Genomic DNA, 72,089 nt, shown 5'->3' with positions numbered 1-72,089 from the left:
GCTGGGTAGGATTTCAAGGTCTTGTCCACAAGGATCCACAATTAAAATTTCTTGTACTAAAGTTTCATGGTGAAATAAAAACCCTGAGATTCCAACGCTTCCCCGTTCCCCCTCCCTTCCAAACACCACTCACAATGCTCGGTGGAAGGAAAAGAAAACCTCCAGTATTTTGGCAATCGGCACTGCCCTCTTTTACATATTTCAATTCCATCTTTTGGAAGAGCTGTAAATCTTTCCTCCTATTTTTCTCCCCTCCTTGGTCTGTCTTCAGCCTGCTTGGCCGTGTAATTGCAGTGTTCATGTTACTTGCATGCACAGGAAATGATGTTTAAAGGGAAGGGAACTAAAGGTCCTTCTCCTCCTTTCTCTCCTTGGCTTTAGGGATTCACTGATAAGTGCTGGGAAGTGATAAGTGGCTTGTACCAGCAACAGTGTGGCAAACAGGGTTAGGGAAGGGATCGTTCCCCTGTGCTGGGCACTGGTGAGGCCACACCTTGCATCCTGGGATCAGTTTTGGGTTCCTCATGACAAGAAGGACGTTGAGGGGCTGGAGCGTGTCCAGGGCAGGGAACAGAGCTGGGAAGGGTCTGGAGCCCAAGGAGCAGCTGAGGGAGCTGGGAAAGGGGCTCAGCCTGGAGCAAAGGAGGCTCAGGGGGGACCTTGTGGCTCTGCACAAGTCCCTGACAGGAGGGGGCAGCCAGGGGGGTCGGTCTCTGCTCCCAGGGAACAGGGACAGGAGGAGAGGGAACGGCCTCAGGCTGGGCCAGGGGAGGTTTAGATTGGATATCAGGAAATGTCTTCATATAAAGACTTGTTAAACATTGGAAGAAGCTGCCCATGGCCAGCAGAAAAAGGGACACAATGCTTGTAATTTATTCAAAACACGCATTATTATCATTCCAGAGGCATTGGGAGCAGTTTGGGACCATCATCTGTGCCAGATCAACCAATGCTTCATTGCTCTGCAGGTGGGGATACCAAATTATGGATCAGGAATCCAAGCTGCAAATGGCTCACTGTGGGCAATTCAAAAGGACTCCAGAAGGTGAAGGTCAGCTCCCCAGACCAGGTGACCTCAATCCTTGTCCCTCTTTTGTCAGAATATTTAAAATGTTCCTCCCCCTTCCTTGGAGATGCATAGTTGGACTCTGCAGGAAAACCCTGGGCAGGTTATGAGTATTAAGCAATGTTTTTAGAGTTCTGTGGCTATTCATATTCAAGATCTGTGGGCATAAAAGTTTAGGAAAAAATCCTCACGCCATATTTTCAGAAGAAAATATTTTTTCCTTCCCATTTATCAGGTGAACAAATTTGACTCCTCTCAAAACATTACGGGATTTAAAGCTGATTTCGGTCTTTTTGTATAGGACATCTAGACAAAAACTACTGATTAAATTTTTTAGTTTATTTAATTTAAATGTTAAAAAATGAAGGGTTTTTTTCCCTCAGGAAATGTTCCAGTCTCCATGAAATTTTCAGTGGGAAGCTCTTCTGCAGTGGAGAATGAAGTGACCAGAGAGAGAGAATGAGTCATGTCCCCTCTAATTTAGAAAGTGGGGTCAACACAATCCCATGGGATGCGGAAGAATGAGCTTCAAGTCCCTCACTGGCACACCTTGGACTTGTGTCCCAAACAATTCCTTTCTGCACCCCCAGAGTAGTGAATTCCTGGCAGTTGTAGTACAAATATTCCCCAAATTCTCCTCAACCTGCTGTGGTGGCAGCGATGTGTTCTGGGGAAGGTTCAAACAGGTCCGTAAGCAGTTTCACTCCCACATTATCCATCTGTGGGAAGCTCGTTCCATGGCCTCATCCCTCTTTGGCAAGTTCAGGGAGGTTTCCGGCCAGCTCCGTGACGAAGTGGTGGATCCAAGGTGTTTGGATTTGCCCTTGGCCTCGGCTTCCCTGTGACGTCCTCTCCGCTTCCAAATTAACGTGCAATTTGGGAGGGTGAGAGTGCCTCCAGCTGCCAGTGGCTGTGGAGATGGGATAATTATCCTAAAGAAACTCCTGACAACCCCGAGCTGGAAACTGTGGCTTCGATGGAAAGGAAAATCATTGTAGCCATGTAAACATGTGCTGATGCCCTTCAGGACCAGCCTGGTTTTAACCTATTTTTAACCTTGTTTAGCTTTGAAATTTGCTTTGGATTTTTGTGGCAGAAGCTTGGGGTGCAGCAAAGGGGAACCTGTCCATGTGCTTGGTTGAATGAAACATCAATATAAACGGAATAAAGAGGGAATTATAAGGTAGGAGAAATCAAACAACGGTGGGTTGGATCATGGTAAAACAACACTTCATCTGCCACAATCAGATTAATTGGGAAAATTAATGGGACTTTTGGATTGCAGCATGGCTGTAACTCCCCTTTTATACTCAAGGTCTGATGAGTTTAAGAACCAGATCCATTCTGAGTGTGTTTCCGGACAATGGAATTGGAATCCTGGATGTTAGATATGCAAATAAACAATCATCTCTTACTTCTTTTTTTGAATTAAAAGGTCAGTAACACCCAAGCTTAATCAATTGGTGATTCTGGGTATCTATAAACCAGATGAAATCCATCAGCTTGGAAGAGGAGGGAGGTTTGCTGTTGAGGCAAATGTTGCAGCTTGATTTCAACTTTGATTAGAGACCAGAGAGCTCAAATGTGGTGGCAGAAGGACAAGAAGAGTCTTTGTAGTCCCAGATGGAGCAAAAAAAAATCAACTTAAAAAAAAATCAACCTCATCCTCAAAATCAACCAACCTGATCTTGCAAACTCTGAAAAACAGGTGGGATTCATCTGACCTGATGATTCTGGTGGGTCCCTTCCATGGGATATTCTATAATTCCAGGACCTGAGGTCTTCATTTCAGGCTCTCTTTTAAGTCAGTGTCACCAAAGGCCTCTAGCACAGAATTAATTTCATCTTTTAGCAGAATCCTGCAATAGATCCAAGGATTCATCCTTGAAAAAAATCCTGGTGGGGATAAAGGGAATATAAAGGGAGCTGAAGGCACAAATGACGGGATTTTAATGTGACATGAGGTAAATTTCTTCTTGAGCTAAGAATGTACCTGTTTCTCCTTCCAATTAATCTTTCCCATCCTCCATGAAAGGTTTCCAGAGCTCCAGAATTAAAGGCAAGAGCTGATGTTACCAACCTTGTCCTTTACATTGGACAAAATTTCACACCAGTCACAGCAGAGCTTTACCTAATCTGGATTCCTCTCACATCAGCCACATCTGGTGTTTTCCATCCTGCTTCCCTCTGGGTGGGGTTTATTCCCAGAGGAGGATAATCAAGACTTTCCAGCCTCGTTTTCCAGCTGCATTTTGGCCTTTCAGTTTAGAAGGGCTCAAAATTCTTTCCAAGGTCTTTATCGGAGCTTCCTCTTGTTTACTGCCACAGTCCAAGGTGACAGGTCTTTCAAGTCACCCTAGTATGGATTTGGCTTCCCAAAATTGGTGCTGCGCTCCCCATAATCCCTCTCTCTTAATTCCCAGGGATCATTTGGGCTGAATTTACAAAAATTACTTAATATGGCTGATGTCAAGTGTGAGAATCGGTCACCACATGCACACGGCAAAACCATGAATCCTCTGCAGAGTGAGTGTGCAGATCCACTGATTGCCTTGCCTTGGCTACTAATTTTCCTTAATTATTAGAGCTCCTTAATAAACCGGTGATGAGCCTGCTCAATAAAACAAAGAGATTAAATATGCTAAAAAATGTAAGTATTTTCAAAATCCAACCCACACAGAGAGCAGAAATTAGGTTGCAGTGTTTTAGTGTGTCTCTCTGGTGTGAAAATGTTCTTTTTGTAAGCATTTTTCCTCATTTTGCTCATTTATTCAGACACCCAGGACTGGGGGAGGGAGCACAACATTTGCAACATTACAGTTCTGTCCAAAATCAAATGTCAGGGTGTATCTGTCAACCTTCATTTCACACGAACTCGGCGTTGCAGGGAAAGATTTCTGCTCAGGATTTGTGGCTTGGCTGCTTTTCAGGCCATCAGGAGTGATGAGGAATCCTCAGCACTGCTCATAAATGGAGTTTAAGCTCCCTCAAGGACCCAAATCATGACACTGGCCCCAAGGCGACAGAGAAACCCTCCTGTGTGGTCACAATTGTGTGGTTGAGGGCATTTTCTGGAGGCTGAGGAAAGCTAAGCTGCCATGTGGGCATCGTTTATATTCCCAGCAGAGCTGATTTCTTAATCCCCGTCTCCAGTTCTGCGATTCCAAGACTCCTGTGCTTTACCTGGGAAGGCAGCTACACCTGAGCCAGGTCTAAGTATGCTGCAAGCTCAGTCCAAGGCAGAAATCACATCTCCCTTCTAAGGTTTCACTCTTTGTATGGCTGGCATGGAGAACCTCTCAGGAATGGAGCCAATTGTCGTATTACATGTGCTGTTTGTCCAAGAGGAATTTTCTTTGCTTTCTCCTGTTTCTCTAGGAAGTAGCCACAAACGTCCAGTGTAAGGTTACTGGGCCCACGCAGAAAAAATTTATCAGATTTTAGCAGCTATTCCTGGAATTACAATATTGTTTTGTCTTTTCTTTGAACCGAAATGACAGCAGCTCAGGTGTCAATTTTCACATTGGGGGCTGGTTTTTTTCCCCCGAGGAGTTCAAATTTTACAAAGATGACAAAATTACAAGGAAAGGTTTGGATGGTGGAGGATCCATTTTTTTTTCCTTGGTGATAGAGCAGAATATTTATTTCTAAAGATCAAAGTTCAATAATGGTTATGATCCTCTTAGGAAAAAAAAAACCCAGATTCTCTCACACATCTGTGCTGGAGGAAGAGATCAGGACAGACTGAGGACGTTGTCAGTGTCTGTGAGGTGTTTTATGGAGGGGCTCTCTGGAGAGCAAAGGCTCAGAGCAGATGGGCCCCAGTTTTAGTCCTGGCCACTTCAGGGATGTCTACAGAGCCCCCAGAGAAACCTCTCATTGCTGTGCCATTTCTTGTCACGTGAGGTGTTTCAAGGGTGGCATTTTTGGCTGATTCCAGGATTCTACACAAGCCTAGAAAATCAAATCAAAGCCTTCTCTGCTTTGCCTGTCTTTGTAAAGAGCGTGAAATAGAGATACTGGTCTTGGTGGGGCTCAGCCTTAAATTTCACATCAAATGGAGATGACACAGGAGAAATGTTGACATGTTGGAGTGAGTCCAGAGGAGGCCACAGGGATGCTCCAGAGCAGAGGGCTCCAGCCCTCTGGGGATGTTCACCTGGGGAAGAGAAGGCTCCAGGGAGACCTCAGAGCCCCTTGCAGGGCCGGGAGAGCTGGAGAGGGACTGGGCACAAGGGATGGAGGGACAGGACACAGGGTCTGGTTTAAGCTGAAGAAGGGTAGATTTAGTTTAAATATTAGGAGGAAATTTTTTCTTGTGGGAGAGGTGAGGCCCTGGCACAGGGTGCCCAGAGCAGCTGTGGCTGCCCCTGGATCCATGGAAGTGTCCAAGACTAGGCTGGACATTGGAGCAGCCTGGGATAGTGGGATTGTCTCTGCCCGTGGCAGGGGGTAGAGGTGCATCCCACTGCTGTGGCAGCTCTGATTCTTCCATGGTTTTCAATATCAATATTGGGAAAACAGCCTAGTGAAGAGGTGACTTTACGCACGTGAATTAAAACTCTTGTAAGACAACTCAGGAATATTTCTGACGTGAAATTTTGTGCTACTTGATTACTCTGCTTCTGACATTCTCAATTTACTTTGTCACACATGTGTCACTTGAATTCGTCCCTTCAACTTCTGTCCCTAAGCTGAGATGTCCTAATGAGGAGGGTGTTGGCTTTCACTTTCCAGACAGCAAAAAAAGCAGGAGAAACACCTCCAATATGGGTGAAAGCTGCCTTTGCCAAGGCCTCTTCCTCTGCAAAGGGATTGGAACAGGACCTGAAGATGGCAGTGCTCCCAGAGGATCACCCCCAGGTTAAAGTGGGATCAAGCTGGCCTGTTTGGCATGGAGCAATCCACACTTTGGGAAATGTGGGTGAGCACGGATACAAACAATGCCCTTTGGTTTAGGGAGTAATCTCAGTGCTCTGGAGCTGGGACAGGCTCCAACTGTGTGAGCTGCCTTGGTTTGTTGATTGCTGGTTTCAGTTTTTTCTCTCTTTAGCGTTTTTCCCTTCTTCTCCTTCCCTCTCCAAGTGAATCTCAGCAAATTTGACAACCCCAACACACCCCACCCTCACTGCCCCTCCCGATCTGATTTAAATGCCTGCCACTGCTGCTGGTACCAGTGCTGAAAAAAGAACTGGCTCCTGTTCAAGTCCTTCTCCTTTCCAAATGTTTAGGGATTTGGAGCCCATACATACAATTACTGCATGTTTCTCAGGAAGAGAAAATAGCCAGCAGCTGTTCAGTGTCTGATCAATTATGAGTTGAGGAAGAGGAGTGGAAGAGAGGGGGGTTATTGGTCAGAAATCTGCACACAATTAGGAAACAGTGCTGGGAACCCTGGAAATGAGTCCTTAGGCTGACAGGTCTACAATGGTCTCCTCAACATGGAGAGAAAATTGCCTGTTACAGGTTGTAGGTGAATTTTCTGAGGATTTGGCAAGATGAAGGAGGAAGAGGAGCCAGTCCTAGTCCGGGAACATGGACAATGGAGAGGGATGTTGGTAAAAGGGGGTCTTGGAGGAGATCTCCTGCCCCAGCCAAGCACTGCACTGTCTTTGATGGCAGCTTGGATACCCAACTCCACGTGGAGTAATAAATAAATGTGGTCAGCTTGGCCTGCAAGACAATCCCTGCCTCAGAGGCTCCATCCAGCTGCCCCCACACAGGTGCTGAGTGTCATGTGAGAAGCCCAAGGGAAAGACACACAGGGCTGGCAAATATTGTAAAGTACATAAAAATATTTATTCCTTCGAAGTCTTTGAAAGGGACTTTGGAAGAGAGTTAAATCCAGAGACTGGAAGGTTTGCCAAAGAGCAGTGGACTCCCACCTTTGTACAACGGAATTCAGCCCAAAATCTCCATTTCATTTGGGATGAAGAAAATATTTTGTCTCATGTTTTACCTGAGGTGACTTGAGACGATAATGGGGTGATAGATCCTTCACTTATTAGCATTACCCAGCACCACATCATGGAATCATGGAATGGTTTGGGTTGGAAGGCACCTTAAAGACCATCCAGGGCCACCCCTGCCATGGGCAGGGACACCTTCCACTATCCCAGGCTGCTCCAAGCCCTGTCCAACCTGGTCTTGGACACTTCCAGGGATGGGGAAGCCACAGCTCCTCTGGACAACCTCCCCTTAAATCACAGGTCATGATCTGAGCAGCCTCCACTGACTCAGATTGTAACTGAATGTGGTTTTGGATGATGCTCATGTTTACCTGAGATCCAGGTAGCACCTCTTTCACCAATAATCTGTGTCTGAGAGCCAAAGGATGGTTGAACACTATTTTATATCCCAGGAATCTGGGATGAAACTGGAGGGAGCTGTTTGCTATTGACTAAATGAACCCATAAACCAAATTTTTCCAGAGATTGTGGGTTCATCTTGAGGATGTCCAAAATTTTGGTGTATTCTAGAGTGTATCCTGCACATTGTTGACAGAATCTCAGCAATATCAGAGAAACTAAAGCAGTTTTCCCAGAATCCCAATCCCAGAATTGCTGGGATTGGAAGGGACCTCTGGAGAACACCTAGACCAACCCTTGTCCTAAAGCATGTTCACCTGGAGCAGGTTGCACAGGATTGTGTCCAGGAGGGTTTTGAATCTCCTGAGAACACTCCACAACCTCTCTATTCCGATCTGTCCCAGTGCTCTGTCACCTGCCAAGTAAAGAAGTTTTCCCTCATATTTGGATCAGACTTTCCCTCAAAGTCTGTGCAGTAATCAGTGAGAAAATGAGCACAGGAGTTTGCATCCAGTCCCAGTGAATCAGAATAAATGTAAACCATTGGTACCTTAGGGCAAAACTGAAAACGTTTTCAAAATTAGTCATTTTTTGGGAAAGGCTCGGTGAAACCTGACAGTTGAAAACGTGTCAGCGTGTGGTTACGGGGACTGAGATCTTCATAGCTGATGAATTTAATTGCATCCAGCATCCAGAAACGTGATTCCATAGTCACATGAAGCTGCAAAAAGGCGGAATCTGTCCCTCCTTCCCACAGCAACAGAAGCATTCGGTAAGTTCTGCTCAGCGGTGTCATCACCATGGATACATTAAATGTTTGTGTTGTGACACGTGGAATTTTACCTGAAGTCTCCATTCCCTTGCAATTACGTAAGTAAGATTATTTATCTTCATTAAGATTATTCATCTTAATTATATATAAAGTGCTTTTGATCAGGAACACCTGAAAACGTGACCAAAACCACTTTCAGTGTTTCAGAAAAAGAGGTTTGCATTGCCCTAAAATAGATTTATTATCTCGCCTAAGTACAGTAATATAAAATTTAGATGTTTAGTCAACAGAACTCTCTGCATCACATATATTCAGTGGAAACAGCTAAAAAGTTTTAATTTGAACCTAAAATATATGGGAAGAACCTTCCTCTGGACATTCCAGTCTTTCCATTGTCTGGAGACTTGTAAACAGTTGGTTTTGAATAGACACCCAACTCTTCAATGGATCGGGTTAGGTGAGAATCCACCTTAATTCCAATCTAATTTCTTCCCAGGCTCTTTATGATGGAATTCATCCCCAAGATGACAGAGGAAATCTGCTGAACCAGATGTCTCCTTGGGCTACGTGAGAGCTCCAATGCATTTTCACCCAGAGCCCCGGCTTGGTGCTGAGCTCAGTGCAATAAAACGGGTCAGGCATGGGTTTTTTAGATTAGAGCTGCAATTGAATTCAAGCTGATTTCCCAGAATGCTGATAGCCCTCCTGGCTCTGCCAAGTCAAATTCAAAGGTCGTGGCTCTTTGGTGCCATTCAGATTGAACCCACATTGTTCTAACGATCAGGGATCCCCAAACACTCAGGGAGCTCCAGCTGTTTATAGTTATTTATGGAATTGTATCCTGGTTCCATCATGGCAATGCAAAGGGGAGTCAAAGATGAAAAATTGCCTTCTCAGATATCCCAGATTCGATTTTTCCATGGTGCTGTTGCAGTTTCCACTCTCCCCGACTGACTTGACACCACCTCTTCCATTCTTATTCCCTGTCTCAACACAGCTCCCAGATTTCTTCATTCCACCTGGGAAGGGACCTGGGCCTCCCTCCACTCCTGGTGAGTGACACGGGCTTCATCCCTCTGTTCCCCTGAACACTCCACAGAACCATCAGAGACCTTCTGCTCTCCAGGCTTTTCCTTCTGGTCCTTCAGCTTTTTAACAAGAACCACGGGGCTCAGGGAAAGATTGAAATGTTCCCCTCTTCAATCCTCAACTTATGAATGTATTTTTCAAGACTTGTGGATGTTGTCACCTGAACATGGAAAGTGTGGCTGTTTTCTGACCTCCAGGATTAGCACAACCTAGAGATGCTCAACCAGGCACTTCTACAGCCCCTAAAATTATTGTCAGTTGAGCTACCAAAGCTTCCAAGATGTTCATTACGGGGTTTTCCTATAATTTTGTGTGTTTTGGGCCCAAATGTGTCTGTCAGAGGTGATTTATTTCAAAATACTATTTTTTTTTTAGCAAACAGAGATTGAAACTTTTCAAAACTAGATAATGAAAACTTTTGGCTGAAGATATGGTGGTAGACTCAATCAAGTTGACCAAAAAAATTCTACTTTATTTCATGTTTCTTAGGAAAATAAAGTTGGGATTTGGGGAAAGGCAAGTGAGCAGAACTACTTGAATTTCTTAACTTTTGTTACTGAAGTTGCAAATAAATTATTTTAGCAACTTTATTCAGAAACATTCAATGACCATTTCTTCTCCTCCTTTTTTTTGAAAGCTGGTCCATCAGAGAATGGAAAAAATCCATGCCAAGTTTTTTTGGAGAGTCCATGGAGAAATAAGCACCTCCAGAAGATGAATCTTCCCAACTTCCAGTAGATATTTAATATAACTAAAAAGAAGCATCCTTTGGAGATGTGTTTGTCTCCAGTGATTTTCCAGGAAGTCTGTGTGACCAGTCCAGAGCCCACATTGGATTGAAGAAAATCCCATGACATTCATTAAATGCCCTTAACATGAATGAAATATTTTTCTTCCAATATCTTTGGTGTTGATATCCTGTGATTGCTACTTCCACAAGTCTTAGGAAAATTATTAAAAAATGCCATATGTTCTTCTCCAGTTGGTCAGATTCCAGATTTTCATCCCAGTCATCTTCTGCTTAAATTATTTCCCTGAGATATGTGAACCTTGGACAGGTGCCATCTTCTCTCCTCACTTGAACATGGAGATGTTTATCAGTCAGGCCTGATTTATAGATCAGGAAGAAAACACCCAAAGGTTTCAAATTCAGATCTTTTCTGGCTGCTCCCTCTTTTCCCACAGAAGAGATTTTGGATATGTTTGGCTACATTTGTTATCCAAACCCATTTGATTAGTAAAGGTCCCCCCTGTATAATAATTTACTTTGCACACTACTTCAGAAATTGCTCCGTTTCTTCTTCCTGTCCCTGTGCCCTCCAGCAGATACTTTCACCAGCTTCTTCTTTGTTCTCCACTATTTCCATATTTAAAGAGAAAATTCCTACTTTGAAGTATGATTACAACAAAAGGCTAAGAGAAGTTTTGTGTACCAAGGATAACACCTGGGATTGCAGGCAAAACTTGTCCAAAAGTGTGGGGGTTTTGTTTTAAAGCATTAAACTTCATGTTCCTATTTAATTCCTCAGATTTCCTCTCAATCAGTGAATTCCCATTGATGCAGCTCCCATGGTTCTTGTCTCCATGGTTCTTCTTCACTGAGCTTTCACCACCAATTCCTGCTTGAAAATATTTCTACAGTTTGTTTCCTCTGGGAAATGCCTTTCTCTTCGAAAAGAAATTAAACATTTAGCAACAATGAATTTGGAATATTGTGCAGGAGGGTGCCCAAGTGGGATTAATTTTTTTGTTTCATTATTTTATGTAAAACACATGAGGCAAAATTTCATTTTCTTGGATCACAGGAAATCCTTTGTGTTTTGAAGCAGAAAAATTTCTTTCAGAATATGCTGAGATTCGAAAAACAGCAAACATTGATTTGCCAGAGATGCAACTTCAACCTTTCTTCCCCTCTAAACAATTTTTTCTCATTTCTCCTCACTTCCACTCTTGAAATGGCATTGGGATGAACTTCCCAGTGCCAGTGGAACTCCTGAAGTACTCTTCGTTGAAGAGTGGGTCAGACCTCAGTGAGAATTCATTGGAATCTTTACTGAGGAACACAAAAAAGGAACAGCTTCAAAAACATCCATGTGGAATTACAAATTGAGAATGTGCTTCTCTGAGAAAAATCCTTTATTCCAATAGAGCCTTTATTCCAATATTCCCTTCTTTGATCAGCCGAGGAATTGCAGAAGGCAAAGGAATTGTCAATGCTGGTCCTGTGGAAAAACTGATGAGAGAATGGATTGTGGTCCTTTGACCTCCTTTGGAAATGATCCTTCATTCCTTCTTCCCGCCACACTGCCTGGGCTTCAGGGCTGTTCGACACTGAGTGACTTCCCAGCTGTGAGACCTCAGCAGTGAGGTGTCCAGGCCAGAGCAGGGAACTTGAGGGGAAAAATAAAGGCGCTGGAAAAAGCAAAACATCTCCGGAATTACCCGCACCACTTCCCGGAGCGGCAGTGGTTGAGTCTGGTAGGGAGAAATTTCACCTTCCAGCCAAATTCTGACTCAGCCTGTCCCCATCTTTGTGTGCCAAACCTAATCAGATCAACCTGAAATTGCTTAAATTGGGGAAGCACTGAGATATTCCAGGCAGGATCACTCTGGATGATCATAACACCCCCCATTATTAGAGATTTCCAGTCAAGGTATGTTGGGATCCAGCGATGGCTTCAGAATTGACGTGGAATGGCTCAAGGATGAAGAAAGTCCGTGCTAGGAAATGGAATGAGGATTGTTCAAAGCTGTGTTTTTCCCTTCATGTCTGGATTAAAACCTTAAACCAAGTGCAAGTCTGAAGCCTCCCCAAAAGCACGACCCTGGAGTTAATTTTAGACAAGTTTGTAGGATGCGCTTCCTTAGCAGAAAGTTTTAGTGTGAGCAGAACTCATGGGAAAAGTAGAATTCACCCCTGGGAGCAATAATCCATTTATGTCATAAGTATTAATGAACCAGGTGATGCCACCTTTTAATTTGAGCCATGCAGGTGTCAATGTCCATATTCCCACCAAACCAGCACTCCAAGATTTGGATTTAGAGATTCTTTATTTCACCATGAGCTCAGCAGCTTTGCACCTTTTATACCTCCCTATAATCAAAAAATCTAATTTTTCTCACTCTTTTTCTGTAGCAAAGTACGACTTTTACAAGTTTTTTTTCCAACATGTGGAAGCTCAATTAGGATTTTTTTTATTTTTTAAGCACCCTCACACTTTTGGAATATTGATGCTGAGGAGACAACTTTTACCTGACATTCTGCCTAAGAAAGTTCAATTTGGCTTTTCATGCTCAGTCAGAAGAACCAGGTGAAGGCAGAGCACATGAACACCAGAACCTTCCTAGTTTGTGGTTTAAGATAAACTTGGAACAGCTCATAACCTAAATCCAGGCAATTTTTGCTGGTGGAATTGTAATCTGAAAAGAAAATTGATGTATGGAAATCATATTACCGCCGTCTTTCACACGCACGTTCTCAACGCTCTTTTATTTCAGGGTTTTTAACTCTTGACCTCATGGCAAATTTATCCCTCATTTAATGCTTAAGATGTTTAGACCATTAGGTAAAAACAGCATTGTTATTTAGGTTACGTGTTGGAAGTCACAGCGCCTGGAAAGAATTCCACTTTGTGGTTTCCAGGCTGACTCCAGAAAATTAGAATTGCAGTGAGGCCGTCCATGGAATTCAATTTAAAATAAAAATCCCAACCCCAAATCCAGGCTGAAGCAAACCTTAACAGTGCAAATGTTTCAAAATTTTTGCTTCACTTCATCAACATTTGTCATTTCCTAAAGGAAACCAGACAGGTTAATTGTGTAAAATATATATGGATACACTTATATTTCACACATTTATGTGTGTACAAGTGCATGTGTGTGTATATATTAATATTTCCCCTGTTCTTCTTCATATCAGCCTTCACCGCATGGCACTAAAGCCATCATTTAATGTGGAATTATGAAGCTCATGGAATGTGGAGACTGAGCTCTTGCTTTCCTATTGGTCACCTTTAACTGCTGGGGGAACACCAAACCTATAAACAGAGGTCTGTGACCATAGAAACCCCCAGATCAACTTTTCAATTTCATCACAGTAAAATAATTGGCTTAATTTTTTTTTTCTATACATTAGACAGGAAAATGCCTGGCACGTGTGTTCAGATTTATATATTGTCCAAACCTATGTACTAGGGTTCAAAATTTGGATGGAACTCACAAACCAGGTCACTTCTCCTAGTGGGAAACATCAATTTTTCTCTTCATCCAGGCTTTAGTAGCTCGTTGAGATACAAGTAGAATTCAGAGCAAAAAGCTCTTTTACCAGTGAAGTTTTCCACTCATTCCTCTTTTAGGGCTGCATTCACAGGGACAACGGATTTGTTTCCAACTCTTATTGAATTTTTCCCCATTTACTTTCCCAGCTGTCTATACACAGATTGTGCCCTTATCCAGCTGAGTTTTGAGGATATTTTTCATTATATCCAGCTGTAATTTCCCTTTTTACAGCTCTCCATCCTCGTGCTGCACCTCTGAGTAGCTGCAGCTCCGGCACCAACCCCATTTCTGTAGTGGAAATCTGCAATTTGTCTTCCTCTTTTCCCCCAATATCACAGAGAGGGCTCATTGCCAAAGGAATTAGAGGTGCTGATGTGGGTGTGGATGCTTTTTCCAGAGTCCCAGGCATTTTCCACAACTTGGTCCTTCCCCCTGTGTATCCTTGGTCCTTTGCAGTGTTTGTGGAGAAGTTTGGGCCTTACCCTCTACTCATTTTTGTCTCTCATTTTCCTTGATCTCCAGCCCCACCACATCTTCCCATTCTCTTATCCAATGCCTTCCCCTGTGTCATTCCTTCCCAAATCTTGCTCCTGACTCAAATAAAGCTAAAATTGCTAAACCCAAGCTCTTTGGTTTGCCAATATTTGATATAAATAACTTTCTATTCCTCCCCTTGCTTCTGTCACAGCCACCAGAGACTTTTTATACCCCTTGACACTTTTACCTTCATATTTGATACATCACAAGATAAAAGGGGAACATGATCCACTCTGTTTCCACCAAAAAACCCCTAAAATCTGATTTTCCACTGCTGTCCCTAGAGCGAATCCTATTTTCCAGCCTTCATTATGTTCCCAGTTCTCATCCAGCTACTTAACACTCATCCAGTCCTCCATCTCTCCCAAATTTGATGATGTTCCAGCTTCCATGCCTGGCTCAAAGGTAGTCTTCCTATTTAATACAAAGTATAAAATACAAAAATACAAAAATACACCTGCTTGTCTTCCAGCTTCATCCAGATCTTCATATTTCTGCCTTTTTTAAAAATTTTTGTGCTTATTATTCACAGAGTCATCTCCTTTCTTCCCTAATTGAACATTCATCCTTACTTTTGGTGCCTCAAAAAAGAAAAAAGGTCTTAGTTTTGGTTAAAGAAGGTCACTGGAAGTTGGTCTAAATGCTATGGAAAGCGCCACAACATTCCCACTGATTTCTGCAGGCTCTGGGTTAAAGTTCACGTTTAGAGCTCTCGTGATAAGGTATTGATCAATACTTCTTTAACCTCACTATCACCACAGATCTGATCGGTTATTTGTTATTATCATGAACGTGTGCTGTACAAGAGTGGTGCTACGTGACCACAGACAAGATCCTGGAGTGACCTGTGGAAAAGCACAATAAGGGACAGACTTTGCCCTGGAGAAGTTATGAACTGAGCAGAGAGCTCAGACAATGAAATTGTGACTTTTTCCAGTGTTGGCAAAATCAACTTTACAACCAGGGACTTGTCTGCCTCCCTGTGTGCCTTGATTGTGCCCTGGAATATCAGAGCATGGAGCTGTTGTTCCAACAGAAATGCTCATTTATTAGTTACATAAAAGAAGAGAAGCCCAAGGAGACAATGTTCCAGTTGGAAAACGTGGTGCCAATAGACATTCCATGCTCATTTCAAGCATATCCACCACTAACACATTGACTAAAGAGCACATCCTTGGATCTTTTATCGCCCATGGGAATCACAGTCAAACACAGCACGATTAGAGAATATCCATAGATTTGCTCAATTTCCTCTGGAATGAGATGAGCTGCACCCAATGCCACCAATATTTTTGACTAGAACTCTACTGGCTACCAAGGGGGACCAGAGTGGCTGATTTCAGTGGAGACGTCCAAATTAAATGTCTGATGAACACAACCTCCCCCTCCTTGGGATCTGTGGAGAGTCCCAGCTTCCCATCTGTGCTGGTTTGCCATCAGAAATCCAGAGCTACCCAGAAGAGCAGCACCAACGTGGCCGTCTCAGAGAGAAGGCTTTGCTCTGGAGACAAAATTTCCTCCCTGGTGATCGTGTTGCAAACAAGTTCTGCCTCAGAGACTCAGGGCACAAAGAACAAAAAGGGATTTGAGCAGCCGAGTGGTGGGAGAAGGGAAGCGGAGGGAGGAGGGGGCTGGAATGGGAAAGTGCAGAAACAGTTTTAAATATTTGGAATCTGCAATTGTATTTCCCCCTCCTTCCCCTCTCAGAGCTTCATTTTTTTTTGAGCCCAGATTAACTATTCCCCCTACAATGGTTTTTCATAAAAGGATCAAGCCCATTGTTTATAGAATTTGCTAATAACAGCCTCAGTCTCTCTGTCACAGCAGAGTGATCCAATTACAAGACCGGACAATAAAAGCTCAATAAAGAAACTCAAATCCTTATTAAATTCTTCTTTTTAATTATTATTAAAAAAATACCCGAGCAGGCTAGGATTGCCAGATTGGGAATTTGCGTGGAGCAGAAGAATGATATGATCTCTCTGAGTAGCACGGTGCAAATTAAAAGAGGTTTAGCGTTAAGTGTTCATGGCACAAAAGCAATTTTAAGTACCTGCAATCAGCTTAGGGTGGCTAAGCCTAAATATGTACAAATCGTGTAATGGGCAATATCCCTGGCAGTACCACGCGGAGCTCCCATGGATGTGTGCTCCAGCCTTTCCCGAGGGTCCCCCCACGGCTCCCGGGGAGTGGGAGTGTGTGCGACAGGCTGTGTGTGGCTTGTGGGCCACCTAGTGTCCTGCTGGCGACTAGACCAAGGGTTTGCTTCTCCTTCCTGGTGGGACAGGTTGGAAAGAGAAAAAAAAAGAACCGTTCAATCACCTCTGTTGATGCAAAACAGGACAAAAAGAGCCAGGGATTGCTGCACCTCGCTCCTGACTGCTGCTTCACTTGGAAAGTCCTTCATAGAACTTGATATCTATTGAAACCCTTCTTCCATTGGGAAATCCATTATTTCCCTTGCTGGTCATCTCTATTTCTTGTTACCTTTGCTGCAAAGAACTCAGGATTTGGGGGGTTGGGGGTTTTGTTGTTGTTGTTGCTTTTTCCAGCCTGGCATTATTAGGTTGTAGGATTATAGAATGGTTTGGGTTGGAAGGGACCTTAAAATTCATCTTGAGGCACCTCCCACTACCCCAGGCTGCTCCAAGCCCCATCCAACCTGGCCTTGGACACTTCCAGGGATCCAGGGGCAGCCACAGCTTCTCTGGTCAACCTGTGCCAGGGCCTCCCCACCCTCACAAGGAGGAGTTCCTTCCTGATATCCCATTTTAAATCTCCTCTCTTTCACTTTAAAGCCATTCCACTTTTTCCTGTGACTCCATCCCTTGTCCGAAATCCCTTTCCAGCTCTCTTGAAGCCCCTTTAGGCACTGGAAGGAGCTCTAAGTTCTCCCTGGAGCTTCTCTTCTCAAGCCAAACAACATTATTTGAAGTCTAAAAACCTCTCCATCATGGGAAAACTTTGTCCTGTAGAAGCCAGTGACTCAGACCCATCCTAATCTTCTCGAGTTTTTGCTAAACTGTAGGAATTTTCTTAGTTTCCCATTGCTGTGTGTGATTTCCAGACTTCATTCATGTTTCCTCTGAATTTTTTCAGCCACTCTTGCATTCATTTCCATCCCATCCTCAGTTCCCTGGTTTGCCACCAACATGGCAGCAAAACCTGATTTCTTTATGATGGAGGACAAGTAATTTACAGGTGAAGATTTTGTGCACCTGAGGTGTATGAGATGACTCCTGCTTTTAGCCCCTTTTCTGGCATCCAGTGAGGAATTGTCCAAACAGGACCATTCCATGATCCAAAGACTTTTTATCAAGGTCTGTAGTGCCAGGACAAGGGGCAGATGTTATAAACTGGGAGAGGGTGGGTTTAAATTAGACACTGAAAAGAAGAATTGTTTTTCATGATGAGGATGGTGAGGCACTGCAATAGAATAGGTTGTCCAGAAAAGTTGCAGATGCCCCATCACTGGAAGTGTTCAAGATCAGGTTTTGAGCAATTTCGTCTAGCAAAAGATGTCCCTGTCTACGGCAGAAGGGTTGGACTTGATGATGTTTAAAAGTCCCAAATCATTCTGTGATTCTATAATTAAAAAAAAAGCCCAAAATCCGAAACACAGCACTGGGAGCTGGTCCCAGCTGGATCCATCACTGAATGAGGAAGCAGTGCCAGGCAGAGGACAGCAAAGCTGGAGAGCCCTCCCTGATAACATAAATAATGAGGAGAACATGATCCTGGTGCTGGTCTTTGGTAGGGAGATCATCACCCAAAATTTACTCTGTTTTCACAGACCCCTCTGTGGGATTCATCCATCCTTAGCTAATTGCCCAAAATAGATGGGATGAGTGCCCTCCCGAGTGACCTTTCCCTGATAAAAGCAGGAAACCTGGCTTAAAGCAGGGGCTTACGTTTGAAATGGCTGCAGTTAAGGGAGATTAATTCTGCCCTCAGCACTCGAGCTGAGTTAATCAGCGTGGCTCTGGCTGGCAGCTCTGTGAAGACACGCGGAGCATTCACCCCATTTTTGGGTGGTGATTTACGGTTGCTGGGATAAACTGTGCTCCCAGGAGAATAAAGAAGCTCATCAGAAAGGTGCTTCAGTCACTTTCTTAAAGAATTGAGCAGAATGACCACGGGTTTTAATTCTTTGGAACAGAGGCCCAGAGATTTCTCAAGAGCTGCACTTGGGTCCTGCCTTTGTCACTCTGTGAAATGTTGGATGTCCCCAGTTTTTAGGGATAAAATGGGGTCTTCATTCCTAATGGTTACAACAGCTATAGATATATAAAATTTAAATGTTGAGTCATATCCTGGATTGGAGGTCTAAGACTTAGAGTAGAATAAGGGCTCTCAAAATATGTTTCTGCTCATGGTTCATGGAATCATGGAATGAGGATATCCTGAGTTCAAAGAGATGTACAGGGACCATCCAGTCCAACTCCTGGCCCTGCACAGGACACCCCAACAATCCCACCCTGTGCCTTAGAGCATGTCCAAATGCTCCTGGAGCTCTGGCAGCCTTGGAAACGTGATCATTCCCTGAGGAGCCTGTGAAAACTCTTTTCCCAATATTCATTTCCCCCTAACTTGAACTGAACTTGCAGTTTTTAGGTGGCCACCTGTAAAAAAGTGAAGTCTTTGCCTTTCAAGATGAGGAATGACCTGAAGCTCTTATTTTCTTTCCTGATTTAAGAAATGCTCAGAAGGAACAGGAACAGTGAGGCAAAGGTAGATTCTTACCCCCATTAAATAAATATAAATTATACAGGCTGATCAAATGCAGCCAACTGCTTGGGACAATATGAATTTTCCCATAGAAACTCCTCCAAAGTGGAATGAATTTCCAGGCTCGCAGACATGCAGCTTTTAATTAAGAGCAAAGCATTTATTAGAACGGATGAGAGCACTAAATCTGACCAAAATGCCTTTGAAGCTCCCAGCCCCCTGCTCGATTCCATGGGCTTCCCCTCCCTGCAGTGTGCCGTGGCTTTATATTTCACGGCATCCGTAACATGGATTTATCAAAGGTCACTATGGCAACATCCAGGCAATGCGAGACAAATACGGGGACGAGCCTGGAAACAGCACAAAACAAACTGAAATCGCCCCGTTCCCACCCAGGCTGCTCCCGTGGCCCTCCAGCTCCAGATTGAGATGGATGCTGCTATTAATCCTCCAGTCCCTATTACCTCAGCTGAGGTGGGAAGGCAGGAGAGGGATACCGGGCTTGGACGGGCCCAAGAATTGTATTGGCACGTGAGAATTCTGGGAATCGTGGCCTCCCAATGTTTGGGTTGGCCGGGTTTCCATGGCAATGAGGGCACTTGCTATTAATTCCCTGGTTTATTAGGAAGTCTTGATTCCTAGGATTTGGGGAGGGGGTTATTCCCGTTTGCTTAGGAATTCCAGGATTTATATATGTATCATATATGTGGACCCAAACTCGCTAACAGTAAATATAAATATATAAATTACATGGATATAATATGTAACAAGATATAATAATAATTAATAAATAACACATATAATATATAATTAATAATAAATAAATAATAATTAATAAAGAATAATTAATAAATTACACCTATAATATATAAATCATACATACCTATAAAATATAGATAATGTATTTTATGGTAGCATTAATTCTAATATTAATATCACTAATATTAAATCGTATATAGATTATATATAATAATCTACAATATATATACTATATCTACAATCTATATTATATATATATTATATATAATCATATATAGATTATATAACATACATAAAATATATAAATAAATAAATATTGAATAATATAAAAATAGATATATGTTTTATTTCTAGAAATACTATCTAAATAAATATATATTGAATATACACACTTATAAACTATGCATATATCACATATATAATAATGCGTATAATATATATATCTATATCAAATGAGACACTCAGAATCACAACTCTCCACCCTGACAATGAAAAGCATTTTCAAAAGTGATTGAGATCTTTAAAATATCTCCAACCTCCTTTACTAACAATATTTAAAGTCATCCTTTTGGAGGTGCCCAATCACAGCTGACTTTACTTTTTTTTTTGCTTTGTTTTCCTCATTTTGGAAAACGGGGCACATTTAGGATTTTATTCCTGAGGAAGAAGAAAAAATATCCAGAAGGTGAACGAATCCAGAACATTTTCTGCTCTCTATTCTTGTCTAATTTATGTTTTTTATATATGGCACACACGACCTAACACATGCACACAAAGTTAGGTGATAAAAACCCAATGGACTGCCAGGTGCAAATTGAATTTCTCAGTAATTAAGATAAGCCAGAATAAAAGCAGCTGATGAAACCTTACCTTTCTCCCTTTTATTGCACATTATCTTCCTGCTTAATGATCCAGTAGCCTCCTGGATTTAAGTGGGAGCCTCCCATGGTGAGAACCATGCCCAGGCAGCAGCAGAATCCCTTATAAAACTGGAGTTTATGGTGCAGAACTTGTTTCCAGGAGTATTTTCTCCCCATAGTTCAAGGGCTGCTCTAAAGACACACCAGTTCATTTCCTCCTGGGATTTTTTGGGGTTTTTTTTGCCATTCCTGAGTGGTTTTCCAGTGTTAATCATCTTCGGAATATCCCTCTGAGACGGGAATATTATTCTGATTTTGCAGATGGGAAGCTGGTAACTAGATTGAGATTCATGGGAAAATATCCAATTATTTTGGTGTCCAGGCAGAGCTCAGAGTCCCTGCTTTGGCAAAGGTTTGATCACTTCAACCTTACTAATCTTCCTCCAACTTTATCTGTCTAGAAATAATTTCTTTCTCTGAGAAATGAGCTACTCATTTGCACTGGGGAGAAAAAAGCACATTCAGAGGTGCTTCATCTCAAATATGTCAGATGAGTATCTTGGGATAAGATAAATTTCCCTCTAAAACAGATTACTCACAGATTATTTATTTATTTGAGGAAGTTTCCCTTTATCTGCAGTTGGGAGGGCTCAATACTTCGTTAGGACACTGCAAATTAATGTTGTCACGGACTTGTGGGAGATGATCTGGCCCATCAGCCCTTCTGTCTGTCAGAACTCCAAAATCCAAGTACCAACACATGAAAACTTGGATTTCTGGCATTTGCACTGGAAAAAAAAAAAAAAAGAAATTCTCAGCCTTCTTTACTGGAAGTTGATTTTGTTTGATTTTTTTTTGTGAGAGAACCATCAGCAAATCATTGTTAGAGGTGTGTTGGAAGTTAAAGAAAATAATAAAGTGGTGGGAAAGGGATCCAGAGGAAAGGAGTGAAATGGATTTTAATATTTCAGGTGGTTAGTATTTAATATTTCCCCTCTCCTTGGTGCTGTGCTTGGATTTATTCCCCTCCTCCTCCACACATCCACATGGATGCCCCCATTAGCCATGGATGGGGAAGATTTTCCTCTCATGGGTTCTGAACTGAAGATCTCGTTTAACAAGCCCACAAACACGGGCTTCCCCTTCTGCAGGCACTTCACTCCCAGTTTTCCGTGAGTTTTCCACTTGTCTAATTACACAGTTAATTGATTTGGTCATTAGGGTCACGTCTCACGGAGTTCAGAGTGATCACTTGAGAATGGGATTATTTTTGAGGACATGGAACTGTTGGATTAGTTCCGAGACGTTTTATAGACTGAAACTACTCCCAAAAAAAACCTAAATGTCTTTTTTCCTGATCAGATTAAACACAAAGAAAATGCTTGTGCAGACAGATTTAAATAAATATAATCAAACTACTGAAAATGAGATTATTTTTAAAGAATGACGAGTAATAGAGATTATCAATAAAACCTCTAAAACCTTGCTGTGCACTGGTTAAATAAAGTTTTATTGGGAAGAAAACAAGAGCAGGGGGTGAAGGCTTCAGTGAATTCAGTGTTGGCCACCACATTTCAGGAACAGGAGGTGAACCAACCATTCAGAGTCAGAGGAAAACAATGAGAAGGATCAGAATTCCAGCTAAAACTGCCCGTGAGGGAGTTACACTTCAGTATTCCAAAAATATGAGTCTATACATGACTTTAATAAATTTATTTCTCGAAACTTAGAGAAATAAATAAGGTTTTTTTTCCCCATTAAATATCTTTAATCTTCCTAAAATGCTCCAACTCCAAATATTTTTCAGATGTTACTCATGGAATATCAGGGGTCCTTATCAGTGCTATTACAACATGTCTCCAAAAATACCATGACTTCAAGAAAAGTCCTCCAGAACCATTTTTTCCCCAATTCCACAGCCCCTTTCCTACCAAAAGGAGCATTGGCCACCTCAGCTTTCCAGGGAACAACTTGCAGGTGTTCGGACTTATGGAATATGGGTTGAGAAAGGAGACATCCCAAAGTCTCAGGATACGGAATTCTTAATTCAAATTCTTTCAGGTTCTCCAGGGAATTGTGTCCATAATATTCCTGACTTAATAAATGAACAGGATTTATTAATGCACTTATCTTTTTTATACTTTTCTCAATAAATCTGTGCCTCAGACTTCACTACTGGTTGCTTCCCTGAAAAAAAATTAATGATGGGAGGAATTTGGCTCTGGGGTTTGGCTGTAAAAGTTTTACTGTATTTTAAATCCAGAGCCTCCTGACAGCTGGAATCGTGGAATTCACCCTCGGACAGGGTATTGCTTTCCTGGCATGTTGAAGCTGATTAAATTATTTTCATATTATTCTAAATGAGTCTTGGAGAGTCTGTGGGGGTTGGATGTTTCTGTGATGCCATAAACTCAGACACCTGCTAAGCAGCTGGGAAATTTGGGGAATTCTGGAGCAGTTTTTGATCAGCACAAGGTGAGAAGAATGACTGGGGCAAGCAGAGTTTTGAGAATTCCCCAATAATTCACTTTTTTAGTATTAATACAGTTCATGACCTGAGAATAAGCTCCATGTTAACATCGGGGGGGAGTTTTCTCCTGATGGATGGAAAAGGCACCCTGGAGTGGGAGTCATTCATGATGGCCACCAAGGTGGTTGGAGGGATGGAGCAGCTCTGCTGGGAGGAAAGGCTGGGAGAATTGGGATTGCTCAGCCTGGAGAAGAGAAGCCTTGGGGTGATTTCAGTGTGGCCTTCCAGGACTTGAAGGAGTCAACAGGAAAGATGGAGAGAGACAATTTCCAAGGGATGGAGTGACAGGACCCAGGGAATGGCTTCCCACTGCCAGATGGATGGGAGATTGGGAAGGAATTCCTCCCTGTGAGGGAGGTGAGGCCCTGGCACAGGGTGCCCAGAGAAGCTGTGGCTGCTCCTGGATCCCTGGAAGTGTCCCAGACCACGTTGGACAGGGCTTGGATCCCCCTGGGATAGTGGAAGCCGTCCCTGCCCATGGCAGGAAGTTTGGAATGAGATGATTTTTTCAGGTCCCTTCCAACTCGAAGCATTCTAGGACTCCATGATATTTTTTTCTTCAGTGAGTCCTGGATAAAGCACCTGAGGTGTGAGGTGTGTGTAGGGCCAAAGGAGTCATTTTCCACCAGCCCACAAGAAGCTGCATCATTTGTTGGTTTTCCCTCTCCTTCCCCCCTCTCTCCCAAACCCATGCTACTTCCTGCCCTAATGAAAAGATTTGGGACTCATAAGCAGTAGAGACACACTTTGAGATAACAACCGTGGCAATTAGAAATTAATTTGGCCTTCAAGAGCTGCAGGAGTTGCCACAAAATGAACTGGGCCGGAGAAAACAAACTTATTGTGAGCTGTGGCCATGTGTGGGGTCTCTTCTCAGGACATCTTCCAGAGATGCTGATTTTTGTGCTCTTTTCCTTTGGATAAGCAGATCATCAGCCTCGGGGGCTGTCATTTTCCAGCAGGGAAGATGCGCTGACAAGGGATATCCAGGCAGTGGGAGAAATGAGCCCAAGAATTCCAAGCCACAGCCTCTCCCATTCCTACCCACCGGATTGTAACTGCAGCCAGCAGAGAGATGTGGATGAAACAAGAGAGCAGAAGAATGTGGATGCTGTGCCCAGGGATACGGGGAAAGAGACATGGATTTGGGAGGGCTCGGGCCAGCAAAGGGGCCCAGAGTGGCAGGGAAGGCAGAAAAAGATGGAAAAAGGGAAGATTTTGCAGCCCATTGCCTAATGCACATCACCTGGTGGCCCCAGGGCCATGCAGCTGGGTGACACTTGTGAAGGACTCTGTGCCACCCCTGGGCCAGTGGAGGCAAAGAAGGATTCATTAAAAACCAGAGCTGTGAGGGGCACAGGAGGGTGGGGGTGGTACAGAAACGGGAGGAACCAGGAGATCTCCCGAGCTGAGGTGGCCGCCGGTCCCTCACTATTGGTGTCAAATCTCATTTAAAATCACAGACTCAGAGAGCCACAGAATGGTTGGAAAGGACCTTCCAGATCATCTCCTTCCCACCCCTGGCCATGCGCAGAGGCACCTTCCACCATCCCAGGGGGATCCAAATCGTGCCCAACCTGGCCTTGGACACTTCCAGGGATCCAGCGGCAGCCACAGCTGCTCTGGGCACCCTGTGCCAGGGCCTCACCTCCCTCACAGGGAGGAATTCTTTCCCAATATCCCATCCAACCCTCTGGCAGTTTGAAGCCATTTCCCCGTGTCCTGTCACTCCATGCCTTGGAAATTGTCTCTCCATCTTTCCTGTTGACTCCTTCAAGTGCTGGAAGGCCACAGTGAGGTCACCCGAAAGCTTCTCCTCTCCAGGCTGAACATTCCCAGCCCTCCCAGCCTTTCCTCCCAGCAGAGCTGCTCCATCCCTCGGATCATCCTGGAGCCTCCTCTGGGCTCTCTCCAGCAGCTCCAGCTCCTTCCCGTGCTGGATCCAGGGCTGGGGCAGCTCTGCAGGTGGGGCCTCACCTGAGTGGGGCAGAGGGGCAGATTCCCCCCCTGCCTGCTGCCCAGGCTGTGGGATCAGCCTGGGACACAGTTGGGTTTCTGGGTTCCAGTGAATATGGTCAGGGCACATCCAGCTCTCACCCAGTAGCACTCCCAAGTCCTTCTCCCGGGGCTGAGACTGACGGGGGCTTGTTCTCCCACCCCCGTGGCGAATTCCAGCCTGGAGGAATGAGTCAGGCTCCCAGCTTGAATTCCTTGGATATAAAACTCAGCGTGAGGTGTGAGGGGAGCTGCAGCTCGGTGGAGGCCACCTAGAAAAGCCAATGTTGTTCTTAGTGAGGTGAGTTACGTCATCCCAAGCCAGGAGGTGGGAAAAATCCCAGGATCTCACCCTTCCCCAGCCCTTGGCATCTCCAACTGGTCCATAAGAGCTACAGAGAAGCACTGAAAAACTCTCCAAGCTGAAGGAGCCTCATGAGGCTTTCTGAAAGTAATAAAGCTATTTTTTCCTAATCCATGTTTTTCTTCCTTCTTTTTTTTCCCCCCTTTTCTGGTTTGGCTAAGAAATGATAGGCACAAGCCCAGCTTCAGGTCCCATTTAATGATTGTGTCCTGATTTTTCATATTCCCAAAGAAATGGGAAGTTCAGTGTGATTACAGCGTTGATTTTATCAGAAAGGATTTTCCCTGTCTAATTCCAATGAGGGATTTCCTTTTCAAGCAGCTCAGAACTCCAAACTTTTCTCAGTCTTACGTAAAGGAAGAGGTGACCTGGATAAAGGCTTTGTCACTAAATTAAAATCTGGCTAAACATGACAGTGAAAATGGAGAAAAATTCAAATTGATTTTGGGTCACAGTGTAAATTTTCTTGTTTAAATTTAAAATATTTAATTTTTGTTTAAATCTAATTTAATTCTTGTGTAGATTTAAAATATTTCAATGCCGTGGCTGAGAAATGCAGATTTCTCACCGTTCAACTCAAAATATGAGTTAATACTTAAAGCTTGAAAGCCTTTGCAACCAAAATAATTGAGAAAGAATAATTATGCCCCATTTTGCAGGAGCTAAGGCACAAACATGAAGGTGTTTGCCCAGGAATCATTGGCACATCTGGAAAGTCGCTGACCTCTGGGAATGAAGGTTCCTTCCTCTAAAAACGTACCTGGGACTTGGGAAGTGCAACTCGAAGCAAATAAAGCCTTTCTTGTGAGCTCCCCAAGGGCAGAAACTCGGAGAAAACCCAGAAATTAAACCATTAATTGTTCGTCTATATTTTTTTCAGCTTTGCACAAGCTCTGAGATTTGGATCTGCCAAGTTTCACACAGCTCTGCTTAATTCTTGCTCAAGGAACGAGTCTTCTGACTCAGAGTCAGATCCTAAAATTCTTCCTTCGGAAGGGTTCCCACTTCCAAGGGCCAGCAGTGCAGCTCCATTGGCTGATGGGATTTGACTAATCCCCCTCTAATGAGGAAGTGGAGCAGCTGAGATGAAAGGCTGAGCCCTCACTGGGACAAGGGATGAACTAATAAGCCAAGCTCAGCTCATACTGAGATCTGGGCATTCCCGGAGGGGATTGGAACCAACCTGACCTTGGTGTTTTGATCAAAATGATGCCCAAAAAAATCCCCGCAGGGTCCAAAATCTAAAGCAAAAAGTCAACAATGCTACCACCTGTCTGCTCGTTCCTGGTACTATTGGATATTCAGAGGCAAAAAACTGCTTAATTTACCCCAAATTTCGCTGATTGGCAGAATTGGGACTCTTTTACTTGCAGTGGACGCAAAATATGTTGGAATGCACCCCTGATGGTGAAGAAATCCATCCAGCATTTAGAAGTGCATGGAGAGATGGGAATGTGAAAGGGAGGAATGTAATCAGAGGAATATGGGCTGAGTGAGTTTGGCATAAACCCTGTGAGCAGTGAAATTTATTAGTCTGCAGAACTGAATTTTGAGAAAAATTGAGCCACTAACATGAGAAATTTAAAACTATCCCCAAACCACCCAGCAGAGAACATTCTGTACATCCTTGGCTAATGGATAGCAATTCTTTGGAGTGCTGTTTTCCAGTAGCTGGAATGAGAGAAAATTGTTTTGTTGTTTATGTTATGTGAGGCTACAGACTTTGTAATGATGGTGGTGCCCTCACAGAATAAAACAGAATTCACCCCAAGGAATTTCCTTCCTCAGACATCAATGAAATGCAACTTTTAAGCATGACTTTTCCTTTATGCAACATTCCTGAATCTATCCCTAATTAACGAAGTAAGCAGGACAACTTGATAGAGGGATCAGAGCTTAAAGCAGGGGTACACTTAAATTAGTAAGGGTGGGAGAGTGGGAAACCACGGCACAGAGGGTTGGAAGTCGTGATGTCTGAGATGCCAGGGATGACACGAGGAGGGACAAATGGAATTTGCTCTGAAGCCAATTCCACAAGTGATTGACAGTCAGAAAAGACAGTTTGAACCACATTTGAACAAGCTGCTGCCACTTAGCTGGAAAGCCTTGATGTGCCATTTTGTGATGTTGGTATTTTTCTTTGCACAGAGAGATGGATCCGTGGAAAATTCCATTGGTTAAGATTCTCATTTTCCTCTCAGAGCGAATTACTGGTTGCAGATCACTGTTCCTGTGACAGTGAGCTGGTTTGCCAGGAGTTTCTCCCAGGAATGTAAATTAAAGTGCTAAACTGCATTGCACTGGATTTGGGAATGGCATCCAAATGAACTGTCTGGGACAGGTATCAAATTTCATTTAAAATCACAGAGTCAGAGAACCACAGAATGGTTGGAAAGGACCTTCCAGATCATCTCATTCCCACCCCTGGCCATGCGCAGAGGCACCTTCCACCATCCCAGGGGGATCCAAATCATGCCCAACCTGGCCTTGGACACTTCCAGGGATCCAGCGGCAGCCACAGCTGCTCTGGGCACCCTGTGCCAGGGCCTCATCTCCCTCACAGGGAGGAATTCTTTCCCAATATCCCATCCAACCCTCTGGCAGTTTGAAGCCATTTCCCCGTGTCCTGTCACTCCATGCCTTGGAAATTGTCTCTCCATCTTTCCTGTTGACTCCTTCAAGTGCTGGAAGGCCACAGTGAGGTCACCCGAAAGCTTCTCCTCTCCAGGCTGAACATTCCCAGCTCTCCCAGCCTTTCCTCCCAGCAGAGCTGCTCCATCCCTCGGATCATCCTGGAGCCTCCTCTGGGCTCTCTCCAGCAGCTCCAGCTCCTTCCCGTGCTGGATCCAGGGCTGGGGCAGCTCTGCAGGTGGGGCCTCACCTGAGTGGGGCAGAGGGGCAGATTCCCCCCCTGCCTGCTGCCCAGGCTGTGGGATCAGCCTGGGACACAGTTGGGTTTCTGGGTTCCAGTGAATATGGTCAGGGCACGTCCAGCTCTCACCCAGTAGCACTCCCAAGTCCTTCTCCCAGGGCTGCTCCATCTGTTCTTCCCCAGCCTGGATTGATCCCACTGTTTGCCCTGACCCAGTAACACACCTGCACTTGGTCTTGTTAAACCTCATGAGATTCCCATGGGCCACTTCTCCCACTTCTCCAGGTCCCTGTGGATGGCATCCTGTCCTTCAGGAATGTCAACAGCACCACTCAGCCCAGTGCCCTCAATCCTCTCTGGATTCTGTTTGCTGCTCTGCAAGGCTGGTGTCAAACACTCAGAATTCCATCTGTGTCCCAAAGGACTCCAGAGAGCAGTGCACGGATGAACCAAGCCCACATCATTCTTCCTGAGGGATTTGTCTGGTGTGAAATAACCCAAAATAACCCAAAGATTGGGCACGATGCCAAGATAGTGATGGTGGAGGAGGGTGAGGAAGATGGACAAGCTGGGAAGGCTGATGGTAGCAGACAAGTTCCTGGGAAGTGAGGTGGGAAGTGAGCTGGGAAAAGCTGGTTCTACCAAATGCAGGGAGGACAACTCACCATTGTGGTGCTGGGACCTGGGACAAGGAGTTTTGGATCCTTCAAGTTGATAAAGAGGGATTGTGTTACATCACAGCCATCCTCTGCTCCTCCAGCATTTCCAAGGGAACTACTCTGATCTCATCCCAACTAAAATAAGTCCTTGGCACATGCTCCAAGGCCTTGATTCCACTCCTGTCTGACACTTGGAGCCACCCACCAAGAAGGGAAGCAACATCACCAAGCGTGGCCACCTGGGTGCTGTCAGGAGCAGCCCAAACTTCCACGCAAGCTGCGGAGGAAGAGCCACAGCCCCACCTCAGGCCAAGAGGAAAACCTTTTCCCTGAATTCATCTCCTCCACTGACAGTATTAATCAGGATGACATTGAGCTGGGAGCAGGAGGAGAGGGCACGGAGAAACTGCTTTGACTCAAATCAAACAAATCCCCTAAAAACGTCCTCACGAGTTATGGCCACAGACTGTGCCAGCCTCAAATTAGGTGTATGAGCCTCGTTCGAGTAGTTCCTGTTCCAAAAGCCCCCAAAATTACACCTGTGCCAAGGTTTTCCAGGACTCTCTGTTGGTCACAGCTGGTCTGAGCTTTGCCAACCATCTGTGCCTGGGTGTTTGGAGTCAGGCTGGGCAAGGGAAGCAGCCAGGGCTCCGGAAAGAACAGTTTTATTTGGAAAGTGCATTCCCGATGCGCAATGCTTCCCTCAAGTTCTTTCCTGCTGGTGTGAACACACAGAGCCAGGCTCCATCAGGACACCCAGAGTGAGCCCATCTCCATCAGGTGCTGTGCTGCTCTCACAGATAAACAGCCTGGAAAAATCCGATTATTTTTCCCAGGGATCACGTTGGTTTTCCCAGGGAATGCACAGAAGGGTTTGAAAAAATGTGCAGGTGTAGCTGGAGGGAACTGGGTGCTCATCGTGGGGAAGATTATGGAAAGGAATCATGGAATGTTTTGGGTTGGCAGGGATCTTAAAGATCTTCTCATTCCAAACCCCTGCCACAGGCAGGGACAGCTTCCACAATCCCAGGTTTCTCCGAGTCCCATCCAACCTGGCCTTGGACACTGCCAGGGATCCAGGGGCAGCCACAGCTTCTCTGGGCAAACTGTGTCAGGACCTCACCAGTTTCACAGGGAACAATTCTTTCCCAATACACCATCTAAACCCACTCGAAATCCACTCTCCTTCTCTTTGAAGCCACTCCTCGTTGTCCTCTCTACAAGTTAGTTCAGCTCACCAAAAACTACTGCAGAGAAACTCTAGAGCAACTGAGCTCTCAATCCCTGTTTTCCAGGGAAATCCTAAACATTGAAGGACTTGAACTCTCAAAGTCCACAAAGTGAGAATAACGGGGATAGATTTTATCCCAATTTTTCAGAGATTACCTTCTCCTGGGGCAACTCTGCTTTTGTTTCTGACCTCAGAGTGGAGCGAGCCAAGAAGTGACTCAGATCTCCCACTTGCAACCATCACCAAGATTCAGAGTGAGGTTTATCCTGGATAAAAATGGAAACGCCTACATTGAATCCATGCTAAAACAGATGGATTGTCTGAAAATTCTGTGATGGTTGTAGGTGTCAGGTCTAGCCCAGGATTCCTTCTGGAATGTTGTCTGGTAGTGGATTGCCCAAACAAGAGTCTTCTACATCACAATTTTGATATATTTTCCCCATCTACAGGCAGGAAGAAGAAGTTTCCTCAATCTCTGTAGCTAGTGATGGTCCTGTATTCCTTGAAATCCATGAGGCACCCTCAGATTTCCATGAAGAAATGGCCAATTTGTTTTTTATTTGGTGTTAATATTGCTGCAATACTGTTGATGCTGCTTTGCCTTGCTGGGATGTCACCTCTGTTTGTGGAGGTGAATGTCCCCCTCCACTCTTCCCTCCTGACATCCCACCTGGAGTGACGTGTTCAGATCTGGAGTCCAACACCAGAAGGACGTGGAACTCTTGGAGAAGGACCTGGAGATGGCCTGAGGGCTGGAGCCCTTCTGCTCTGGAGCCAGGCTGGGAGAGCTGGGAATGTTCACCTGGAGAAGGGAAGGACACAGGGAGAGCTCAGAGCCCCTTGCAGGGCCTAAAGGGGCTCCAGGAGAGCTGGAGAGGGACTGGGGACAAGGCCTGGAGGGACAGGAGCCAGGGAATGGCTTCCCAGTGCCAGAGGGCAGGGCTGGATGGGAGATTGGGAAGGAATTCCTGGCTGGGAGGGTGGGGAGGGGCTGGGCTGGAATTCCCAGAGCAGCTGTGGCTGCCCCTGGATCCCTGAAGTGTCCAAGGCCAGGTTGGACGGGGCTTGGAGCAGCCTGGACTAGTGGAAGGTGTCCCTGCCCATGGAAGGGGGGTGGAATAAGATGAGCTTTAAGGTCCCTTCCAACACAAACCATTCCGGAATTCTATAATTGTGACATGGGAGCTGTTTTCCCTTTTATCCTCGGATCAGGGCCACCTACCAGGTGTAGAGCTGTGGGACTGCAGCTCTGGTGACACCAGCCTGTCCCACACGTTGCTGATCCTCATGATAATTTGGAAGATACCCAGGACTATTTCATGGAAAAATTAAGATGGTTAAGGAAGCCAACACCTAAAGGGAATATCTCCTAAAAGAGCAGCTCCAAGCTGCTGTTTCTAACAAGGGTAAGTCCTACTTGTCTATAAAATTGCCTCAAAATTATACTTCTTCCACTTCTGAAAGACAATTTTTACCACTGAAACTTTGTGTTCTGTGAGAGGTCTCCAGATTTTGGTCTTATTTCACCATGAAAGCCCATTTCGAAATATCAGAATTTCCTCCTGGATGCTCACGTTTATTTTTGGTTTTTGGGTCACTGCTTTTGTGAAATGCTTTTTGCTTTTTTTTAACAAAATTATCCAGGAAAGATCACGAGTTCCATAGAATCACTAAGATATAAAGCTTTAAAATGCAGATACTGAGAAGTTTAAGACTCGCAATGAAATTTCCAGGTTTGGCAATAGAGACAATGTCATAATTTCCTTATGGCTCATTTTTAACCTTTTCTTTGAGTCACAATTAATGTTCCTGCATTTTTTTTTATGTCTGGTTTTATGTTATAGGAATAATCTGAGCATTCCAGTCTCTGTGGACTCCATTGATTAATCTGGCTGAATTCTTTCACCTCGGGGATTGACTCATCCCGGTTTTTCCTGACTTCCATAATGCTGGATTCCTGACATTTAGATTTGTGTCATAGCAGCCTGAATTCATATTTTATGGGCCCTTTTCACTCTGTTCTCATTTGTTGTGGCACCCTTGGGCACAGCAAATCTCAAACTCAGAGTAAGTGTGGAAAAAACCACACATGGTCCCTATGCTGTTCTTTAAATTAGGTCAGGGTTTTAGTTCTTAAAGCTCTGGACTACATCTGACGCCTTATTGCACTAAAACCCCCCGAAAGATAAACCATTAAAGCACTCTGGATTCGTCTCACTTAATTCACACCTCTAAAACTTAAAGAATGTCTTTCATTCGTAATTAATCCAAGTGGAGGAGTTCTGGGTAAAGATAGAAACCTTGAAAAGATAATTCCATGTATTTCAAGACTATTTAAGGGAGCTGAGAGTTTTTCCCCTAATTTTTGCCTTCCAGTAGGGAGGGGAACCTACAACAAAGATAGAGAGAGATTATTTACAAAGACTTGGAGAGACAGGACAAGGGGGGATGGCTTTAAGGTGTAAGAGGACAGATTTAGGTGGGATATTGGGAAGGAATTCCTGGTTGTGTGGGAGGTGAGACCCTGGCACAGGGTGCCCAGAGAAGCTGTGGCTGCCCCTGGATCCCTGGAAGATCCCAGGCCAGGCTGGACAGGGCTTGGAGTAACCTGGGACAGTGGGAGGTGTCCCTGCCCATGGAGTGAGATGATTTTTTACCCTGTGGTAGCTTCTAAAATTTGATTTTCTTTTGAATAAATCAATGTACATCTGTATTTATAATTGTGAGAGCTCCTCAGCGAGGTTGAATCCATTCTGTTCTGTCCTTTTTCATACCGTAAAGCCAGTATATTCCATTGAAACAAAAATTCTGGATCCAAGCAGCAATTTTCAAGAGAAAATCATTGTCTTTTAATCAATTTTAGAATTTCTTTTGCCCTGCCCTCCCCATTTTTTTTCCTCTTGGCTTTTTATTTTAAACAGATTAAATATATCTCAAAATGGGGTTTTAATATTCCTGGCCGTCTTTCCATGTCCAGATTGCTTCCAGTAATGGATTTGACTCTTTAAGACACAACAGATTCCTGTTCTGGCTGCCACTAAAAAACAGATCATTGATATAGGAAAAGAAAATTATTTAAATATTTTTTAAAAACCCCAAAGCTTCCTTTTCCTCTGCTGAACCGTTTTCCAATGCTTCCTTCCCTATTTTCCATGCCTTCCAGGAGCCTATCTCTCTCTAGTGATTAGAGGTGAATTATAGGCCAATCTCCTATGGAATATAATACAATTTTGATGAAGTTAGGCAAGATAAAGCTCCCACTTCGTGTCTTTAGACCTCCACGTCTGAACTTTCAGCCTCAAAGCCAGACTGGGAAGGAGGATTGTGGTCGGCTTTTTGCAGTGTGAACATGATAAGCAGAATTATTAATCAAGGCGGTATCTCTGTTATTAATTATCTGTATCCTCCTTTCATCTGGGAATTATTCTTACTCAATTATTTTTCATCTCCTCTGGATCCACCAGATAGGCTTGGCATGAAGCGAACTTTTTTGGTTTTGACCTGATTTATCTTATCACTTCCCAGGGGAATTTTATCCAAATCTGCTGAGTCTGCACCAGGAGGAACTCAGATGCCAGCTCACCTGTAATGTGTCTTCTCCAAAGTGCTTTAATCCTAGGAATTATCTTTCCCTGGGAGGCAATTCTTTCATATCCCTGGAAATAATTCAGCGTCAGCTATCCACTAAAATAGTGGCAACAAAGGCAAGTTCAGCTGGAAAATTATGATCCACTTGAGCAACCCTCAACACTGATTAGTGCATATTTATGAGCGAGGTTTGCAGGAATTACTGCTGGACAAAACCTCCATTTGCCTGGATGGAAAAGGCCCTGGAATATCCCGGGCAGATGCATCATTTTTATGACTTTGTGGGGGACCTTTTTTACAGAGCTTTGCAGGACTTGAGACCATTTATTCCACAGCCTCCATTTCACCTTGTAAATCTGGTTGTAAATATGGAAGTGGCCACACACAGCAAAATCTAAAAGAAGCGAAGGAACAGCTGAAATCCAGCATTTAAGGGTTTACAAAAGATGGATTGCCTTCATATTCCAAAGAAAAAATGAACTGCTGTCTGGTTTTGAGGGAATTTACAATTTAAGTACTGGACTGAGGCCCTGCTGCAGAAAAAAAATGCAAACTGGAGATGCTTAAATTGCTTCTAAATTTAGATCATAGTTGTGACCTGAAGAAGGATCAGATTTCAGCTACAAACCTCCAGAATTTTCGTGAAACGCTGCAAAAACATCTAATGAGAAAAGACAAATTTACAAGGAATTTAAAAATACATGTTCGGGTGATAACAACAGAAACTGTTTCATTTGAATTTGGAATTTATTGGTAAATATGTAAGTTGAGTAGACAAAAGTGGGCTCTAATTGGAAGTAATCAGCACAGCATCTGTTTCATTGGTGAAAGGGTTTTTGCATATCCATAGGGATTAAGGAAAACCTGAATCCACTGTTAGTTTGGAATTCTCTGGGAGAGACACCTGTGGAAGGGAGTGGAAGCTGAACCTCGATCTGATGTCCCCTGTGCACATTAATAGGTTTGGAAAGAAAAATCCCCGGAGTTTTTATCCTTGTCACCAATTTTTTGTGATCCTTTTCATTGATGCCAGCCATCATCATCCAAAAATTGGATCCTGTCCTTACTTCTATTAAAATTCAATATTTAATTTAAAATAAAGCCACTGAGCTGCCCTTTTAAATATATTAATATGAGATGGAGGTGTCAAATCCCTCACAAATGGGGTTATGTTTTCTATGTTTTGACTGAATTAAAGTGGCTAATTTATATTTTATTTATTTGACTTTCAGCTTCTTATTTGACTCTTTTCTATACCAAAATCCCCAGTGTTTTATAATGCCTGAATGGGATTTCAAGAGGTGTTTAAATGTCTTGGAGCGTTTATCCCTTGACTTCTTTTTTCCTAAAGGGCAAGACTTTATCCACTTACCAGTCACTTTGGACAGAACTTGGAAATTTCAGAGGGATGGGATCATTTTGCTGCAATTCCCAATTTCTTCCATTTATGGTTTTCTCCGTAACTTTGTCATCAAATTCTTCAGTCACACAAAGCCAAGGGGTGAACAAGGGGTAGGAAGGAAGAAAATTGACTCAGAAAGAGAAAATATCAACCACACTCCTTAAGAATTTCCCAAATGAAAGTCATCAGCGAGACTTGGAGTTTTTATTGTTTGGGTTTGGGGGGTTTTTTAGATTTATTTATTTTGGTTTTAGCTTTTTTGTTCAAACCCATTTTCTCATCATTATTTATAAATAAATATAATGGGGACCATGGAATAAAAACCCTCTTGAGGGTCTCCTCCTTGCTGTAAATCATGGCATTGCCAGTCTCTATTTGCAACGTGAGTCCAAGTTTTCCTGAATTTCAGTAGGAACAAGGGACCAAAGGCCGGTTTATGGTCATATAACACGTGCCAGGTTAGACCCAGTGCCCTTTGGGGCTCCTAAATTCAGGAAAACATCCTGGATCTGAAAGCTGCACACCCTGATTGCTCCTATTTTCAACATATTTCCCTAATTTCCCGTGTTTACTGTAGGAATTTTGAGTGGTGAAGTAGGAATCAGCTTTTACAAATCCAGGTGGAGAGGTCTGGATCCTGAGTTAGCCAACTCAGCCTTCCCTTAAAATTCTTGGAGAAAACCAGATAAAAAGTTCATCGAAATATTTCTAAAAGAAATTCTTTCTAAAGGGAATAAAAAAAACCATGTAAGAGCATCTTAAAATTAAAATTAGAATTTCCAGGACAGGAGGAGAACGTGCAGAAGGATTCCTCCCTGTTTTCTGAGGGAAAACTGGGAATGTCACCAGCCGGGTGATTCATTGACTTTAAAAGAAGTGGGCAAAGTACCACGGTGCCTTTTAACATGCCCTGACTTGGCTGATCCAAGTGCCCAACTTCCCTTATAAGAAGCACAAAGAAAGCCATAAAATAACCTGGAGTGGAGATAATGCTTGGGGAAAAAAAAGAATTATGGCCTGTTGTAAAACGTTACACATTTTATGGCCTTTCCAAACAGCTTCACGGCTCTCGGAGTTTGCTTTTCATCCTTCTCTTCCACAGAATCCGGGAGGAAAAGGTAGAAGCAAAGACAGGAAAAGTCTTCATTGGAAAAGCCCCACAACGTGGTTTTCCCTGAGCTGTCCCAATGCTGGGATTCTCTTTCCAAGGGTGAAACACCCGAACCAGCAAATCTGCTGAGTGAGCTTTGTTCTGCTTCTCATTTACTGCACCTTTCATCACAATTAACCAGTGTCTTGATAAGGAAGAAGAAGGAACTTTTACCTCGCCGCAAATTTCGGGCTGAAAAGTGCTTTGATATTTTTTCCTGTCATTTCCAAAAGCTTTGGAAAGGATAAAGGCTCTGGAATGCCCAAAGCACTCCGCAAAGTCCATTCTGATAATAAATTCAGAGAGCAAGATGTGACTTTTTCTCTTAGAGATGTCACCAATTTCTAAGCTAAGCGCTTGTTTTGCTGTCTCTTGGGTAGGCATCCGGCTTCCCAAGGATTTTGCACTCTTGTGGTTTCCCAGTTCACTTCTGGAGGAGGTTTTCAGGACAGGGATGAGTCTTTGAAGTGAGGAATGTTCCTGATAACTACTGGACCTGTTTCCTCAGGATTTCCGCAAATTTAGGCAGATTTCTGCTTGGAGCATGAGGTTCCAGCAAAACAGCTCAGAGCTCCTTTTTCTCTCTCTTGAGGGCTGGAGATTTGGGAAGCAGATATAATCTCATAAATTTAAATGAACGGCTTTAAATTTAAATAGATTAGGTTTAAATTAAATATATGGAAGCAGTTTTTCTCTGTGAGGGTGGGCAGGCCCTGGCACAGGGTGCCCAGAGCAGCTGTGGTTGCCCCTGGATCCCTGGAAGTGTCTAAGGCCAGATTGGATGGGGCTTGGAGCACACTGGGATAGTGGGAGGTGTCCCTGCCCATGGCAGGGGGTGGAACTGGATGACCTTTGAGGTCCCTTCCAATCCAAACCATTCCTTGATTCCATGAACAGACCCAGGCAAATATTTCCTATGATATCAATTGTCCCTCAGAAGTTGTAACATCACATATAAAGGACTTTTTTCTATTTCCATGACCTTTGTCACAGATCTCAGGACATGAATGACAATTTCTCCAATTTATCCATCACAAACATTTTTCCATATGAGTATCCAAGCACCGCCAACCCTCACTAAGTTTTCCCTTCCCCACCCCTGCTCAGTCACTGGCCTGACTTTACAATCAGAGATGCCAAACCCAAGAAGAAAAAAGGAAAATTCAAAGTCTTCTATGGGATTTGGGGAGATCTCTGGGAATAGTATGGAGAAATACCCCCACCCTGGACCATCAGGATGAACAGGGCATCAATCCCTTCTGCTGAATACAGGGAATTCTGGATTGTGCTCTGAGGTAATCAGGTAAATGCTCATCACTCAAACTGAGTTGTTGTAATTCCAGTTAATGATAAAACATTTGGGTTGGAAAGAACCTTAAAGACCATCTCATTCCACCCCCTGCCATGGGCAGGGACACCTCCCACTACCCCAGGGTGACCCAAGCCCCATCCAGGTTGTCCAGGAACACTTCCAAGGATCCAGGGGCAGCCACAGCTGCTCTGGCAATTCCAGCCCAGCCCCTCCCCACCCTCACAGGGATATCCCATCCATCCCTGCCCTCTGGCACTGGGAAGCCATTCCCTGGCTCCTGTCCCTCCAGGCCTTGTCCCCAGTCCCTCTGCAGCTCTCCTGGAGCCCCTTTAGGCCCTGCAAGGGGCTCGGAGCTCTCCCTGTGTCCTTCCCTTCTCCAGGGGAACATTCCCAGCTCTCCCAGCCTGCCTCCAGAGCAGAAGGGCTCCAGCCCTGGGACCATCTCCATGGCCTCCTCTGGACTTGCTCCAACAGTTCCAGGTCCTTTTGATGTTGGTGGCTCCAGAGCTGGAGCAGCACTGCTGGTGGCGTCTCAGGAGAACAGAGCAGAGGAGAGAGCTCCCTCCCTCAGCCTGCTGCTCACGCTGGTTTTGATCCATCCTGTGACTCCTGAGTGACATCTGAAGAGTTTGGGATGGTTTTGCCCTGATCACAGCTTAGTCTTGGGGCTTGTGGAGAATTACAAACACCACTGGGCTTTAAAGCATCCCTGGAATGTGGAAGCCCCTGGACATTGGCTCCAGAAGTTTCTTTGGTCAGGCTGTCTGCAGCACTTTATGGAAACGATTGCTTGACTTTGCCAAAGGATCATAAATCCCGATTGCTTTTATGGCACTTTGTTGAAAGGGAATCACACTAAAAGAGCTGGGTGAGGTAGAGCTGGAATCGAGTCCTAAATCAGTTTGATATTTGTGGTCTTCTGACCTTTCTTATCTTAAATGTCTTTTGAGTCACTCTTATCTCCCTCACGCTCATTAACCTCCCCTCAATAATCAAAACACAGCAGGAGTAGAAAGGGCACTGGAATGAAGCTGGTTTAGAGGGAAACTTTGCTTTCACCCAGCCAGGAGCTCAGATTAGGCTTCGTTTCTGCAAACCTTGGTCTTGAGCCTAGCAAGGCTTTGCTCCTACACTTTGACCTGTGTCGTTAACGCTGGAGAACCATCCAAGCTCTGAAGGACTGGGATATAATTCAGCTGAAGTCTTTGGGGTTCCAGCTGGATGGGGGAATGGTGGAAAACTTCCTATGGATGTGTCCAGACAGAAATAGATAATCCTGGGATTATATTTAGGCATCTTTACTAGCACAAGATCTATACAGAGTCAGGACTAAAATACAGCTGCCAACCTCTGCTGGGACATAAACCAGGCACAGATTTGGGGTGTGCTGAGAGTTAAGTCCAGATTAAGGCTGAGTTTGTGGAAGGAGACTCCTCTGATGGTGGTTTTGGAGGAGTAAAATGACCTGGTGGCTGAAACCTGGGAGAGTGAATGTTGGACCACCTCAAGGGGGAATTCTACATGGGACATTTAGGAATTTGCCACCATAAAAACAACTCCATCAGGGTGATATTATTGGGATGGAGTGTAAGGGATTTGGGATCCTAAATGGCTGATATTGGTCAATGACCATGGAAACGCCTTGAATTTGGACAAGTCTGTCTCAGAGTGGTGTCGACACTTTCTACCAGGTGCAGAAATACAGACAATTTCTCTCTGAGCTGCCTTAGACACAGGGTGAAAGTAATAAAATTTGTGTCACAGGAGTTAAAAGCTGGGTCTGAGGGAAAAACAAAGGGATCAAACCTGGATCACGCTGGGAACAAACGATTTGAAAGTCAGGTCGTTCACAGAGACGTTATATTGCCAAATTTTGGCTGATGATTACCTTTCTCTTACCTAAGAGCAATTAAATTACCATTTTTTTCTTCAATAAACAAACAAACCAAGCTTCCTTTCCATAAAAAAGTGTCAACTGGCTTCAAAGGAAAGGAAAAAAAGAACAAAAAATTAACCCTCCAACCTAAAAGAGTCAATTTTCATCTCAGGATTCCTGGAAAGTTCAGTTAATATTTATTTAATTTATTCAAGTCAAGAGCCTTGAGTCCTTTAGCAGGACTGGACTCCCAAAATCCGCTCCTTCCTTCTCATTATTCCACAGTTTCTGGAAAAAACTTGGTTTTCCCCCTCAGCTGCAGCTGATGTGAAACTCTTCCACGCTTTGCTACCTTCAGTGAGGATAAAACAGATTTTCCTTCTCATTCCCTACTACAACATCTGGCCACAATTAGTGGGGGATCTCACATTTTTGGAGGAGACGTCAGAAATAATTTGGATTTCTCCCTTCTCCTCCTTTTTCTGGGCAATCTGTGGGCCACACTTCCAAGGGGACATAAAGCTGAGTGTGAGGCGGTCATTCCTGTCTGCGTCAGTCCTTCCCAAAATGGATTGCTCTCAGGACAACCTGATGGCTCACGTAGCAAAATCCGTTTTTTCCTCCCATGTCATTCCCAGCATTTGTCACCACCTCATCCTTTAAGCTCTAAGCACCATCCAGGGAGTTGCATAACTCCTGTGCAAAATTCAAATACAAATCAATGCCCAACTCAGGCCTTAAGGAGAAGCCAAATTATCCTCTGCTAAATCATTCTTTATTTTCTTTTTTTTATTTTTTTTTATTTTTTTATTTTTTGCAAAGACAACGCTAATTTTTCATTTTTATGGCCTTTTGACATGAACTCCTTGTAAGCACATAACCTGCTGCATGATGGAATACACAGAAAAACAAAACCCCCAAACAGGCTTGATATGAAAAACAGGGCTAAATTTTAGCTCTGCAATGGAGAAAAAAAGTAAAAAATGAAACTGCTACCAGAAAGCTTTTTATTCTAGTGCCTCTCCCTGCTGTGTATTTGCATTTTAGGTGTATTTTAGTGCCTCTCTGAGCTCTGTAAGTGCATTTTTAGTGGGCAGCCCACAGGTTTTTTTGGTGCAGGGGTTAACCCCTCTGCAAATGGCAGCGCTGGTGCCGCGCTGGTGAAGGAGGCTGTGGTGTGAGCAGTGAAATTTTCAGAAAAGCCCCTGAAACTCGATGCTCCCCTGTGCTGGGTGTGGTGTGAGTGCAATGAATCACTGGCAGCAGCCTGAGCCCAGACTGAAGTGTCCAGGCTGCTCTGGCTTGGATGGGAAGGGGGAATAACACAGGGATCAGGAAAGCTGCTCAACCCCACCAGGATGGGCTTAAAAATCCTACATTTCCCTAAATCGCGGGCTCAGCTTTAGGTGCTTCAGTCCTTCCAAACTCATCTGCTCTCCATCTGCCATTGCAGAAGGATTTTGCCTTCCCAAGGGGCCTGAGCTGGACCTGCCAGCCATGTGTGAATTCCCAGACATCCTCCATGGCACGAGACGTCTGTGTTTGGGGAACTGGATCGTGTCCTCATTATCTGTTCGTGTTCCAGAGAAACTGGTGCCTCCAGGGGCTGATCCACTCAAAGTGCTTCAGACAGCAGTGATGGATTGCTTCTCTCTGCTGTGCAGAAAACAAACCCAGGCACTTTAATTAGAAACGTACAGCTGGATGCTTTGCCAAATTTCAGGTCTACAGAGCCATTGGAGATGCCTCTGGGTGTCTGGAACATCTGCATGGGGCTGGCAGATGTGACACAGGACCCGTGGCAGCAGCTCCAGGTGAGCAGGGTGTGCTCAGGCTTAGCACATTTATGCCTCTCAGAGGAAGGAGTTCTGTTCCCTAAATAAAGGTGCTGCCACTTCCAGTAGCAGAGGTTATCCCAATGTCCCTCCAAAGGACAGAGTTCTCCCAAAATCCCTGCAACGAGTCTCCAGGAGCGCCTGTGGCTGGCACTGGTGCTGTAGCCTGACACCACTCGAGTGCCAAGAAGCTCTTCAGCATCATCTTCCCCCAAGCTTTGGCTCCCAAACTCACATCCACATTTCCCTGTCAGTTCATCACCACTCTGGCAATTCAAAGGATTCCCAGCATCCCATGGGAGCAGCAAACTTCACATGGTGATGGGACAAGGTTATTTTTGCCTCTGATGTCACCAAGACCTCTGTCCCCTAAATCAGTTAAAGGATTTTGATCCACATGAAACAAGAGACCAAAGGAGACAGCACAACTTGGAGTACAAGTACTGATATAATGATTATTTTTGGGCTTAGGTGAAGTATTTTGAAGAAAGAACAGACTTTGACAGAGGACACAGCTCAGGTTAGGAGAGAGTGGTGTGGCCTGAAACACAGAAGAGGTTTTGTGATTGAGCACCTGGGTCCACATGTCCAAGTCCCTGCACTCAGTGAACCATTATTACACCTGCTCTCAGAAAATTGTGTTGAGACACTCATAGATAAATCTTTTAGAAATGTTAGAATTTTGTTTTAGAAATTTAACCTCCTGACAGCAGCTTTTATTTTATTTTCTGGCTGTTAGTAGTGGTTTCCATTTTTCCTCTGCTCTTAGATGCATTTTTCCTCTTTTGAGCCCTAAGTGAATGTCTGGCATTTCAGGTTATTTCATGGAAGGGATTCAGTTAACGAGGATCAGACACCTAAAATGAGGTGTGACCACGACAGCAAAATGTCAAAAGGACCAGAGTCAGAGGCCTTTTTGAAGTTTGGTGAAATCACTTCCTGGTCATAGCTGGATGTGTTGACCAATATCCTTTTGGTGCAGCAGTCCAAACACCAGGAATGCAGAGGGGATCTCTGTACAGATAGAGGAGATGTTTAGGTTGGATATCAGGAAAATGTTCTTCCTCCAAAGGATGCTGGGGCACTAAACAGGCCCCCCAGGGAATGGTCACGGCCCCAAGGCTGCCAGAGGTCCAGGAGCATTTGGACAATGCTCCCAGGGATGCACAGGGTGGGATTGCTGGGGCTGTGCAGGGCCAGGAGCTGGACTCCATGATAATTTTAGGCCCCTTCCAAATGAGGATATTCCATGATTCCAGGAAATACAGACATTGAGAACCATCTGAGATGCCCTGGAGTAACTTGCCCCCAGCTGGTGCTGCAGAAGGACACGAGTGTCCTGTAGGTTCTCGGTCGCATCTCCCACCCTGTGCAGATGCTCCCGATATCCCAAGGTCTTTCAAACAGCACTGGATGACTCCGTGTGGTGATGGAATCAAGCCTTGGATCCCCACGGTGTCCACAGAGAGCTGACAGGCTGCTGCTCACCTGGACAACCAAATCCAGATGTCTTCATCCGAAAGCTTAACCCACCAGAGTGGAGGATAAACAAATGAGGCCAACTGGAGATGTGGTGCAAACGTGGATCCAAGCCCACAGCCAGGATTTGAGCCCCAAAGACTGCGGCTCCCAAGCAGCTACTCTGCCCTGGGAATGTTCCTCAGCTGTGCCAGAGAAAACTGAATCCATTTGTCTCCGGTGGAAGTGGTTCTTCCCAGAGTTTCTCGGGTGTCAACACTGCGGAATTAGTGCCTCACAGAGCCATAAATCAAATCAGGTTGTGCAATGAAAGAGAGAGCAGATGGATGGAAAGGAGACCCTTCTCTCCTTCCTTTCCCTGCTCTGTTTCTCCGTTTCTACCTGCCAAACAGTTTCCTCCCTGTGTTTTGTAGGGTATGTGTTTCACAAGGTTTATTTTCACTTCCTTTGCTTTTTAGGTCTCATCTGCTTCCTCGGCATCTTTGGAACTCTTGGGAAGTGGAGAACACCAGCCCTGAGCTGAGAGGGACTCAGGACATCAGAACTGCACACAGTTCTTGTCCAAATTCCAAAGGAGGAGCTGCAACACCCCTGTGCCTCCCGAACCTGAAGATTTTACAGGAGTGATTCCACATCAAGGAAATCCTCTTCTCTGATAGCGCCTTCGCTGCTTGGGACTGTGCTTGATAAGAACTGGGCAAAAACAGGGGAAAACTGGAGAAAATGTAATGTAAACTACTTGGATGCTGAAGTATAAAAGATGAGGGTATCTGGGATTTTGTGGAATATGAAGAGGAAGAGCAAACTGGTGATCACAAGATAATAACCCAGAAGCTTCAATGGAGAAAAGGTGAAACATGGGCTAGTGGAAGGTCCCCTTCCTGTGGAACTGGATGGTGTTTAAGGTCCCTTCCAGACCAAACCATTCCAGGATTCTGTGGATCCTTTGGGGTCTGGAGGTGTGAGGCAATAGAGAGCTGTGGATTTGTGATCAGGAGGGAATGAGCATGTGGGAGATGCCACTTCCAACAGGACCTTCCTGTCAATGGAAGCCATCCTTCTTGGCCAAAATGACTCAATTAACCAAATGTGTCAGGCCTTGTCCCATTTTTCATGGCATCAGGAAAAAAATCCCCAAAAAGGGATTGAGGACACACACAAACATGTGGAGAAAAGAGCCACAGCTGAACAAGACTTTGGCTTCATCTGTTTCCAAATGTTTTCAGTTCTACCACCCGTGGAAGTCCAGGTTTAGGGATGATCGAGTGGGTCAGTGCTGAAAATCTGGGAAATCCTAAATCCCAGGAAAACATGAAGACAGCATCCTATTAAAGCACATCTTTCTGACCAACTCCTCCTTTCCCTGCTAGAACTCCTGCTTTTCCTTAGGAAAGCTCTCCTAAGGAGCGCTTTGCCTCTCGCGGCCCAGAGCAGATTTTGGGGATCCCCTGTGGATTCAGCAGTGAAGCAGAAGGAAGAAAGGAGCCTCAAATTACTCCATGCATTTCCCAGACTTTTGCTCTTAACGTTGGTAGAGGCTGTAATTAATTTCCTTGTCTCTAACCTTGTTGACTGGTTTAACGAGGACTGGTTATAATAATAAAAAATTTATGTCCTCAGACATTAAACACGAGTGTTGCTTTTGATACAGAGCACGGGGCTTTCCCAGCTCTCCTTTATTTTTCTCCCTTTTAATTTCCTCCTGGAATTCCTCACAGCCATCCAAATACCTGTGAGTGCACAACACTTCCCTGTGCCATCAGGGAGAAGATGCCAACCGTGGTTAACACCAGGCACCGCTGCATTTCTTCCCTCATCCAGACTTGTCTTCCTTGAAAAAGAGCAGCCCATGGCTTTTAGAGTGTGAATTATATAAAAATAATAATTTTAAAAATGCCCAGAGTGTTGGAGACTCAAATGTCTCCTCTTTAATTTATTGATAATTTGGAAAAAGAAAGATGAAAGTGAGTTCAGACGCTCTTCTCTTGCAGAGAAATGATGAATTTTGCTTCAGTGTTTGGATTTCAATATTTTTAAATTAATCCTTTTTGAAGCCCAAACCCGAAATTAAAAACTGATTTTGAAAATAACCCCCAGTTTCTCGGGAGTTTAAGTTAAAACTGTCAAGGTAACCTGGGCTTCCTTTTCAGGTCTGCTCAGAAACTTTAATGAGTCTTTTGCTAAGAATAATAAATTCATAATTTATTTTTTAAAGAACTTTTTGCCAAAGAAGTGTCACCCTGTGCTGCTGATGTGACAAAAAGCAAAGGGTGCTCATTCCTGTGATTTTATTGGATATAAATGGGCATGAAACATCTGTAGGAAAAACTTCTACCCGTTGGGAAAGCTTTACAAAAATCTGCAGAATTGCTTCTCCTATAATATTCCTTCATTTTTTTTGTGGCATTTCCTGAATCCAGTGTATTAATATCAGACTGGGAGTATCTGTCCAGGAGGAAAGGGAATAATCTCTTTATTTCAATCACAGTGAGGGTAAAAAGTGACGACATTAAATTAAAATGAGAAAATGCAGGAGATTCGAGGCAAAAATTTCAACACAAGGGACCAAAAACCAACAAACCAACCAAAAAATAACCAAACCCTCCAACAAAACATCTCCAAGAACAGACTTACGGTTTTTATTTTTAAAATATTTTTTATTTGTTATTTTTTGCAGCTGATTTATGAAAACAAGGTTGGAGGCTCCTTCACCACATTTTTTAAGACCAGATTCTACAAATATCCCTCAGAAACCGGGAGGCTGAGCTGGTTTTATTTTGGAGAAAAGGCAGAGTGGTGGTTTTGTCTTTTTGTCAATGTTTAAAATTCCAAGATTAGGGCTCAATTTATTGCTTAGAGCAGGCTGGGGAATTCTGTCTTTCACAGAGGACGATTTATTTTTCCATGCCAACAAATCCCCAATTTTTCCCCTGGAAGTAACTTTTGAGTGGAGAAGGCAAAGGGGTAAATTTGGATTTAATCCAAACTGGTTAAAAACTGGATGAAATGGGCTGAACTGGGTGACCTTGCAGGACCACTTTGCTCCACTCTGTGAAAGGTAGGTGGGAACAGAGGTCCCAAAATCCTCTAAATTCCAGCTCCCAAGGGGACACCCAGCCTGACAAACACTTGTCTGTTTTCCTGGAGGCCTGCAAACACTTCATGGTCCAAAAGCCATGGAATCACACAATAGTTTAGTTTGGAGAAGACCTCCAAGATCTTCAAGTCCTTTGACCCAATCCCACCAAACCATACCATGAAATGCCACATCCACTCATTTTTTGAACAATTCCTGGGAAACTGTTCCACCACTTCCCTTCAGAGCTTGTTCCAATGCTTGACCATCCTTCCAGTGACCAATTTTGTCATCTGGCACCTTTTGAAGCCATTTCCCCTCGTGCTGTCTCGTGTCCTGACCTGCTGTGCCACCACGGGAAGTCACAAAGGAGCTTTCCCATCCTAGCAGTGAAGGTGTGGATTTTCTCCACCAAATGCATGGAAGCTGGAATTATGAATCCCATCCCGGTCACAGCCCCCCAGCCCAACCTCCCTCCATCATTTTTGTAGGGTGATGTCAGCAATCAGCACTCCTGGCTGAAGGAAAGCAGACACAGAAGTGTTCGACGCCTCATTTTGGACAGAGAAATCTTGGAATCTCATCCTTGGACACATTCCAGGGGAGCTGCCAGCTGCACACTCTGGTGGATGGATCACAGGCGAGCTTCTCTCTCACTACACCCTGCAGCAGAAAAGTTGCTCTGCACTGGGGCTGCCCTCAGCTAGAATGTGAAATTTAATGACTTTAAACCCAATTATCAGCTCTCAGTCATCAGGACCTTCCCTGTTTCCAAGAGGGAAGCTTTTCCCAGTCTTTCAAAGCCATTCCCTGTCTTATCCAGCTGGTTGCAAGTTGCTCTGTTGAATGTAGGAGTCATGACTTGGAGAAACCATGCCGAGAACTGGTGTCCTCAGGAAACATTTGGGAATGTACCTTGCTGGATAATTCCAGGGCCTGTTCCAAAGACATGTCTTGCTCTGGAAACAATTAACAGCCAGAAAAATGTCAGGGCTTCTTTGTACCTCACCATGAAACTGAGAGAGAAAATGATTTCTTGGCTTTACCACAGAGCATCCAGTGAAACGAGACCACCACAATTCACTTCCTTCAACAGGCAGCTCCTGCAGGTTTAAGGAGGGCTTAAAATCCATCCCGTTTCAGATAGAAATTCCCTGATTTAGCTAGGCAAGAACTGTATGGATAAAGTCTTTCAGCAATCTTTTATTAAGTCAGTGGCGGAGAAGGAGAACAGGAGAGTTTGGAGAAAGGTGAGAAAGGGAAACCCTTCTGCAGGTTTGGGACTAGAAACAAACTAAAAACAACTTGTGGGGAAAAAGTTGTCCTGAGCATAACCTAATGATGTTAATTGCCTGCAGAGGGGATATTTGAGGAGCAGGAAGATGTGCTAGAGAGGATGTGCTAGCAAGGAAGAGGGGATAAGGTCAGTAGCTCCTTAGGGAGAGAGAAGGGGATAATTATCCCTTGTGGAACAGGGAAAGGTTAGTGCAGGGTCAAGAGTCAGGATAATTGTGCTGTGCTATAAAATCAGTGTTTATTATTTTTAGCACGCAGTGGATCAATAATCTTATCAAATTAACCACTGAATATCCTGGCAGATTTTTTTTAAGGACTGGCATGAAGATAGAGGGAAGGTTTGATGGAATTTTTTCTCCCCATAAATAAAATGTTTCTGTCTATCCCTACTTTCTGCAACAGCAGGAAATTTTCCATTGCCTCACTGGCCTCAGTGAATCCCTGCTTTGCACAAGTTGGTGTCTCGCTCCTTCCTCTTCCCTGAGAAAGCTGCTTGCTCCTGGCACTGTCCTAAGGATGTGTCCAAGTCACTTCAGTCATCTCTGCTTGACTCACCCCCAGTGGAAAAACGAGGCACGAAATGATTGATCTCCTTCCTAGGAGCATCAGGATGATGGATGGGAAGGGAAAAGCCTGGGTGGTGGAGGTGGAAGTGTGGCATGAGGGATGTCAGGATTCTGCTGTCACTTGGTGAGCCTGTGGCCTCTGCAGAGTCACCTCTTGTGGTGACATCTGCACTGGAAACGCTGACAGCTGGTGAGTCATCCAAGCAGCAAAACCATCCTGAGCCTCTGGATGAAACACTTTGATATCCTAAGGTGGAAAACGGCTTCCACATCAAATCTCTAAACACCAGGAATGGACTGAATCGAGTTCTGTGGTTGCATTTCTTAAGGGATGGCAATGGGAGCATGAGAAACCCCAGAGACTGGAGATTTTAGGACATGGTCATTGCCCTCACACTTCATCAGAGCAAGGTTCTCTGTGTTGAGTGGAAAAAAAGCCACACAAATTAGTTCAGGTTCAGCTAAGCTTTGCTTAGTTAATTTGGGCAGATGAAGCTCGTATTTATCTAGGTTAAGGAAGCAGAACCTCCAGTCTCAGAGCACACGTGGGATACCCCGTATTTCGGACATGTGGAGTCGGCCTGGTCATCACAGAAACTTAGAAAGGTTTGCGTTGGAAAGGAACCCTTAACATCACCCAGTGCCACCCCTGCCATGGCAGGGACACCTCCCACTGTCCCAGGCTGCTCCAAGCCCCAGTGTCCAGCCTGGCCTTGGACACTGCCAGGGATCCAGGGGCAGCCCCAGCTGCTCTGGGCACCCTGTGCCAGGGCCTGCCCACCCTCCCAGGGAACAATTCCTGCCCAATCTCCCATCCAGCGCTGCCCTCTGGCACTGGGAAGCCATTCCCTGTGTCCTGTCCCTCCAGGCCTTGTCCCCAGTCCCTCTGCAGCTCTCCTGGAGCCCCTTTAGGCCCTGCAAGGGGCTCGGAGCTCTCCCTGTGTCCTTCCCTTCTCCAGGTGAACATTCCCATCTCTTCCAACCTGGCTCCAGAGCAGAGGGGCTTCAGCCACGGAACATCTCCGTGGCCTCCTCTGGACTTGTTCCAGCAGCTCCAAATCCTTGTTCTGATGGCTCCAGAGCTGGATGCAACACAAGAATGGAGTGGAATGTGGGAATCACTTCATTCGCCCTGCTGGCCCCATTTCTTTTGCTGCATCCCTGGATACAGTCAGCTTTCTGGACTGGGAGTGCACATTCCCGGGTCATTCACTGCATGGATACATTCCTGTTTATGTATAAATGGATAGAAATGCAATCCACAGCCCTTTCCTGTCACTGGTGCCGTGGTTTTGGGATGTAGGGGGGCCACAGGGGATGCAATGGACCCACACATGGACCGAAGGAGCTGCTTTTCATTTCCTGTCCACCTTGTGTCCATCTGCATTTGTGCAAAGGACTCATTAAAAGCTGCCTTGATGAGCAAAGAGGCTTTTCCAGCATCTTTTTATTCCTGGTTGAATGGAAGGTAAAGCAATCTGCTGTCAGGCAGCAGGACTTTATCCAGGCAGGCTGACCTTTTTCAGAGGAACATTTTACCCACTGGAAAACATTGCCAACTAATCCTATTAAATGAGTGTGCAGACAACAATTTTCCTTGAATTTCTGCATTTTCCTGCCCTTAAACCCATCTCTAAACTGAGCTGTTATCTTTTTGAAACCAGACGTGTGCCCGCTGTCTTTTCCTTCCACAGCTTAGAGGAATAAAATAATAATCATAATCATAATCATAATCATAATAATAAAAGCCTCATCAAATCATCTGTTTAGTCTCATCTCCTTGGTTTTGTTGCTGGTCAGTCTGGTGAAGTACTGAGCTGGGAATGTGAGTCTGGAGTGTCAGTGTTCATTAACGTAAATACGAGCAAATGGAAAAACATTCCAAGAGCTGGATTCACACTCGCACTAAGGTCCCTTTTTACTGCTTTGGCAGTGAAAAGAGACCAAGAAGTGGGTGGCCGTGTCATTTACTGTTCTGTTCCCATGTTTACAGCACAAGGACTCGCTCACTTTTCAACAGCTCGACTTAAATCTGCTCAGATGGACCAGTGGAGCCGTGGCTGCACAACTTCATTCATCAAACAGCTCCTACTTTGTTGAGCAGCCCCATTTAAAAACCTCCAGTAGCAGAGGAGCAACTGAACTCATGCAAAGAGGGAAATCTTGGGTCATGCACTGCTAAATGTTCTCCAGATGAACATCAGCACTGGAGCTCCTTTCAAGTCACTTCAGATGTTGTAGAATCATTTTCAGAGTGGAGGTGCAGTGAACCCCCTCGGTGACATCATCACCTCTTCCTAAAACACGTGGGTAAATAGGTCAGACAGTCTGGGCCTGAGAACTTTATTGCTCTCCAGTGACAGTGTGGGGATCCAAGTGTGTCACTTCCATCCAGACTCGCCAGCATTCCTTGGATTTCCCTCAAGTTCGACCAATAACACGGTATTGACATTTGGACACTCCCTGGGACTATTGTGTCCCACCTCGGTCCATCCAGCTGACTCCGTGCAGGGAGTTTGGGTTTCCAAAGAGCAGTGAAAGTGTTCATCTGAACCAGGAGAATTTTCCCAGGAGACTTTCCAGAGGGTGTTTAAAACTCTCCAGGTTTTTCACTGGACAGGAGCAAAGGAGGAGTTTGCACACAGCTGGTCACTTGTCTCAGCCGGGCACTGGAAAATAAGGATAAGTGGTCACCTCCAGAGTCTCCTGCTCAGGGAAGGGAAAGGGAATCTTGTGGGAAGTCCTCTGGCAGCCAGAGTGCAGGGGATAAAGGGATGGAGGGATGCTCCAAGGATGGCCAGCCCCCAGCCCAGCTTGCATCAAAGCCCAGCAGAATTCCCAGTGCTGTCTCATCAACAGGGGGGTCACGTCTCTCTTGGTGTCCCCCCCCAAATCGTGGCCTTTGTCACCCCTCAGGCCAAAGCTGCTGCTGGCTCTGACTGGGAACTTCCTCAGGCTCAGCACAACAAACAAATTGTGTGGTTGACCACAGGCAAGTTGGGAAAGGCCAAGCTCCACTTCAGCTGGGCTGTCATCAGTGTCCCCTGGAGAATGTGACGCTTCTGCGGAGCTGATTCTTGGGCAAACTCAGTGATTCTGTGGCCAACAGGAATCTGAAACCTTTCCGTGTTTCTCCAAGGCCACCAGGGACTCTTGTTACCAAGCCTGAGGCTGGAAATGCCAGACAAATACTCGGGGGAGCTGCTGGAAAGACCACCAACACTCCAGAGCCAGGGAACAGCGGCCACTCTTCCATTACAGCACTGCTTGTCCCGTTCCATAGGCAGCATCCGGATGCTACCAGTGATGTTTTATCCATCTGCAGCTCTTTCCCTCACCTGTCATCATCTCCAAGTGCTTGGCATCTCTGACACCAGCAGCTGAGCTCAGGACAGAAGGAACTGGATGGAAATCATGCAGTTGGTTTACATTGGAGATGATTTTAAATAATCCAAAAAGCCCTTGGCCTTAAAACGCAGAAATCCTCTGCTTTTTTTTTCCTTCCCTCATGGCTTGCAAGAGTTCAAAGACCTCAGAAAGCATCTGCTAAAACACTCTGGACTGACTCAAGACTCCAGAGCAACTGTAAATAGACCTTAATTCCAAAAATAAAGAATGAGCAGATTCTCCCTTTTGGATGTTCTGGACAGGAATCAAATTCGGAGCATAGGAAAAGTAGGAGTCCTTGAGGTCCTCTGAGTCCAGTCTCCTGCCATCTCAAACTCCCAAATGAACCAGGAGAAAATCCATAGAAGGTCCTGCACATATCACAAGCCACAAAAAGCTTCCCTGAAGCCTGAAAGGCTCCTAAATTCAGAGGGGAAAGGAGGAGGAGATAAGAGACCACACCGAGGTCTCAGCAGCTGCAAAAAAATTGTTATGGGAAGTTCTTATTCCCTCCTTGTGTCCACACAGTTGAAGAGTAAGTTAAAGAAATGCCTAAATAAGTAATACTCCCAATCCCAGAACTTTCCAGGAAAGCAGGATGAGGTTATCACAAAGGAACAGCGAGGAAGGCGTGTAAGGATTTCTCCAAGGGTCCGTTCATCGCAAAGAGCAAAGTCCTGAACTTCACCTCCTTTTTATTTTCTCACTTTGCTTCCACTGCAGTCTCCCCTGGTCCAAAACAGGAATTCCCCAGTCAGGGACTCCAAGAGGCTTTTCCATCATGGATTTTCCACGAATATTTGAAGATGAGTTCGGATCTTCATGCATTAAAATTCTCTGTATTAAATATGGCAGCAAATGGAAAAATGAGTCCCCCTCTGGTAGAGAAGACACCTGCAGGGAATGTACGGTGAGTCTGGAATTCTTTTTCCTCCTTTAAATCCCACCTGCTGGACTCATATGAGTTTCTAAATTTTAGATTATGATTTAGCTAAATATTTTGGGGGTTTTTTTGTGATTATGGACAAAAAGGTCAAGTTGCATGGCAGAGGAAAGGCAAAAATGACCTCATTTCTACAGGCTCTAAAAAGAAAATCTTCTTGGTTTATAGGTCAGGTCTTTCCTTCTCCCACTCACCTGTGGCACAGAAATTTGGGACAATGAAGCAGGATTTTTCTCAAATCTTCATTTGAATGAGCGACATTTTGGTGCTCATGAGGCACAGGAGTGTAATGAGTTGAATCTATTTTCTAAAATTCCCCCTATTTCTAATGTGTGTCATCTCAAGAAACAGATTTGGCCGAACATCCAGACCAAAAAAAAATTTTTGGCAAAAGGATGTTTAAATTTGCAAGCATTTCTTTTCAAGGGAAAAATCAGAATAAATAATGTGAAAAACAAACAAAAAAACCCCCAAAAACAACAAAAAAAGGAAATAATTATATCTCTTTGTTCTCAGGTTGGTTTATTTGCATTTTTCAGTGAATATATTGACTATTTGAGTTGTCTTCGTACAGCATTTACATACCTGGAATGATGGAGAATGTTGCAAACGTCACAGGAAGAAAAAGAAAGTTCAGATGGAGAAACAGACTCAAAAAGGGAAAAAAGGAAAAAATTGATGGGAAAATAAACGAAACTCTCTTCAACAATCCCTTATTATCAATCAAATAAATTAAATTCACTGCAAATAGAGAGTATTCTTAGGAAAAAGAGTAGAAAATATTGAATTAACAATTGAAAACATTGAAAATGTTCAATTAAGAGCTGAAAAAGTAGAATTAAGTCTTTTCTTGCCTCAATATTAATTATCTCACACTGTTTATTAACTCTAACAAATATTTTATTTCAAATGCTTGGAATGAATTTGTTTTCTATGAGAATAACCAGGATATTGTGATGCACAGAGGGAAGAAATTCACTTTTGTCCCGCTTTGAGGCTCTTTCACTCCTGTTGGATTTGAAGGCACAAAGTGCCCTGGAAGTGGTGGATGCTGTTTCTGGAGATGGAAATGAGTTTGAATCCCCATTTATTTGGATCTTACTGATAAACACCCAGCCAGTGTCATCTGGAAAGGAAGGAGGGAAGTGGAGTGAAGCTGGAGGGAAAACCACTGAGCAGGCATCAACCTAAACTCCAAATCAACCCAGATTTGTTACATCATGACCACGTAGAAGCAACTTCTGGGATGATTTTTCTTCAGGAGTTCAGATAACAAAATCCAGAGCAGAATTTTGTCCTCGTGCCAAAAAAAAAAAAGAAGGAAAAAAAAAAATCAATTCTTTCCCTGAAATACCACAAGGGTGGGACTTCATGCAGCATTTCAGAGTCAGGCCCGTGAGGTTTTTATTTGGGAATGCCACGAGAAGCAATGTTTGTATGGGATACTCTGAGTGAGGAAGACGTGGATGCAGGAAGTGCTTGGAATGGTGTTATCCTCCATAAACACTCCCGTTAAAGGTAGCTGGAAGTGTGGATCAGGGGAAGATGTCCGAGGGGAAGGAAAGAAAATTATCAGCTGATTGGCATCCTATGACCTGTGAGAAGCAATTAGAGGTGATGTCCCCAGGCACTTGGGTGTCTGTTAAGGTTTTCATATCTTCAAAATTCATGGGGTGGAAGGAAAAGAAATAAAAAACCCTGAAGGGAACCCCAAAAAAAAAAAAGAAAAAAAAAGTGGGCTGCAGTTTTGAAGCTGAGTGTGACATTTTACTGGACGATTTCATGAAGGAGGGAAAAACCTGCTGAGGGCATGTTCTCTTCCTGGCTTTGTTCTGTCGCCGTTCCCAGGCCTCCGGCTGTCCTCACCCTTGTCCATGCTCCGTGTGCTGTCACCTCGCACATCCCACTGCGGAGGAAAAGCGTGTGAGGTGCTTCCAGCGCTGCTTCCCAGCTGAAATGAGCAGATAAAGGAAATCAGGGCAGAATTTGGGGCGATTTCTCTGCAGTTACTCAGATAAGGAAGTACAATTTAGTCGTGTGAATGTCCCTGCAGTGGTTGGAACTGGGTGATCTCTAGGGTCCCTTCCAACCCAGCCCACCTTGAAATTCCAGGATTCTAATTAAGTGGAGTGAGTGCAGCCTGGAGGTGGGATCCTGATGGTCCTGGCACCCAGGGAAAAATCCCAAAGCAGAAAGAGACAGAAGTTCTTTAGCAAAGCAGGGAGTACCTCCTGCCATTATTCCTGCTGGGAGGGAATCGCTGTATCAGGTCAGATTTGGGAATAAAGGTTGGAAAAAGCTTTATAAAAATTCTTTGTTAAAACTTTCCCTCTGCTTCCCCCCAGGTGGCTGCAAAGAAGGTGTGTGGTGGTATTAAATCAACTGATGTGGTCTGGGGTGAGGTTATCCAGATCAGGAGAGAGGGAGAGCAGGATTAGCAAAAACTGGGAAAGGTGAGAGATGAAACAGAGCCGGGAAGACAAGATGGACACAGAGGGGAGAAACCACAGGAGAGCAGAGCTGGGAAAAGCACTTTATCCATCTCCTTTGGGCGTGGAAGTGTGAAACCAACTACCCACCAGCAGGTAAAGAAGTTATGTTGAGAAAGGGATTGGAGTGAGCATGGACAGAGAGCAGAGCTGGGGAACTTCAGGGCACTGCTGAGCCACCACTGAAGAGCTGGTCTGGATGCCCTTGGAATGATGTGAGGGAGCAAGAAGAGGAGCTCCATCCCCTTGATGGGCTGGAGAGGGCACACCTGGGATGCTGCACTCAGTCCTGGGATGCTGCACTCACTCCCAGGCCCTTCATTCCCACAAAGATACGGATGAACCAGAGAAGGCACCGTGTGGAAAGCCTAATTCCATGATTAATTGGCTGAGGAAAGCAGCATCTGAATCATGTCAAGATGAATGTCTTGGCTCTGGAAGCACAGCATGGAGAACCTGGAAACAGCCTGCAAACACTCGAGGAGAGGCTTCCAGAAAGCAAAGAGAATTTATTCAGCACAGAGCAAGGGAGTGATGTTTGAATAGGGAAATTGTGAAAAATTCCTGGAGCGGGAGCCACTCGAGATGGAGCAGGATGCTGGTGGGAATGGTGGGATTTTAGCTGGCGTCATTTCTTGGGCAAGGTTGGAATAATGAGAAACAGTTATCCTGTTATCTGGAAAGAGAGGGGAGACCGTTGTTTATTGGGGTTATAAACCTTACCTGTGGGAATGAGTTGATGCAGCAGAGCTCTGGGAAGAACAAACAGGGAAGCAATAAAAGACTTCCCAGATAAAAAGAGCCAGGAACACAATGGAATCACAGAATCACAGATTCATTAAGGTTGGGAAAGACCTCCAGGATCGTCAAGTCCAACCGTCAACCTGGCACCACCACCATGTTCGCTGCTAAACCACGTCCTCACGTGTCACATCCACCTGATTTTAGAGCACTTCCAGGGATGGTGATTCCACCACTTCCCCAGGCAGCCTGTTCCAGTGCTTGACCACCCTTTCTGTGAAGAAATTTTTCCTGATAGCCAATCTAAACCTCTCCTGGTGCAACTTGGGGCCGTTTCCTCTTGTCCTGCCACTTGTTACCTGTGAGAAGAGACCGACCCCCACCTCGCTGCAACCTCGTGTCAGGGAGTTGAAGATGTTGGACAAGCCATCCGCTCTCAACCATCTCTCCCTTTTCTTGGGCCGTTGCAGAGTGGGATGCTGCCAGATTAAAGTGCTCTAAGAATCAGAGTGGCTTAATTCTTTCATTATCTCCTTAATTAAGGATTTACAGGGATATTAATGACAAAAAATTTCCTCTATCCCAACACAGGTGATCACTAAATGTTGAATTAACATCTGCCGTGGCTCTTATAAACTGCATTTCTTGTCTTAAAATATGCTCCCTCTTGGATGCCTTTGCTCCAAGGAATCCCTTTTCCACTTTCACCTTCGGGGAGCTGTTAGTCGTTAAATATCCGTTATCATTTAAGTTATCAGCACAAAGAGAGCAGGAAGGTTGGCTCTGAGACGAGTTGAGATAATTTGGGTTGTTATCAGGCAGGTGAGATAACCTGCTGGTGGAAAAGAGCATTATCCTGCCACTGGAGCTAAAGGGCAGCTGGAAGCCTGGGAATATCGTTGGGTGTAAAGAAGTTTCTTTGGAAATCCTGGAGTAATTTTGGAAGTCCCAGTACAGGAGCTGATTGAATCCAGCATCAGACGAGAATCTGGAACGAATATGATGGACACAAGTATTTTTTGGGAATCTTTACTCCCAATAGCTGCACATGGGCTAAACTGGGTCCCGAGGGGCCAAATTTTAACGGAGTTTGAGCTCACGTTGGAGGTTCCACTGAGCTCCATCAGATCCCGTTGGTGCCAGCACTGGGAATATGGAGATTTTTTATTTGAAGGGCAGTAGATGGAAGTGTCAGCAAGGTTTTCACCCCAATGTGCTCTGCACACATGTGAGAAGCAAGACCCTCACTGTGGAGAAGTGACCAAACCATGGTAAAAGAAGAGCCCCTGTTCCTACTGTGTGGATAAAGAACTGAGATATGAAGTGACTTTTTCAGGTTACAAAAATTTGTCTGTGGAAAACCAACCTACCATGAGCTGTGTCTCCTCTTCTGCAAGCAATAACATGAGCTGAACATGTGTTCCTGGGGTAGAAACTTGTGCCCAGTCTCACTTCCATCCACACTCAGAGGATTCACTTTGGAAAAGGATTGTGCAGGAGTTATTTTGCCAGGAATCAAAGCCTTTGCCGTATCCCCACTGCTGGGCACTGCTGAGGCCACACCTCAAATCCTGGGATCAGTCTTGGGTCGCTCATGAGAAGAAAGACCCTGAGGGGTTGGAGGGTGTCCAGACAAGGGAATGAAACTGGGGAAGGGGCAGGAGCACAAGGAGGAGAAAAATAAGTTCAGGGGAGAATTTTTTTCTACTGGGGAAGGGGCTGGAGCACAAGGAAGAGAAAAATAAGTTCAGGGGAGAATTTTTTTCTCTCTGCAACTTCTTGAAAAGAGACGGTGACAGGGCAGGATCAGCCTCTTCCCTCAGGGAACAACAGGACAAGGGGAAGTGGCCTCAAACTGTGCCACGTTGGATATCAGGAAAAGTCTCTTCACTGAAAGAATGATTAAGCATTGGAACAGGCATCCCAGGGGAGGGGTGGAGTCACCGTCCCTGGAAGTGTTGAAAAAATGAGCAGATTCGGCACTTCCAGTACGGTTTAGCGGATGTGGGAGTGCTCAGTCAAAGGCTGGACTTGATCCTGGAGGTCTTTTTGGTCCATAATGATCCCACAATTCTGTAACTCTTCCCCATTTGCTGCACAGTGGGATTACCCTGTGTTCAGGAACTGGAATCTTTCCATCTTCTGCCACCTCTCAAATATCCCTTCAGCACTGGATTTCTGTGCTCCTTTCCATGAGAAGGAGGGATGGGGAAGAGAGATAAGTCCCCGTCAGAGCATGCACAGGGTTATCCATAGCCTGGCAAGTGTGTTGGAACACGGATGGATCTAGACTGTGGATCCAGTGTGGGAACATGGTTCTGCTTAACTGCACACGTGTGTGAACATGTGGGAGGCAGCACAAATCCAGGCGAGTGCAGGATATCCATCAGAAGCCACAATCCCTGGAATCTCACAGGGACCACTGCCAAGTAACACTCATCGCCAGCGCATTGGACCTGGTCTTCCAGCTCCTGATCCAGGGAAAAAGCCGGGAGCTGTGGGTTCCAGGGGCAAGTCTCATCCCTCTGTTATGGAAAAAGACTGTGGGGATGGTTTCTATCATTGCTGGCACAGAGAGAAAGTGGAATAAAGATGCAAACAGGATTCCTAGAGGAATGCCTGATTTTGCTCACTATCAGCAGAGCAAATAATATTAATAATAAAATAAAATAATTTAAATTAAACTGAGCTTGTGAACACCCATTGCTCCAGATTGGAGCCATAGGAAAGAGATAGAGTGGGATGAATGAACAAAGTCTCAGGTCAGGGCTGTGACACTGAAAAAATTCAGAATTCCTGGAGGGAATATGGTGCTGGGGAGTTCATCAAAATAAGGCTGAAATAAAAATGACTCCTAATTCATAACAGGATTTAAAATTTAAAATTTGGACTTAAAATCCAAAATAAAGGTGAGCTAAAGATGGCTCCTAATTTCACAAGAATCTAAGGCATCACCTTTAAATTTTCTGCTGGAAGAGCTCCTACAAATGCAGATGAGAATGTTGAAGGGAGATTTTATTTCTTTTTCCAGTCTAAAATATCAGAGATTATTTTCATCAATACTTAAGCCCCAGAAGTAATTTAAAGAAATGTATTTGTTTCCTCTGATTTTTGCTGAAAATCTCTAAGTATTTCCTGAGTGGTTTTTCCTGTTGTTCGAATATTCTTAAGCTCCAGACTAAGGGGAAAAAAAATACCCAAACAAAACCAAATCCCAAAAATTCTCTCTTTCCAAATTCCCAGTCAATCTTCATTAGGAAAAGTGGAGTTAGAATGCAAAACTGAATTGCAGTAGTTTTTGGAGCTTCTGGTGTTACCAAATTTCCCTCTCTGATGTGGAGCGAAGCGAGAACTGGGCAACAAGTGAATGTTGGAACACATGTAAACACGTCTGAAGTTCGAGGATAAACTTGTTCCTGAGCACGGATTACACACGAGAGAAGATTTTATCTGGTGCAGGAACTGGTTGAGAAATCGCAGGGAAAAATTGTTAGAGCAAAATATGGAAATATTTTGGAGAAAATTATTTGTTCCTAAATTTTCTCGACAATTGAGGTGGGGGCGAGGATTTGAAATAGGTGATATCTGATGCAGTCGTTGAGAACCAATAAATCATTTCTAATCCATTGTGGGCCTGTGGGTTTCTCACATTTGTGGTGGAATGCTCTGGATTATCCCACCCTACCTTGCTCTTTTTTAATGGAAAATACCTGCTAGCTGGTGTTTCCTCTGGCGTCAGAAGGAAAAGTGCCTTTGGAAAACCTCAAATGCTTTTCTGAGGTCAGCACTTCCAGGGGTTGAGCTCCAAACCAACATTTTGTGTGCTCAGAGATTATTTGTGAAGATCCTGCCTTTGACTACGGCAAAACCAAGCCAGAGCCTTTTCCATCCGTGGGACATGGAGTGACAGGACAAGGAGGAACGGCCTTAAACTGAAGGAGGGGAGATTTCAATGGTATATTGGGAAGAAATTCTTCCCTGGGAGGGTGGGGAGGCTCTGGCAGAGGTTTCCCAGAGAAATTGTGGTTGCCCCTGGAAGTGTCCAAGGCCAGGTTGGACATGGCTTGGAGCAACCTGGGATAGTGGGAGGTGTCCCTGCCCATGGAAATTAATGATCTTGAAGATCCCTTCCAACCCATTGAATAATTTTATGATTGTGATGAATTGCCACAATAATTTTCCATATTCAATTGTTTAGAAGAGCCTTTTTTCTTTACGGCTCATAACAGGCATTTAAAATAACAACCATTGCCATTATTCAGTGATTTTGTTATCACAGCGTGAAAATATAAGTGGAGAAAAGGTTGTAGGTGAAAGATGAATTTACTGCTGATTTTGGTCCAGTTATTAACTCAGAGGAACACAAACTCTATTTTGAATTAAAGCCAGGAGAGATTTCAGAAATAAAATCCAAGTATTTGTTCTTCAGCAAATTTTAAGTTGAAAAAAATCCCCCCCAAAATAAACCTTTTTTAAATCTCTCCCTGACTTTGCAATTTCATTGTTATTAATTTTACACGAGGTGTCACATGTGTGGAACAGTAACTTTGGGCTCTAATGTGTCAAACAGAGAAAGCAGAAGTAAAACATTTTTCTTGATTGGAACAAGATGTTTCCCTGTTCATAAATATTTTTCTGCTGGCAGTGTCAAAATGTGACAATTCCACGCTAATAAAATGAAATATTTCTCTGGTTCTGAACGGTATTTTCCTTAAATTAGTGTTGTTTTCATATGACATCTTGGAATTCTCCTGTTCGTGGCTTGTTTAAGAACAGCTCTTGGAATTTAGGTGGGACTTGTCTCACCTGATGAGGGCATCTTCTCTCCAGAGACCTGTCTGTGGACTCAATAAAATCTAAATTAAATCCAGCTAATTGTAAAGGAAATAATTCCAACCTGTCAGTTAAAACCAATATAAAAACATCCTTTTTTTAATCCATCAGTAATTTGTGGCATTGATAAGCAGATCTATACTGAAATTAAATTCATCCAGCACAATCTTTAGGTCTATATTCAATTTTATTTTTATTTTCCTTCCTTTTTCATTGTGTCTTTAATGATGACTTTTCTTGGAAATCTTAACTGGAGAGTTTCTGAATTAAAACTCAGTGGTCACTATTGATCCACTGAATGTATTTCCAATAGAATTCAAATTCCAAGGGACTCACTGGCAAAAAACCATAACCACGGATATATTTTTGTTTGGGACAGAGCCAATCTTGTTTTCCCTTTGCAGAAGTTAAAACAACTCATTTTTCCATGGAATTGGAGTGGACTAAAATCCTGTATGATAACAATTAAAGATCAAAAATTTGTAAATCCAGGCGCTGCCAGAATTTACCTGCTTTGGATTCTGTGCCCAGCTTTCCTTTGGAAAAGGTGGAAGATTCATTTTCTTCCTTGAAACCCAGCTGTAAACAGCGGAACACGGACGTGATGGGACTGATCCATGTCCCTAAAAATCTTTCTGTGGATTCCCACAGGGTTTTGAGATACTCCAACCTGGAATAACTCCCAAATGTGATGAGAGCTGGAGTTGACCCTGTGTCTCCTCTGCTGCATTTCAGGACCATCCTCAAGACTTCCCTCCCTCTCTTATTGTCCAAAGGAGAGGAGAGTTTCAAACAAGGACTTGAAGAATCTCCTTAGCCCATTGGAAATAACAACAACAACAACAACAACAATAATAAAAATAAATTAATAATAATAAAGCAGCTCCTTGGGGAACATGCTGAACCCAGGGAGACAGCCCAAAGTGCCGGAGTTTCCTCCATGATAGAGGAGATTTGGCAGCAGGAATGGAATTCTATCTCGTTCCAGACAGGGAAGGTAACCAAAACCAGGAGGTTTTTCATGGAACAAATGGGAACCATGTGACCAAGTCACAATGGAAAAAGCGGAGCTGCTTGCAGCTCCCTAAGCCCTGACACTTCTTTTTGATTTAACCACAATAATCGAAGTGGAAAATGAATAAATGTCGGGGCATTTTTTTTTTTTTTTTTAATAAGTCTGTGCACGAGCAAGAATAGGAACCAGAATAAAAGCTTTTCATGACATAAAATTCATATTTTTGGATCTCTGACAACATTTTCCTTCTCGTACTTTTTATCATTACAATTAGGCCTGGTTGCACCATCTATTTCAGAAAACAAAATATTCCAAGACAGGGAACCTGCTTGCAGTTGCTAAGCCTGGAGAGAAAGCCCAATTCTTCGCAGGGTGACTTGAATCATGATGCATTTATTTACTTTTATGAGTTTGAAACCAAATATTTGAGAAATAAGGATGAGATTTGCCCAGTGGTAACTTGGGCAAGATTCCTGCCTGTTGAGATGTGAGTGGTTGAACACAAAATCTCAACCATATGCCAGCAGAAGAAATTAAATGGGATAAGATTGGGTGTCATAGTTGTCATTTTTTTAGGGGGAAAATGAATGCCAGGAATAACCCCTGCAGCCTCATTGGTGTGGTTTTTTGTACCTGATTGAACCAAAGCCTCAAGGAAGAATTCATTTGCCTGACAATGGATGTTATCTCTCAGACAATCTCTCTTTAGACAAGGAAAAGTAATTTTGGAACACTGATACAGCAGTGACCAATGACAATTTGTGACTTTGGAATTTGATGGGATAGAGAAATTTCCCTGCGGCCTCGTTTCTAGGGAGAAGGTACTACCTGACATAATTTATAGGAAGAGATAATATTCAAATAGTGTAATAAAATATATTTACGACTACAAATCTTGCCTTATGATTTAACCTCTTAGAGCTATGAAACCACTCCTGCTGTATTTATTTTACCTCCCAATTACAGCTTATTCCCTAAATAAGGAGGATGCACAAGTAGAAGGTCACGGAAATTAAAATGCTGTAACAGACATGGTGTCCCGGAGGTGGAGGAGAAAGCTCTAAAGTTCAGCCTCCACTCCCTGACAATCCCAGACTCCAAAAATCCAATTAATGTTGGAAAAGACCTCTAAGTTCCCTGAGCCAAACCAGTGAAGGTAGATCCCATGACTGGAAAGGATCCCTGCTGATAAAATTCCTGCAGCAGAGGCTCTCTGATGCCTGGGTAATATCCAGGGTTTCCAGTCAGCATCCCATGGCACAAAGTTATCCTTGTGCCACCTGTCCTGACCTTCCCAGTGTCTTCTACAGGTGGATAAAACCCACTCTGATATGGGGGAATATGGAGCTCAGAAGGTCCAGATGAAACCAAGAGAAGCAAGAGTGACCAGAAACAGGAAGGGAGACAGAATTCTTCTTCTGGGAAGGACAAACAGGGAAGCAAAGCAGTGACTTCCCAGATAAAAAGACCTGGGCACACATTTGAATCAGAGAATCATGGAAATGTTAAAGTTGGAAAAGACCCTGAAGGTCATCGAGTCCAGCTGTCAACCCAGAACCTCCATGTCCTCAAGTAGCACATCCACTCATTTTTTGAACACTTCCAGGGATGGTGATCCCACCAGTGCCCTGGGCACTCTGTTCCAATGCTTTACAACCCTTTCCATGATTTTTTTTTTTCCTAATATCCACTCTAAACCTCCCCTGGTGCAACTTGAGGCCGTTTCCTCTTGTTTTATCACTTGTTACCTGGGAGAAGAGACCAACCCCCACCTCACCACAGCCTCCTTTCAGGGAGTTGTAAGGAGCAATAAGGTCTCCCCTGAGCCTCCTTTTCTCCAGCTCCCCCAGTTGCTCCTCACAGGACAAGTTTTCCAGCCCCTAAATTAAGGAGATCCTCTGGGCTTGCCAAAGAAGAAGTGTTGGTGTGATTGTCCATTTACTCAGGCTGGGAAAAGCTGGCAACACAAAGAATCCACCACAAGGGAAAAGAATTTTAGACAATATTTTTCCCATCACCTGGAGGACAATAGAACATCCGAGAAGTGTTACCAGCCAGTGCAGCAGGAATGAAGCCAGGGAATGAGGTCTGGAAATCAACTGGGTGCTCTGGGAAGTGCTGAGTGGGTAAATCAAGGTGAGATAAGTGATAAGGAGAAGCTCACCCAGTGCAAAGGACGTTGCCTCATTCCCTGCTTGTTGGTGGTGGGTTGGAATGACCTTTTCCCTCTCCTTGCTTTGCCAGGTCCCAAGGCCAACAATTTATTTAGAGGCTTTATCACCTTGCAGACATTCCAAAATGTTGCTGTGAAGGTGTAGAACCCTTTATAGGACATTTACACTGAATGACACCAAGCTTGGCCTCCTCTTATGCCACCTGTCACAGGAGCAACACTGCAGGGACCACCCTCAACCCTACAGGAGTCTGGAGATGACAGACTGGAAAAAAATATTCCCAAAGTAGAGATAGTAGAGCTAGGAAACATCTTTTCCATGAGCACCTGCCTGTTGTGAGATCTTAGCCAGCAGAAATAAACGTGTGGTAGAGCAGGAGAGTCTCTCCAGGAGAGCCTCCTCAGCTTCATGGCCTGAGGTGAGGTGGGGGGTCCCAGTCTGTGGCAGCTGAGCTGCAGGTTGGGATCTTCCTGTGGGATAATTCCCACTTAATGATCAGATTGCTCTTAGATGATGTCCATGGAATACTCCTGTTTCCAGAAATTGAAACCAGATTTGATTTGGAGGGGAACGAGGCTTTCATCACTGCCTGTCAGTGTGGCCTAATCCCCAGGAGCCAGGATCACTCTGATTATCAGCCCTGAGCTTTGGTCCTCAAATGTTTTCCTATTGAAGCTGAAGGTTCTTGGACAAAGGAAGACTTTTCCTGAACAATGAATCCTCAAGGTTTGTTCCAGATGTTGAAGTTTTTCATAATTCTTAACAGTTACTAATGGAGTAAAGAAGCTTTGATTCATGGCCCTCATTTTTCACAAATAATATTCAAGAGCCTGTGTTCTGTTTATACGAGATCAAGCTTTTTGCCATGATTTCATAGAATTGAATGGGAAAGAAAATTCCCATTGACTGGTCTGGCAACAAAAAATATCCCATTGTCATGGATTAGCATAGTTCTGGAAGTGATGTTCTTGCAAAGAGGTGCTTACAGCTTCCTCGATGACCTAACAGAACCTATCAACTGGCTAGTTTGAATATGGACAATTTTTTAAGCCACTTAAAAAGCTTGACACGCCTCTGTGGTCCACATTTAAGAATGGACAAACCCCAGGAAAGCTCTCTCTTGCTTCCGGCCTTGGGACAGGTAACTGGGCTGGGCCCGTGTGGCCCAGCCTGGGCCAGGCCGGGACACAGCCATCCTGGAGCCGTCCTGTTCCGCCCGCGGCCCCCCAACATCCCTGCTCCGTGCAGGCGGCGCGGCCTGGCTCTACACCCCCACCCCCCCAGTGCGGCCGAAGATTCAGCTGCCCCACTGCCCGGCAAAGATGATGTGACCAACAGCAATAAGCGAAATTCCAGCTGCAAGGCCCGGGTGAGATTAACCCTTTTAGTGCTGTAAGTTCCCTCCAGAACAGATGGAGCCTGCAGACATTCAGTAAAGAAGGAAGAGCTGAAACCCTGAGGGAGGAGAAAGAGGAGATGCTTAGAAGCTGAAATTCTGTTGTAAAGCAATGGTGGTGATGGACTATGATATATCAGAGTACCTGCTGTAATTGCATGAAGGCATGGACCGTGGAGCGTTCAAACTGTACTTGTGAGCAAAAGCACCTGTGCTGGAATAAGCAAATGCTGAAGCAGGTGTGATTTGATGAGAAGTTTGAACAGGGAGACATGGAAGTGATGAGGACTCTTGCTCCAATCAGAAGGAGAAGACCTCAGTTCCTAGAGATGCTCCCAGAGATAGTCCTAGAGATGAAGATGAGGAGGACCCTTTGCTCCCAGGGAAGGGGGAGGGCCTCTGTTCTTAGAGATGAAGATGCTCCCAGAGATGGGTGAAGAGAACTTTTGTTTTTGAGCAGCTCAACCTTAAAATTGTACCCCAGTAGCTCAGGATTGGACCCTCGAAAGCAGTTGTGGTGAAAGCTGTAAATCAGGGGAGGGGACTCGCATGCGAGCAGAGAACCAACCTGGGTGGCTGTCTCACTGTGATACTGAAGCCATGAGAGAACTTCTTGTGGAGATGTCTCCATAGCATGAGCAAGAGAGACTCCTCTTCCTAAATGGACTGAACAAGGTTATTATGGAAGTGATAAACAGACTGAACATCTCAAGTGTTGTCTTTTTACATTGTCAGTGGGAGAAGGGAGAAAGGTGGGAGGAGGAGAAGTGTTCTGAAGGTGTGGTCTGATTTTTTGTTTTTTCTTTCTTTAGGTCTGTTAACAAATTTCTTTATATTCTTTTAAGTTTTGTGCCTGCTTTGCTTTCTCCTAATTCTTATCTCACAGAAGGTAAATAAGTAAGTGATGAGTATTTTAGACCAAACCACTACACTCTAATTGGTGTTTCTGCCTGGTTACAAACTGAACCCGCTACACCCATTAATTTCTTAATACCTAATTACCACTGTTCTGTCATATAAAGCTTTATTTTTGCCATACTACTCCTCATATTAATTGTACTCAGTAAGATTAGGAAGAATTCGACACTAACTTTTAACACAGACCCAGGGTTTGGGTGGGGCTCAGGGATTGATGTGGAATTTCCTGGCATAAATTGCTTTCTGGGTGTCCTTGGAATTTTCAGCCTGGATCAGACCCATTCCATGTGGCCAATACTTGCCTCCAACATTGACGGATTTAGGAAAAGTCCAAGCCCAAATTAATTAGGGGCTGTGTGTGATAACTCTCCCTCGACGCCTGGTTTGTGAAAAACCCTCATTTGTTAGAATTTTAGAAATTTTCCTCCTTATAGCTCAGGTTCTAACAATTTGTGGGGTTTTTTTTCAATTTAAGGAAGTTCTTGGTTGAATTTGCGTGGAATTGACCAAGATGGAAGTCAGAGAATCATGGAATCATGGAATATGCTGAGCTGGAAGAGACCCACAAGGATCACTGATCCAACCCCTGGCCCTATGCAGACACCCCAACAATCCCACCCTGGGCATCCCTGGGAGCATTGTCCTGGAGCTCTGGCAGCCTTGGGAATGTGACCATTTCCTGGAAAGCCTGGTCACTGCCCCACCACCCTCTGGGGGAAGAACCTTTTCCTGAAATCCAACCTAAACATCTCCTGACACAGCTTCAGGCCGGGTTCTGTCACTGGTCAGCAGAGGGAAGAGCTCAGTGCTTGTTCTCTCCACTTCTGCAATCATCACTCAGGAAAAGTGCTCTAAATCTCTATCCATGAAAATTTTATCCTAATGACCCACAGAAGGCAGCTCCACTTTACGTCATCAAATGGCTTCACCAAGCTTGGATCAGGAGTTTTCTCCTGGAGATCCCATTGCAGTCCCGAGCATGGGGACTCCATAAAAACTTCCCTTCTTCCCTTCAGTCCCGGTCTGTGGCGCAGCCACAGCCACTTCCGTGGATCTGGAGCATTCCCTTGTGGAGAAGTGACACCAAGGGTAAACAGCAGCTTCATCTCGGCAAAATGAAAACCGAATGTGCTCCTCTCACATCAAAGAGCCAAGAGTTGAAGAGTCCCAGACTCCGGGACAGCGAGCGTTCAACTCCAACATAAAAACCTCATTAGCACATGAAAGTGTTACATAAACATGTTTGCATTGTTATTTACTGAGTGGCCCAGGAATGCTTTGTACCACTTAATCAACTCAAGGGCTCGAGCAGTGGGAGGAAATGGCTTTGCAGTAATGAAAGACAAAGATTCCAGATCAAATGGAAGTGAAAAAGAACAAATAATCCTCCAGAAACAACAATGAAAGCCCCAAATCCATCCAAAACGCCACACAGAAAAATGCACCCTCAAAACAACTGTCTAGAAATGAAACTTGGAATTGTTTGGTATGGCTGCTTTGGAATTACATCTGCATTTTAATTAATATTTCAATTATTGTTTGAATTACCCATCTCATGCTTTCAGATCATGAATGTGAATCACGAGGGGGGGGCAGGAGTTTCAGATAGAAAACGGATCCTAGAGAGGGCTGAAAAGAAATTTCTTCATCGGGGCTTTTCCTTGGAAGGTTGTAAAATTCCTGACAGTAAAGGCAATATGGGTTATACCAATGGGAAACAGGATTTGGGCAGGATTCTGGATGTGAGGAGGGAAGAAAAAAAGAGGATTATTTTGCAAAAAAGAGATTTGTTTAATTATGAGCAGCTGACAGGCAAGACCCTTTCGTTGTACGTCATCCAAAGCCTACACAGGCTGTTTTCATTTAGAGCAGGAAAATTGCAAGAACGAGGCTCTTTCCAATCAAATTTGATAGAAACCTTTTTAAACAGATCTTTTAGAGCATGGTAACGCTTCAAAAATTATTGTCTCTGAAGCACTCTGAGAATTAAGATGGAATTAGAACAATCCCAACTGTGGTGTTTTCATGAAGCTCCTTTCAAGTCCACAATTCCTGTCCTGGGCAGCATGGAGGGACACTCCATAGCTGGAAGGAAATGACCCTGGAAAATATCTTTTATCTCCTGTTCACCTGTGGAAGACCATGTGGGAACAGAGCTGGGAAGGGTCTGGAGCCCAAGGAGCAGCTGAGGGAGCTGGGAAAGGGGCTCAGGCTGGAGCAAAGGAGGCTCAGGGGGGACCTTGTGGCTCTGCACAAGTCCCTGACAGGAGGGGGCAGCCGGGGGGCGTCGGGCTCTGCTGCCAGGGAACAGGGACAGGAGGAGAGGGAACGGCCTCAGGCTGGGCCAGGGGAGGTTTAGATTGGATATTAGGGAAAATTTCTTCTCTGAACGGGTTGTCCAGCCCTGGGAAGTGGTGTAGTTCTCATCCCCGGAGGGATTTAAGAGCCATTTAAATGCGGCACTTGGAAACACAGGTCAGTGGTGACCTTGGCAGTTCTGGATTAAGAGACTTGATGATCTTAGGGATCATTCCCACCCCAAATGACTCCAGGATTCTCTCTCAACCTGCCTGCTCTCTTTCAGCACCTCCATTTTGGCTGAGGGGATGATCTCAGGCCACGGTGACCATAAACATTTTGAGGGAAAGTCAAGCACAGCACCAAAAGAAGAAAATTCTACTCCCTTCCCTCAACACTTCCATGACTTAAACCAGGCCTAAACCCTAAAGGAAGTTTTCAAGAGCAACCATAGCTCAGAATATGATCTACAGCCTGATCTTCACCAAAATACACAGAATTTAATTTTTTTTTTCTTCAAAAAATGTTGCCGTCTCTTTCTTGTTTTGGTCTCAGTATTTCTTTGGCTTTATGCCTCCTGGTTTAAGTTACCACCAGAAAAGAGCAGACTGTGATTCACTGGGGTTAAACTTCAAAGCTGATAAATCACTGCTCAGTGGAAGTCGGAGAAGGGACTTTTATTTAAATCAGCTGTGGAGTCACGGCGATCCACACAAACAACCCAAAATAAAGGCGGATTTTATGAGTGAGGCTGCTCTCGTAAGATTTTGGAAACCATCAGGTGAGAACAGACTGCAATCAATTTGCAGCTGATTCTGTGGTGTGGAAGCATTAATGAGAGAAGCTGAAATTGTGGAAAACGTCCTTTAAATCTGTATCTGGTCAATCTTCCCTTCCGGATAAGGAGAATATTTTTTTTCTAGGAAAGATAAACAAGGCAGAAGTGGGAATTAGGTTCCTGTTTGATACAAGGAACATTCACTTGCCCTTTTCTGAGCACAGACAGCAAGAATTCAGCAAAATCCCCTCGCAGAGTGAGCCTGTCGCACACATTTATGTGTTCATATGTGTGTAATCCCAGGAAAAAGTGCTTCCCACTGGACAGATCCAAGGATCTTAAAAAGTTGATAAAGCCCAGATTTTTCTCTGAGTTTTTTGGCCCAGCACCACTGGGGGATCTGCACTTGGCAGTCACACAGGATTGGAGTGCTGGTCACAGAGAGCTCAGGTCTGCTCCCACTGCCATGGGCAGAGTTGAGTTTTTAAGCCCCAAGTCATGTCACCCCACATTCCTGGGAATCTGGAGGCGGCTGAGCTGCTGTGCTGCAAGCAGGGGGTGCAGAAGAGAAGCTTCAGTTGAAAAATGGAATTATTTTTACATAAATCAAGGCCTTCCCAGCTGCATCCTTCAAGAAATGTGAGGAGGGATTCCCACCCCCTCAGCCCTGTCTCTGGGAGTGAATCCACTGAATCCAAGCCTTGGAGAACAACGGCTGCGGCTCCTCTGTGAGCTCCCATCACACACCGCTGGTGGTACTGGTCAGCTCCGGGAGCCTCCCCTCCAATATCTCCCTCCAAATGATGCAATTTTGGAGGATCCCACCTTTTTCCTGCATTTCACACCTCTGGGTCCATCCCCTGTGTGTCCTGTCACAGAGCACCCAGCCAGGCACTCTTGTCTTCAGGAACTGGGCTCCATGATCCTTGTGGGTCACTTCCAACTCGGGAATTCTGGGATTCCGTGCTTCTGTGACTTGTCCTGCTCTCCCTGGATGAAGAGTCAGTGGAGACAAAGCCTTGTCCTCCTTCCACTCCTGTTAGCTGTTGGTCACTGAAGTGACCATTTGCCTTCTGTCCCCACATCTGACACCGATCTAAGCCCAAAGTGGCTACAAAAACAGAACGTCCTCCAACCCCACACGCGCACAGATGGCTTTGAAGTCCTCCAGACCTTCTTCTGATTTCTTCCCTGTGTTTTGGTTTGGGTTTGCTGCTCTTTTTTATTGTTATTTTGTTTAGACAAACCTTTTCCAGGGACTGTGTTCTTTGTTACCCCTCTGGGAGAGGGACAGTTGTTTTTTTACCCCTTCCACAGCTTTTTTTTTTTTGTTTTCCAGGCACTCCCCTGATATGGAATTTGCACATGTTTGAAGCAGAAATAAACGATTAACATTTTTTTCCCCCCTTCTCCCTTTTTTCCCCTGTTTCTTGGAGCTGGATGAAGGTAAGAACACGGCATCCTTTCCTACAGCCATCATGTGCAAGCGATTACAGAGTTGCCCTTAACTTGTACCATATCCCCAGTCAGCCCTAATAAAAAAGACATGAGAAATATGAACGTGCCACCAGATTCCTGGATGGAATCAATCCCTGCTGTGTTGTTAAAACAGCAGAGGAAATTTCGTGTTGAAAGAATGAGAATTCAGGGAAAAAAGCCACTGGATAGATCAGGGCTGTAACACCAGCAAAAGGAAAACTTATTCCAGATAAAAATCATATGACAAGTGCTGGCCCTATTTGTTAGTGATTATGCTGACATTCGAATATCTCTGCTAACTCCAGGCTAGAAAAGAGTAAAACCTTTAAATAAATATTCATTAAAAGGGCTCCTGCACGTGGAAATGTTGGTGCCTGGATGGACAAGGATTAAACTCAGCTTCAAAGTGAAGAGTTTGGATGCTGTGGAATGAAGGATGGGACTGATTTCAGTTCATTTTATCTGTATTGTCACCCCCTAAAATCATTGTAGAGGAATAAATATATCCAGAGAGGGATTTATTCTCCATCTCGGGATGGGAAATAACCTGTCTCCCTTTTTAATCCAAAACCAAGCTGGATGATTGAAGTTTAAATAGTTAAAATTAGGTAAATTTTAAATATCCAATGCATTTTTGGATATTTCTAAGGTTGCATGGCCCCTGCAACAGAGCCAAAAGCTCTTTGCAGGATTTTAGAGGTGCTGCTGAGCATCATAATCATGATGCGCCATCCTTCCTTTCTCAGCCAAAACTCAGGTGGTCTGCAAACATTCAGGATCTCTGGAAACTGCCATGGAATCACAGGATCACAGCTTGGACTTGATGATCTGAGAGGTCTTTTCCAATTTCATGAGTCTGTGATTCTCTGACTGACTGAAAGGGACATTTCTGTGAAGGGAGGAACTGAGCAGGGAAAGGGGAGTCACAGCCTCAGGATTACCAGTGGCTGCATCATTATGCAGGAATATTTTGGGGAAAAATATCATAAATATGCACCATAGGATGCATGGGACGTGTTAGATTGTGTGGGAAGGTGAGTGAGACGTAGTTGTGACACTGAAATTTGGAGAAGTGAGAACTGTCCAGCACTGACTGGCTGCCAACAGAAGATTTAATAACCATTCCTATTCCTGATTCCCCATCCCAGAACCAGAGGGAATCTGGAACTGGCACAGGAAGGAAAAGAGCTGTAATAAGGTAATAAGGGATGGGAGCAGAGCACTGGTTTTATTTTCTTTCCTAATTTATCCAGGAAAATGACTTCCTAAGATTTGTCAGTCAGATCTTTCTGGTTCCCTGCATCTCTGGTGACTCCTGAAAATATCCTGAGTTGGAAAGAACCCACAAGGATTCCAGCTCCTGGCCCTGCAGAGGACAATCCCAAAAATCTCACCCTGTCCAAAGGCTCCTGGAGCTCTGGCAGCCTTGGGAATGTGCCCATTCCCTGGGGAACCTGGGCAGTGCCCACCACCCTCTGGGGGAAGAACCTTTTGCTGATATCCAGCCTAATCCTCCCCTGGCAAAGCTCCGTGCTGGTAATTTTTATTTTAAAAATATTTAATTCCCATTTTTCCAGGTCCACACAATCCTTGGGATCAAAAATAGTTAAGCAATTTGTCTGCAGGATTTGGGAAAGTGCTGATGTCTGGAGTGGGCTCTGGGATTCTGGGAAGGGTCGGATTTTCTGCAGGATGAGGAATCCCAAAGGACCCCACAAGGGAAAATCCACCCCAATCTCTGCCCCAACATCCAGTTCTTGCACAGCCTCCCTTATTTATGTATTAACATAAACCCATAATTTCCTGTTGGTCAAAACTCTCATCTTCCCAAAAAGAAAGAGGAAAATACATAAAATTCCTTCCTGGAAAACCTCCCTTGGTCTGAGACTCCTTTTCCTTGGGATAAACACCGGTCTGGCTCTCCTGATTATTCCTGTTCATCTGTAAACAATAAAGTCATAAAGTCACTCCAGTGTCCCAAAACTGTGACATTCCCTTCAAATGCGTGGC

This window comes from Corvus hawaiiensis, chromosome 1 (genome assembly GCF_020740725.1).
Source record: "Corvus hawaiiensis isolate bCorHaw1 chromosome 1, bCorHaw1.pri.cur, whole genome shotgun sequence".
Classification (NCBI taxonomy): Eukaryota; Metazoa; Chordata; class Aves; order Passeriformes; family Corvidae; genus Corvus; species Corvus hawaiiensis.
The sequence above is the reverse complement of the archived record's forward strand: the minus strand, read 5'-3'. Positions refer to the sequence as shown.